Raw genomic sequence first — 72,089 nt, 5'->3', positions numbered from 1 at the left:
GGGCTACGTATGCCCCTCTCCTACGCATGTTAAGTGAAACAAACACAAAGCACACAATGAGCAGCGAGTAATTGGGTACGCAAACACAGACATCTGCGATTTGCACTCTCTCCCGAAATCTTCCAACGGTTCACGCAAGAAGCGCCAAGCAGTCGCAAAGATAATCCGCGCCGACAGTTGCGCTTCCAAAAACACTCACCAACCTAAGGCCCAAGCATTCCGATGCTGTCCCTGGTCGGTTGCCCACGGGCGGCGATTTCAAGGGGACGTTTGTCCAGACGTCTTCCCGAAAAGACACCGACAGCGGTTCCCTCTTCCGCGCATTCTCCCCAGCCCGTGTTTCGAGGATTTATGGCCGTCCGCGCCCTCCCCACTCGAAGCGAAAAACAGAGCAGTTATCGCCGAGCCCACAACAACCGCGCTTACGCTGTGCTCTCTAACAACTCATTTTGCCTGCCTCGCGGCACGGCCAAAGCGCGACTCTGGGGCCATTTTCCGAGAATCGGAACGGACCGCATGGCGGAGTCGCCCGTTCCTATGTTTTCAGAAACCACTTCCGGAGAGCAGCCGCCCGCGCGAACGTCGTAAATAAACTCGCGTCAAGTGCCCCTTGACCTTGGCCGCCCCTTCGGAATCTTCCCCGCAACAGCAGACCCACGGTGAACGCTTCGTTTCTGGGAGAAGCCCGCAAACTTAACTCTAGCATCTCCACAGATTACGCTGGCTGATTTCTCTGCATGCAGTCATTATGAAAGTGCTTGAAATATGAAAGACGGAAGACAAAGCGCGGTCAATCATAAGCAGTGAGCCGCTGCACGAGAAATGACCACACGTTTTGCAAAGAGGCTTCACTTACAAGGATGTCAATTTTCCCAAAGTGCTTCACTGTCTTCTCCACTACAGATGCCACGTCCGCTTCCACCGACACGTCGCCGGGAGCGACGAACACCTGAAAAAATTGGCCGAAGATTACGACACCCAATAATGCGAAATGTGGTCGCAGAATTTAGTCCCGTGGTGAGAGGACGTAAATAAAATAGCTACACTATATCTTTCCCCATAACAATCCTATGACTGACGTTTATTCATTTCCGCATTCTTTACTGTTATACCGCCGGCATGACACCTGCAGTTGCCACTGTCGTGTTTCGTCGACCTCGCCTCAAGCGACGCGTTCGCCCCTTGAACGCTTTCTATTCTGCGAAACTGCAAAAATACTTGACGGCAAATACTTTGCGCATTCTTTAAGCTCCGGCTTTAGGGGTACGACGAGACAACGTTTATGCTCCCGTCTGCGACTCCCTGGGCGGATTTAGATTCCCGTTATGCACTTTCAGTTCAGTTCAGTCGTTCAGTCGTGTCCGACTCTTCGTGACCCTATGGACCATGTCACGCCACGCTTTCCGGTCTCTCACTATCTTCCTAACATCACATAACTTCATCTGCAGTGCCTCGAGAATGCCATCTAAGCATCGCGTTCGCTGCCTACCCCTTCTCTGGCGACCCTCAACCTTTCCCAACATCAAACCTTTCTCCAGCGACTCCTCTCTTCTCATCAGATGACCAAAGTAGCTGAAATTTAACTTTACAATTTGACCCTCCAATGAGCAGTCAGGGTTTATGGTCGACAATATCGACTAATTTGATCTTCTGGCAGTCCAAGGAACTCTCGAGAGTCTTCGCCAGCACAACAATTCAAACGCTTCAATTCTTCGGCGGTCAGCCTTTTTCACAGTCCAACTCTCGCATCCATACATCACAACTGGAAAGACCATAGCACGAGTTATACGGGTCTTGGTTGGCAGACTAATGTCTCTGCTCTTTACTAGGCGGTCAAGGCTAACCATTGCTCTCTTTCCCAGAAGCAGGCGTCTCCTATTTTCATGGCTGCAGTCTCCTTCCGGGGTAATCTTGGAGCCCAAGAAGAGAAAATCTGTCACAGCTTCCACTTCTTGTCCATTGATGCTCCAGGACTTGATAGGGCAAGACGCCATGATCTTTGTCTTTTTAATGTTCAGTTTAAGCCCAAACTTCTCACTCTCTTCTTGTACGCGCCTCAGAAGTCTCTTGAGTTCCACTTCACTTTCTGCCATCAAAGTGGTATCATCCGCATATCTAAGGTTGTTGATACGTTTTCCAAAAATCTTCACTCCAGCTGAAGTCTCGTCCAGGCCGGCCTTCCTCATGATGCACTCTGCATATAGGTTAAATAGGCAGGGCGACAGTATGCAGCCTTGCCTCACTCCTTTCTCAATCGGAAACAAATCAGTAAGACCATGCCCAGTTCTGCCTGTGGCCCCTTGCCCTTCATACATGTTCCTGAGGAGACAGATGAGGTGAATTGGAACTCCCATCTCTTGGAGAGCTTGCCACAGTCTGCTGTGATCTACGCAGTCAAACGCTTTCGCATAATCAATAAAGCAGTAGATGGGTTTCTGGAACTCTCTTGCTTTTTCCATGATCCAGCGAAGGTTGGCAATTTGGTCTCTAGTTCCTCTGCCCTCGCGAAACCCAGCTTGCACGTCCGGAAACTCCCGATCCATATACTGCTGCAGCCTACCTTGGAGGATTTTCAACATCACCTTGCTAGCATGCGAAATAAGCGCGATCGTGCGGTAGTTGGAACAATCTTTGGCACTGCCTTTCTTTGGAATGGGGATGTAAACTGACCTCCTCCAATCCTGTGGCCACTGCAGGGTTGTCCAAATCTTCTGACATAATGTATGCAGAATGTTAACAGCGTCATGGTTGAGGTTTTGAAGCAACTCAGCTGGAATGCCATCAATTCCGCTAGCTTTGTTCTTAGCAAGGCTGGCTAAGGCCCGTTCAACTTCACTCTTCAGGATGCCCGGCTCGAGATCAGTAACTACAACCGGCTTATTTTGGGTTTGCACATTCGGGTCCTTCTTGTACAGTTCTTCTGTGTATTCCTGCCACCTCTTCTTTATCCCTGAGGCTTCAGTGAGGTCCTTGCCTCGTTTGTCCTTTATCACGCCCAGCTTAGCACAGAAGCTTCCTTTGATATCTTTGATTGTCTTATACAGAGCTCTTGTGTTCCTTAATTGGCTGTTGTCCTCAACTGCTTGGCACTGTGTGTTCAAGAAGGCATTCTTATCTCTCCTTGCTATTTTCTGAAAATCCGCATTGAGAACCTTGTATCTTTCTCTTTCTCCCATAACTTTTGCCATCCTCCTTTCCTCAGCTATTTGCAAAGCCTCTTCAGATAACCAGTTTGCTTTCTTGCATTTCTTTTGCTTTGGAACTACTTTAGTAGCAACTTCTTGTATTATACCACGAACATCAGTCCGCATCTCTTCGGGCTCTCTGTCTTCTAGATCTAATTCTTGAAATCGATTCCTCACTTCCACAGCATATTCTAATGGAATTTGATCCAGATCATACCTGAAAGGCCTTCTAGTTTTCTGTGTTTTCCTTAATCGAAGCATCATTTTGTCAACTAGAAGCTGATGATCGGTGCCACAATCGGCCCCAGGCCTTGTTTTACTGCTTGTATAGCGATTCTCCATCTCTGCCGGCAAAGAATATAATCGATCTGATTCCTGCACAGACCGTCCGGTGAAGTTTATGTGTACAAGCGCCTCTTGTGCTGTTGAAAATGAGTATTCGCTATGGTCAGGTTGTTTCTTGACAAAACTCTACTTGCCTCTGCCCAGCTTCATTTGGCTCGCCAAGACCGAACTTGTCTATAATTCCGGATATTTCTTCACTCCCGACCTTAGCATTCCAGTCTCCTATGAGAAAAACGACGTCTGATGATGTGGTGCGGTCTAAAAGGCATTGTAGGTCCGCATAAAATCTCTCAACGTCAGCTTCTTCAGCAGTAGTGGTCGACGCATAACTTGGATAACTGTTATGTTGAAAGGGTGACCTTGGATTCGAAGTGAAATCATTCGGTAGTTTTTGCCGTTGTACCCTAGCACTGCTTTGCCCATTCTTCTGTTTACTATGAGAGCGAATTCACTCCTTTTCTTGGATTCGTGCCCACAATAAAAGACATAATGGTCGCCGGAGTTAAATTCTCCCATTCCGGTCCACTTGAGCTCGCTGATACCCAAGATATCAATGTTCAATCTGTCCATTTCTTGCTTGACGACATCCAGTTTACCTTGCGTCATAGATCTTACATTCCATGTTGCTATGGGATATATCTCCTTGCAACATCGGACTTTCCGGTCGCTGCCCGACACATCCACAACTGAGCGTCCTTTTGGCTTTAGCCCAGCCGCTTCATTCGTCCTGGAGCTACTAGGAATCGCCCTTTGTTCATCCCCAGTAACATGTGGGATGCCTTCCAACCTGGGGGGCTCATCTTCCGATGCCATATCATTAATGGTACTGTGACTGGCCATAGAGTTTTCTTGGCAGGAAATACTGTAGTTGGTTGCCATTTCCTTCTCCAGTGAATCACATTTTGTCAGAACTCTCTGCCGTGACCTGTCTATCTTGGGTGGCCCTACACAGCAGAGCTCACGACTTCATCGAGTTTCGCAAGCCCCTCCGCCACGACAAAGCAGTGATCCATGAAGGGGGTTATGCACGTTGCTACTCGCATAATCATCACGCCTTCAATTAGTGCCCCTAATACGTTATACAAATTCATCTCACGCGTTATTAAATAAAACAAAGATTTCATACAGTCATTATCATCCACACTTTGCGAAAGACCATAGTGGATAAATATTAAATCCCGCAATTTATTAAGCCATGTGAAGGTCCTAGGGCTGCCCATCTAACTGAGGATGAAACGCTATCCGTTTCGATTTTCTTCATACCTTTCCAATTGACAGCTGCCAACTCGGGCAGCAGTATTTGCCACCTACGTGCTTGAAATCAATGGCCTGCCAACACCCAACGCGGCAAAGGTACTCGTGATTTTTCATTCACAACGCGTACCGCTACCGCTGTGCCTTCCTCCCCTTTTCCACCGTACACTTTCACTTTTCTCTCTTTCGCCATTGGGCTCCTCGCTCTCATTTTGCAACTCCTCTTCCGCATTTCGTTCCCGCCCTTCTGTGGCGTTCATTTCTAACATATCGCCATAACCGTCACCTTCCGTAATACTCGCCCTTCACCTTCTCGTAACACCACCATCATGTTTTGAATTATTCCGCCCTCATAACAACCTCCTTCTAATTGGTAACCGCTCTATAGGTTCTCCTTGTCGCAGCCCCATTCCAGTTGCGCTTTTTCTCGCTCCCGACAGACGGTAAAAGCCAATAAGCCACACGCTGTCTCCCACCAGCTTTCCCTCTTCAATTCCTTCTAAATGCGGGGATGGAATTTCCATCTCTACTGCCTGCTACCCGTGACAAATCGTTTCGCCATGTTGCAACCTTGTACGCCTGGCAGGTGGCGTTAAACCGACTATTAAGAAGTGTTATCCCTTAACGGGCGCCTAAGAACTGCGCTCTGAAATGAAAACAACCGAAAGCATCGCCGTTTTATATTTTCCCCTCGAGGGTTTCAATTCCCAAGAATGCCTATAATTTACCATGCTCTTTCGTAGCTTCGCAGTGCCCGATACCAAATGCAATATTAATAATTAAAATGCAAGCAGCGTTTAAGCTGTACTTGTTAAAAGTGCCGTAATCCTTTCTATGCATAAATTCCTTATCTATTGACGTTTCATTTATGCGGTGTTTACCTAAACACTAATTTCAGTTAAGCCACATTCGCGCATTGAGCACACAGACCTCCGAAGGACTAAATATTCAGAGAGTTAATTCTTGACTTGGGTACAAGAGCCCAAACTATGAAAGAAGGGGGAGGGGGGGGGGGGGGCTGAAGTAGTACGGATATATCATGGCGCCATTTTGCACTGCCCTTTCTTCATTCTTGTCTTTTTCTGGTTGCTGTGATCATGTCAAGGTAGACCGTACCGTCGTAGGCTACTCAGCCGAACTACAGGGTCGCAGACAGTTTGCAATCGCCTGGTATCCTCTCTTTCTAATAGCTTCGCAAAACGTAACAGTTAAGCTTTACGGCGCCTTAGGTAAGGGGCGAAAGATTGAAAGATTGAACGAGTCTTGCAACCAATATCGCTGCTGAAGATACTTAGTGGCGGCCCGTTTATAGTTTGTTACCTCGCCGGCTGCAGATGTTAGAGGTATTATGTTACTCGAGGCGCCGGACGAAATATTCTTTAAAAAAACTGGAAATTCCAGGCAAGGTACATTTAATTCGGCAGATTACCGTACTGCTCCTACGGAAATTATTCTACGAAGGCATGGTTGGTACAGTGTTATGAAGTAAGCAAGGCTCTCCAAGGCACCAAACTGTGTAACAGTATTGCACTTAAGGGTGAAGACCAGGTAAAGCAGTACCTCCCATTCGCCCTTTTCCTTTGCAGAGTTTTCTGTTTTGAGAGGTTACGCTGAGTAGCCCCTGAATGTGCACCCTTGACCTAAACATGATGCTACTCGGGATGGACACAAAATTGGTTGAAGACCTGTCTACTATTTTTAAAACCGATGCACTTTGCACGTGCTGATATTAGGCTCTCGCAATGCATATTTCAAGCAATGGGTTTGCTTTGAAATATTGTTCTAGTACGTTGTTAAAAGCTAATGCCGCGCGAACCTACAAACGACAGAACCGGGGAAGAACGCAGTTGCAGACAAGCGGAAAGTCGTGATCACGCCATGCATCCGCTACGGTATAAACCGAAAACGACGATAAAGCACAAGCAGTGCCCACAGTATATAGCAGGGATTTTATCCTCCACTTTTGCCGTGACCGCTTAGATAAGAGTAGTGCGTCGCGCCAGTACGGCGGAGTGACTCAGCCCTGGTAAGGCAAGGGAGCCCTGGACTGATCAGAGCGGCGCGCCTTACACAGCTGTGTTCCTGCAAGCCGGTCGCCCCCGTCGTAGATTGAAGGAGACGAGAGGCGTGTACTAACTCTACCACGTGATACGCGCTGTCCTGGTTGGCTCAGGTCACCCTTACTGTTCGCAGTGTTGCAAACAGCTTGTGAGAAAGAGCGCAGAGCAAATGGATGGTAGGGCACCGGGAAAAAACCTGCAACCCTTTTCCTGAAGCCGGCCGGATTGCTTTCCAAGCGACAAAGCGCTAACATCATTCGCACGAAAATCAGCAATGTACACATAAACATCTGGGCGTTACAGGCCCTTCCAATATAAAAGGGAACAAAGTTTGAGCATTTGATTCAAGGTTACTCAAAAACGAGTATTCAGCACTCTTCCTTCGCGCTTTCATTCAACCCTCGTTCTCTCTGTGTGTGTGTGTGTGTGTGTGTGTGTGTGTGTGTGTGTGTGTGTGTGTGTGTGTGTGTGTGTGTGTGTGTGTGTGTGTGTGTGTGTGTGTGTGTGTGTGTGTGTGTGTGTGTGTGTGTGTGTGTGTGTGTGTGTGTGTGTGTGTGTGTGTGTGTGTGTGTGTGTGTGTGTGTGTGTGTGTGTGTGTGTGTGTGTGTGTGTGTGTGTGTGTGTGTGTGTGTGTGTGTGTGTGTGTGTGTGTGTGTGTGTGTGTGTGTGTGTGTGTGTGTGTGTGTGTGTGTGTGTGTGTGTGTGTGTGTGTGTGTGTGTGTGTGTGTGTGTGTGTGTGTGTGTGTGTGTGTGTGTGTGTGTGTGTGTGTGTGTGTGTGTGTGTGTGTGTGTGTGTGTGTGTGTGTGTGTGTGTGTGTGTGTGTGTGTGTGTGTGTGTGTGTGTGTGTGTGTGTGTGTGTGTGTGTGTGTGTGTGTGTGTGTGTGTGTGTGTGTGTGTGTGTGTGTGTGTGTGTGTGTGTGTGTGTGTGTGTGTGTGTGTGTGTGTGTGTGTGTGTGTGTGTGTGTGTGTGTGTGTGTGTGTGTGTGTGTGTGTGTGTGTGTGTGTGTGTGTGTGTGTGTGTGTGTGTGTGTGTGTGTGTGTGTGTGTGTGTGTGTGTGTGTGTGTGTGTGTGTGTGTGTGTGTGTGTGTGTGTGTGTGTGTGTGTGTGTGTGTGTGTGTGTGTGTGTGTGTGTGTGTGTGTGTGTGTGTGTGTGTGTGTGTGTGTGTGTGTGTTTTCCCTCTTACCTCTTGCATATAACAGCGAAAGGTATTCTTCAAGTTGCTCAAAGCAAATGAGCAACAAATTCATCTTCTTGATCAACTTGGTTCCAACTCATCCACACTACATTGACCTGAACATCAGATTCCAGAAGCTCCCATGAAACATTGTTTTTAAATCCAGCTCAATGAGAGGGATTGCAAATTCCTTATTGATTACCTTCCCGCGGGGCAGTCCTCTTGCGCAGCAAGCCTGAGCCACCTTGTCCAGTGCTGCCTTGTTCCTGGCAGTTAGCGCCAGCCAGCAGCCCAAGGAGGCGAAATGCAGAGCTGTGCATTCGCCGATGCCCGACGAAGCACCTGTCAATGTGAAGGAGCCATTCTGTGATACGTGCGTCACTGACATTGCCCTCATTCAGCTAAATGTTCACAATGTATTCACTAGTTGATTTCGTATACTGGAGTTTTCAACGCAGTAGTAATAGTGACGAAACAAGAAGAATGCGAACACAAGCGCTTGTGTTTGCGTTCTTCTCGTCTCGTCCCTGTTACTGCTCTGCAATCTCATGAATGTTTCACTCTCTTTCTTCTATGGGGCCGACTTAATCAAAGTTTATGCCAGGAAATAAAAATAGCATAGTATATAAACTGACCATACACGTGGTTTCCTGCGGCACTCTCATTGTTTTGCTCCTGTGTGTTCTATACTTCAGATCAAAATGAAATTATTATAAATATCCAGTATTCTGAGACACCACTTTTATTTAAGATTCAGTGCTGGCATACTGCCGGTACTGTCCCGTTCATGTTGATGTGAATAGTCCAGGCTTCCGATGATTGTAAAATTATGCTTCGTGAGCTTGTCTTCTGCTAAAGACTAGTGAAGGCCGCATGCCAATCGGGTGCATTTTTGATAATTAACCGCAAATGGTACAGGGCACCCAACAGAGAATCTGTGAGTATGTTGGTTGTTGTTAAGCAGTTTTACAACGCCTGAAAAAAAATACGATCATACGCACTTTTCAAGGATATGTGCTAAATTTATCCGTTATGAACTGAAGAACAAGATTTACTATACGGCTTCAAAACCTATACGCTGCGCCTATCGCCCGCAGCGTATTCACGAGCTAGAAATCGGAGATAACGGACGTCGATGTCCATCTGTGCCCCGAAGTTAAAGTGTAGCAGTCTACTCACCCCTGCACATTACCTTTTTGGATCAGCCTAGCCCATTACGATATCATATCACATTGTATCGAAGTCTTTACTAGAAGACAAATTATACTCAAAAGCTCAGGCGTTGAACTGCACCGGCTACTTTATTGATGAGCTTGGTATCCATGACGTCGAAGTTGCGGCTACGTGTTCACCTTGTTGTAAATGCCGCGTTCATTTCAGACCGCATAGATCAAGATAAATAACGACATGCGAAGGCAAAGCTTCTTCTAATTTCTGTTTCCCTCGGACGGAAGTGAAACGCTGCTACAGATCGACTCACCGCTCTGTACTGTATACAGTTCGGAGGTGTGTCATACGCTTCTCCCATGCTCTTCATTACTTGGCACCTAGCGCGTTTGTATAGGTTCTTTTTTTAATAGATAGCACCAGGAAAATCACGTTTGCTCAGCGCGTGAAATCCTCGATACAGGCGGCCAGTACGAACTGTACTACGTTTTGAGTCACGTTCAGTTGTTTAGGACACCGTAAAGTGCAGGACAGCAACAAGAGCATTGAAGTGCGGATATGAAAGGAATGTTTTGCAATGTTTTTCCTATTCGGCAGTTTATATACAAACAAGGTGCAAAAATTTATTTTTTGCTCTTTCTACTAAGCGCTTGCTACTATGTACGCTGTCCGTACTTTAACGTCCGCGCTCCGTTATCTACATGTCAAGTGGGCTATTTTATGTTTTCGGTCCACGCACCTTGTTTCATAATTTTCGTCGGGCCCGTAAATACCATTTATACTGCGCTTGCACCAAACAGCAACGTTTGTGATGCTGCGCTAACAAGCATAGCGGAAAACCTGGCTACATGGCGTTGCTGATCTTAGTACCGGCAATTGTTCCCGTGATGTCTGAGGATGTGTGTCGTTTCTCGGATTGCATTAGACTCTCAGGATCAATCCCCAGTGCTCACTGAGTTTTCGTTGTAATAAAATATCTGCTTATATAAGATGTAACCCTATAGCAAACACAGTTACACTGCAGTTAAAATTACTAGGCAGCCGTCTGGGTTGATAGCGACCAGCTTCATTCGTTCTCTCTTGGATTATCGATGGAAGGAGGCTCATGGGATATCTGGACGCCGGTATTTGGATGATAATTAGGAAAAGCGCATTCTTCACAAAGAAAGATAGACACACCCATAAGAAACAATCGTCCGATTGAATGGCTTACGGAAGCAAATTTTAGAAAGGTAATATAAATCCCATATACGATACTTACGCTCATCGCTTGGCTTCAGCTAATAAAGGAAAATAAACAACAACCTTGATATTTTGAGCAAATAGAATTTCCTGCAAATAAAAGTAGTTTATTGTCTTGCCCTTATTGCGGGCATATGTAACTTACTGCTATATCGCACAAACTACGGCAAACAGATAGTATTACTTAATAAGCATAGATTTCAACTCGTAGAAACATCGAAATGTATATCAAATTTGTTTTATTCGTGTCTGATCGTGTTTCCTTTTGACATCCACTTTTGAGTACTGCATTTTTGCAATCTTAATACGCTATGTGTCTGCTATGAAATATTTTTTTCATTTTATTTGCCGCGATTATGATTTTTGTCCGTGAAACCTGAATTTGTTTTAATATGTGGCGTGGTATCGGTGTATTTTCTATATTCTCTTTGCGAAAGTCTGGCACACATTAGAAGATTTCACTTTTCACTTTGAGTATGAAGGTATTACTGTAGCTATAACCATGACCGGCTCAGATTTATATTTTCCACAGCTATCTACTGACATTACATTTTTCTTTAAAGACAAGCTGGAGAGGATACTCTCTTCGTGAGATATACATTCGGTGGTGTTGGTTTTCTCCCTTCTAGCAACATTTTCTTCGCTTAAACCGATGCGCCGCTATACATGACGGCATTGTTACGGCCAGTCCGGTGAGGTACACTGCGGAGAGGTCTGAACGCCTACGCAAATTAATTCGGCAATTACACCGGCTAATCAGATGCTAGCACAAAAAGACTTCACATTCGTTATCAGCAAGTTTCATACATTTGTCCCCTTTAAGCTTGCCGAGATCTGAGACCTGTTCAACGGCCCGTTAATATACTCATATCTGCATATGTTCCGTGCAAGCGTTGTCATTTCTGTTCAAGTCTTTAACACATATCCCCTAATTGGGATATTTCGATGTCTGATTGGATCCGAAACATGATGTGTGGTTTGAGATTCAGATAAGCTAACGACAAGCCCGTGCATAGTACCTATGTTGTTTGGGAAGAAGCGGGGGTTTATACTTCTTGCAATATTACAGGTGAGTGATATCTTAAGACTATACTGCTAATAGATGTGTGGGTAAATAGAGAACGCCACTTTGCTATCTATATCTGTTTTGCAAGCGTCGAAGCAATGGCATTGCAAAACATATGACGGGTCAGGCCCCCTGCTCATATCAATGGTTAACCAGCTTTGACATTTTAACGGGATAATAATACGAGGTTTTATATTCCGGCAGCGTTAAAGTCCGCTTTCTTAAGAAAATCCAACTTCGGCGTAGTCAGCAGAAAATTACGACCACGCCTCTGGAAGTTTATAGTTGGCAGGCGAGATGGGCCGGGCACCGATTAATCGGTGACTTGTGTGACGTCACGATACTACGTAACACGAAAGAGATAGCAACACTGCTACCATCTTCTGAATGAGAGGGAGAGGTGGTAAGAGAACCTTCCGAGGTCTACTCCTTGGTCGCGCGACCACATTTGCACCGCCTGGTACAACGTGGCTTTATGTCTATGTCGGAAGGCCTTTCGCAGTATATGGAAGCTTAGGACTGTCGACTAATCACCATGTATTAGATAATAAAACAATAAAACATAACTGATTGAGGAAGTGGTAAAGTGCATGTGCGCAAAAGAGGACCCGAAACGGGGCGCTGACGTGGATCATTAGCGCTTAGAGGCGGAACACCAGTGACACGCGAAAACATTTTGGCAAATTTCCTTAATGTTCGCTCCCAGCTGAACGTAAATCTCGTTACAAGGAAAGCAGTGCACAATGGTTTAGGGCTTATCACATAAAATTTGTACTGTATAGCTCTTGTAAAAGACACAGCCTTAGCGTGCAGCCGTAGTTTGTGAAGGGCAAGCCAGATTGTGAATACAATAATACCGAGCGATAAGAGGACCCAGCTGACCTATCCCGTTGCCTCCTCAGCATGCAAGAACACAAATGAGAGAAGAACTGGGGGCAATTTCCGCCTAAACCGACGCGGTTCCGCATTACCTTTATTCGCCTAAGAAATCTGTCCGTCTTCGAACGCTTCTTCTTTCATGGCAAGATCAAGATCCTTCACAAGTCGTGGCCCTCTAATCCCCGGCCTGCACTCTTTTTTCAGTAGAAAAACAAAGGCTTCGAAAAGAAATCGCAAGGTGTATGCGCTCAGTGAATGGTATAGCGGAACTCCGGCAATACGCTTCGTTTTTGTTCTATGCACTTACTTCGCGTGAAGGTCTTGAAACGGTCTCCTGAGCGCACTTTCTTGTTGCGTATCACAGTCACTATGGCGCATCGTCCATGAATGACATTCTTTGGTGAGTCACTCGGCCTTAGCCAGTGCAGTTGTTCTAACTCACTCTGCATGAATTATGAAACTTCGCTGAGCAGAGATGAGGAGCATTGAAGCAAAACATCCGTTAGGAACGAGTGGAACGATTTCGCTGGAGCCTTCCTTTTTATGCAGTACGAAAAAAAAAAAACATGGAATTTAGCCATATTATAGCTTGGAATAGACGAACGCCAATCTGTGGCCTAAGCAAGAAGCGGTGGCCCTGCCGGGGCCTTGCTTGTGAAACTGGGGTGGAAAACAGCCACAGGGATACATGAAAACGAAGGTTTTCAAAGCACTATTTTCTTGCTTCACCGTGCGCCTATGATGTCTCTAGGTGCAAAGCAACCATGCATGACCTAGAAACGGTGGTCAAAGGATAAAACGTAATTTCGAAAGTATAATATATATATATATATATATATATTTAGGTTCGCACAACGTCAATACAAGCGGCCAGTCGTTAAGCTTTGCTATACACGGAACAAGAGTACTCCAAATTTTGCTGCATCATTTCAAATGCAGTATACATTTTAAAAAGGCCCCGAAAAGTATTTATTGAAAATTGGAGTGAGCGGTGTGTTGCAGCTGGCCTCCGCATCGACAAGAAGCAATAGTTTAAGCTCATCTGAATAGAGTCATTATTTTTTCAATCAACGCGTTAGAACATTCAGATCCAAACTCATCGCTGCTCACGTGTTTTAATTTATTTCGCGGACCTTCTTATTCTCTTATTCTATTTTTTTCTTTCAAGTGAAGAGCCGCAAAACATTATTCGGTAGGGGGCGCTCAACCGTGTTTGCTGGATTTTGTTGTCCGTCCTTAACATGCGCTGTGTCCAGTCGTCCCTATGCAGCGTCCGAAAATGCAACCTCGTAGTTGCAGTGAAGCTTCCAGGCTACGCCGTCTGCGATAGTTGGCCAAAAGAAGATGCTTCTTCTGCGGCACTTGCGCATCGTTCAAAAGCAGAATTGCGCAGTTGGCACAATTGGAGGAAGGGAAAACGCTTGCTGTCTTTTTTTCTTCTTTTTACCAAAGGGAGGGTTTTTAACAAAATGCGCCAAGACGGGATTCACTAACAGCGCGCGGGAAAAAAGGAGTGTCCTATCGGCCAAAACGCTTTCTATAGTATGCTCATACATTTCGTACGTCATATAATCTGTATAGTATTTGCCTTTATCTTAAAGTTGCTACTGTGATCGAAGCTTTCAACGAAAGTCGAAACCATCCAGCATGAGGTCAAAAAACCGGATGTGGCACAAAGTTTCTGATCAACATGTAAGCATAGTCCTTCCATAATGGAACTTCATTTCTCTTTAGACTGCTTTGTCGCAAACACCAGTACTAATGCATCGAAGGCTGGCTGCGCGCTTGACACGCACCATCAGCCAGATTATGATGGCGCAATAAATTATATACCGCAGGAGCATTACCGTCACGGGACACAGGCAGAAAACTTCACTTATTTGCATATTCTTTTCAAAACAACTCCAAGCGCACTCATGACTGCGTGACTCCTCAAAGGCATTTCAAAGTATTTGTGCGTGTTGCCATTCAAGACTAGAATTGCTTACGGTTCATACCGAAAGTCATTCTCATCGGAAATTGCTCTAAGCAAACTTCAAATTCTAATATAGGTTATTATTAATGATTACGCACATTCATGATTTCATTCTAAGCTTGGCCGCACTTTACAGCATTGTTGATGTACTGTTTTCTCATTACTTTTCTAACGTGGCTGACTGTGACACTGTGTTTGACTTATGCCATTACTTCATTATGTTAGTCCAATTTAAGCACCCTTCTCCCCCCCCCCCCCCCCCTGTCCCTTCAACTCTTCGTGTATTACACCTCCACGGGTCTTTGAAAGAAATTTAATCGTGACGGCGACGATGACCAAAGCCTACAGTATGATCTTGGCTAGATAACTCGCCATCTACACAAACAAATTCAGACCACTGTGTTTATTGAGTTATTTAGAAAAAGACCACAAGTTACTTGAACTGCTAGTAAGCTGAGGTAAGAATTCACGGCTGATTTTCTTTTTTTTGCAAAACCACCGTAGTTAGGGGCGATTGGCTGGGTACGTTATTTAGAAGAACGGAGCATATGTGAGACGTTGATACATGGAAGATACAAAAAAAAAACATTTCATAGGCTGCAGCGTCTTTACAGTCTTTTGTTCCGCCCGTGTGGCTCTTTCTCACTTCTGCAAGCTTTCTACTTGCGTTCTCAGAAAGGAGGAAATGTCGCAAAACGATGCGCAAGTGATCGAAGTGGCAGCATAGCTTTCGCATTGTGTACATTTATTGAATTATTAATGTCGCACCTCTACAAGCGCCAAGAGCACAGACACCAATTCTATGCTTCAGAGATATCTCAGGCTACAGCTGAATCAGTGCAACTTTACGTACCAAACTTCAATACCTTGTAAACAATGTCTGCGCACTTGTTTCCAACTTCAGCAGCCCCTTGTGAGTGAGCCGTCCTCCATGGGTAATCCAAAACGCTAGTTTAACTTTTAATACTCCTAAACCTTAGGAGAGGTTATTTCACAGTGGAAAATGCCTTAACGACGACAAAGAAAAGTACGGAATCGACACCATTCAGGCAGCCGTACAAGAAACACTTCGTTTTAAAATAGTACGAATTTACACAGCTAGCAAAAAAAAAATGACATAATTTGTGCGAGATATAAAAACAAATACAGGAATGTACAGGGCTAGTCAAAAGTTTCCAGGTCACAGGTATTGCTTCTGGTCGGCGTATTCTGGCATTTGAGATCCTATTAAAGCTATCAATTATCTCAAAGATTAGAACAATGCTTCTTCTACCCTCCACGAATATTTTGAGATCTGGGGCCATCGTAGCTGTCTGACTGTACTGCTCTGAAGTAGACCCTGTGGCCTGGGAACTTTTGACTATCCCTTCACTTGCAAGTAACCGACAAAGAAATGTGATAAGGCTCACACAAAAATCGACCAAAAGGACTGGTATATAGAGTTTCGTTGAATTAAATAATTATGTAATTTGAAACAGCCCTGTACTCCACAAGGAAGGAAATAGGAAGGATTACGTTGTTTTGGCATAAAAAGCAACCACAGTGACGCCACAGCAGCATCTCGTAGCATCTTCTAACAGAAAACTATCTACTCGGAACTATCGCAATTAAATTGACCTTTTTTTAACATGAAACCTAAAAGCCAGAAATACATCCGCCAATTGTAGATAGGCGTCCCGGAGCTCTCAATAAACCCACCAGTGATGAGTGCCACTTTTCCTTTCAGGTCCTGCATCGCACGTCCAGTCGAAGCGACTTCTTGACCCGCTTTGGACTCAACGAAGAAAAATGGCGAGTTGCGCCACGCTATAGGGTCGAAGGAAGCCGCTAGTCGCGCACCTAGGGAGAGAGCTCATTCAGAAAGTCTGCGCTGCGCTCCCTCTCTCCCGCCTTATTGGCACTGTGGACGCTACGCAACAGCGCTGCTGTTCAATGCGCCTGCGCTCATACCATTAAATTGCAGAGGATCCGACGCGAGGCTCCGTTTGAGCGATAAACAAACGCTTTTTCGGAGCAATCGCAACCAAACCCTCACTATTCATCTTCAGCTTGCGTCTGTGTTACTCAAGCCTGACAGCCAATGCAGTGACACGATTTGCTGCTCCCTTGGGAGCATTGCAAAAAAAAAAAAAGAAACGAAATAAATGCCTCAGCAGGGAGACTGAGTCGGATGCATGACGTAGGCGACCTGTACTGGGGGTTTTCGACTCTGGAACTTTTTCATGTGGCATATGTAAAATTATTGCAGTTTCTGGCTGTTAAAATTATTTTGAATAAGTTACCCATCATCTCTGTGCGGCACTAACTGAGCTGAAAACCTTATAGTTCACCGAAACCAGACTCTGTTTTTGGCTATAAGCTCAAATTGTTAAAGGAGCCATTTTTTAGAAAGCAAGATTGCAAAAAAAAATTCAGCTGAACTTCAGATTCAAGCCTAGCTTATCTATATTCTTTTTTCGATAACAAATTTTCGATCGATAGTTTGTAGCCTTTTCTCTAAAATACTATGCGGGCTCCACAGAGCATAGACTGATATTTTGTAGCAACGTTCTATATATTGTTACGGGGAAGTGTTTATTGAGACTTGCGCTGCGATGGGCGGAACTTGGAGCAGACTTCAGGGGCCGTACTACATCCGCCTTGTCTGTGTCGTCGTTTTCGACAATAACACTTCATCGTTCACGCGCTCCTCGGTCGTCGTCGTCGTCGTCGTCGTCGTCGTCTGCGAGCAAAGCACCACCTCGTGGTCACACGTCCCCTGGTAACAATATTTTTCTTTCATCTTTAAACATTTCTCTTTCTTGTCCTGAGTGGCAGTGCATGTCTCAAAGCTGACGTTTATAATGGATCAAATGTTAAAGACTCCTAAATCAGATGTATGCACTAAGGACAAAGCGAGCAATGTCATCACGAATATGAACACGATAGTCAAAGTAGCCGAAGAGTTCTATACTGATCTCTACAGTAGGCAAAGTAGTAAGGATAATAATGAGATTGGCGGTAGGGAAATGCAGTCAGACGTTACGCCAGTGACGAAGGACGAAGTTAAGCAAGCATTAGAAACTATGAAAAGGAAGAAAGCAGCTGGAGAGGATCAAGTAACTATAGATTTGTTGAAGGACGGTGGGAATATTGTACTAGAAAAACTGGCCACCCTGTATACGTAGTGCCTGGTGTCATCGATGGTACCGGAACCATGGAAGAACGCAAACATTATTTCAAATCATAAGAAAGGGGATGCTGAGGACTTAAAACATTACAGATCAATTCGCTTACAGTCTGTTACGTATAAATTTTTACCAAAGTAATCGCTAATAGAATCAAGGCAACTTTAGATGTCAACCAAACAAAAGATCAAGCAGGGTTTAGGAAAGGATACTCTACTACCGATCATATCCATACTATCAACCAGGTGATAGAAAAATGCTCGGAATACAACCAGCCCTTATACATAGCATTCATTGATTACGAAAGAGCATTTGACTCAGTAGAAACCTTGGCGACCATGCAGGCATTGTGAAATCAGTATGTAGACGAGTCGTATGTGAAAGTGCTGGAAAATATATATAGTGGCTTCACAGCAACCGTAGTTCTACATAAAGTAACAAAATTCCTATAAAGAGAGTTGTTCGGCAAAGAAACACGATCTCCCCAGTACTATTCACAGCTTGCTTAGAGGAAGTATTCAGAGACTTGGAATGGGAGCAGTTCGGGATAAAGGTAAATGAAGAATACCTCAGTAATCTGCGATTTGCTGATGACATTGCCTTGCTAAGCAACTCAGGAGATGAACTGCAAAGCATGATTGATGACCAAGGCGGGAAAAATAGAAATGTAGGCTTGAAAATCAATATGCAGAAGACTACTAAGAACAGCGGCCGATGTAGCTCAGTCGGAAGAGCACCGGACGCGATATTCGGAGGTCGTGGGTTCGGTTCCTACCATTGGCACGTTGTTTTTTCTTCTACTTTGTGTTTAATTATCTTTCGCTTAAACAGATTACATTACTAATTTCTGTGATTATCCAAGTAAACATTAAAAAAAAAAGACAAAAAGTACCATCCGAACGCTTTCCTCGGCCTCGCCGACTGTTGGCTTCTTTCCTTCATGTATATATATATATATATATATGACTTTCTATACAGATAATGTAACATGCAAAACTAGTTTGAAAATTTCTGAAGTGTGCCGAACCCATCTAAACTGAATTTCACGCACTCGATTTGGTAACGCAAATTTGACCGTGGTGGTGCCAACCGATTCGGACCATCTTCTGTGGCTCTTAAGAAACCTGCATTGTCTTTGGCAAGTTTTGCTTCCATCGGTAGTGATTATACGTACATGTCCCTGGATAAAGCGATAACGTTGGTCTCAGAAATACTTGTGTCAATTTTACTTGTGTATGTGAAATTGAGAAAGTCCGGCTGCTAGAAACAGTGATTCCTGCCGTGGAAGCCCTTTTATTTCTTCTTCTGGGCTTTTTCAAATATGCCATAAACCCCATGGGGGGATTGGTAAAGGTGTAGTTGCATATGCATGAGAAATTTTACAAATGACTCTGACAAAGTAATAGCGCCAAGCATGCATTTTGATAATTGTATTCACAAAAATGACAGAAGAGCACTTAACCATAATACTGGCTTGAAGAACAAGATCGTGAATAAATTTAAAACAGCAACTCAACCTACCAGTTGCAATTATGCAATCAGGGAGAACCCCGCATATTGAACTCAACGTTCGGCGCACACAGCGAGCGATAGTAACCGTGGTAGAGACATGGGAGGCCTCACTTGGACAGAGGGGCCCCCACATAGATTTTTTCTCTGATGTGCGAACTTCCAGAGGAGAAAATGCTCTATACATTCTACTTCCCCGCACGAGTCATATATGTTTGTCGGGGTCCACCCACACCTGCATAGATATAAATTCTAACTGGGAATCCTGCACCGCAAAAGTACCATTGATACCTCACATTAACGGATTTTCCAATTAAATACTAAGTGCTGATAATCAGCGTATGGATCACAGGGTCCATTGATATGTGCTGGAACCGCTGAAACCTGGAAATCGCCAGCAGACTGAAGTTAGGGTTGCGGTATGTCAGTGATTCACTAAGAGCTAATCTTGTTAATAAAGCAGCCATCTCGTTTAAATGAATATTTGCATGGCAAATGACCGAGACAAGATGGACTTCTTTCAAATTTCGTGGAATAAAGAGGAGAAGGAAACTGCTCCAATAATATGTCTGTGATGTTTCAAGCGAGACTGCAACTGACAATCAGCGCTGATGATAACGTGAGGCATATGACATAGAATTTTGTGCAGAGCCAGTCCAAGGCCGAATATTACGCAAAAGTATAGGACTGTATCTGGGCTGCAGACGAAAATATGTCCATGCCAAATCCTGCGAAAAGATGCCAGCGGCCACTTTTTCGCAGCTCGTGGAGCCATCTGTTGAAATAATAGTATGATGGGGAGATTCCTCTATGTGATATCGGCAAGAAGACCATTTAAAATGTTTACGGGCATGTGCTTTGCGTGAGAGGGCGAGATATGGGTGTCATGGAATTTCACTGTTGGCTGCGTGTCATCAACCAACTGCAAAAAACTCAGATCAATTGGTGTTAAAAGGTTCTGCGTTAGCGTAACTTATGACATTTGATACCGTGGCTGATTATTAGAAAATAATAAGACCAGTTGCGATACAAAAATGAGCGTACTGACCTCAATGACCGGGTCAAGCGACATGATGAAAGTTCGCAGCGTGAGTAGGTGGAAGCGGGAATTTGGGAATTTAAACTAGGGGTTCGGGCTTCCACATTAAGCCGGGCATTTGAACCTGATAGGGGAGACCAAGGGAGGACGAAGCGCGCTCCGTTCCAGTAAGATTAGGGGTTGAATATTGTATTTTGCGCTGCCAAAGACTACATGCAACAAAATTTATGTATAGGCCTTACATATGCATTGTGTAGTAACAATATGCCACGGCGCATCCCGAACTTTTTATTGGCAATTCGTGTCAGCATAGCCTTTGTATTAAGTGCTTGAACATAGTTCTGTGAGAAACATCAGATTGCGGCGCCGACAGTACAAAGGTGCCGACGCTATGCCCTACTTTGGATAGTAATATTACTTACCTTCCTTGTTTGTGGGAAAATGGTGCGAACAAAGCGCATCTATACGTTCTTAGATATTGGTTATATATGGTACTGTTCGCCACTGGCTTAATCGCAGCATGTCGCCGCGCATCGAGGAAAAAGAAAATTGCTCCATAATTTGGCATAGTATGCGAGTCAAAAACTATTTTCTGTAGCTTTTCCCACCAATATTTATTTCAAGTTCACCATTTATGTAAGGCAGAGATCGAGTGAGGGTGAGTAAATCATTGCTTCTGTCTGCAACAAACTGTGGCCAATCTACCACTGACGCTGTGTGCCATATCTTCAGGAAGTAGCAAGAAGCCTGCCATGCATTTCGCAGTGGTTGCGGCGCTGCTTCTAATCGTGCCTCATGTATCGTATCCAGTCACCGAGCTGGACTCCTGAATTTCCGGTGGGCTCGCCATGTACGGTGAGCAACTGCGCAGGTGCTTGTACTCTAGCAATGTACTCAGACGCCCCGATTCACTTACGTCTAAATACTCGCACTCGATTGCATTGTACTATTCCTACCAATTTCGGGGTCTGTCTAGTCCCGGCTATAAGGAGGGTGTGGCAGCACCTCAGTCAATTACTAAATGTAAGAATTAAAAGAATCACAGGGCTGCACTTAAGTCAGCTTAAGATAGGAAAGGGCGAAAGCCACTTTGGAAAACTATCTTCCTTAATTGCTTCGTCATTTTCATCCTCATCAATATCACCATCGTTATCACTACAATCCTTAGCATTACCAACTAGATGCGCCTTAATCGCGGCAATGATCATTATCACTAAATGTATCGCCAATGTCATCGCTACTAGCATGATTATCACTGTCGCTACGTGAACTGCACGGTCATTGCAATCGCTACTATAACCATTATCCTTATCACTTACTGCAGCGTCACTGGCATCGCTGCTATTATTTTATCACTAATTGAATCGTCATTATCATCGCTGCTATCGCTAGACAATAAGAATTTTGGTTTGTTTCGCAAGAGCAACGTTTTTAATAATCTGACCTTTTGCTTGCCGGCAATGGAGCATGGAGTAGTGGTTTGAGTGCTCGGCTGAAGATCAAGGGATAGTAGTTCAATTCTCGGTGAAGACATTTCTTTTTCTTAATTGCCACAGCGATGTCCATTTTCTGATCACACTTTCTGTAGTTTCTGTACTCAGCACGCAAAAACCAAGAAAAGCGTTCACCTTAAATTCGATGGGCGCGTAATCTTCGCCTTAGGCTTTGACACTATAACAGCCTTCGGTCCTCAAACATGCATGTACTCGTTGGCATATTACTCTCACTTTGAGTGAGAGCTAGAACATGCGACATACATATCTGAACAATCTTCTCTGAAGCCGAACAAGCGTGTCTTGCGTTATCTAGTCGGTAGTGTGTGCAGATAGCAACCCAAGAGTCGTGGACAAGAATCCTACCGATATATTTTTCTTGAAGCGAATTCAATCAATTTGTAAATTTAAATCATTTGAGACCTCCGGCGTCGTTTACATTAAATGTCAACTTTTATGTATTCTCATTCCACGCGTAGCGTCACGTTTATGCGAGAGTTGTGGTCAAAAGTTCAGCGCGGGTGATGTGGTTGTGACGTCATGACACTGTTGCCCAATCAGGCTTATTTGCTCACGGCTGCCGGTATTTATTTGCTCACGGGCAACGGTATTCAAAGTGGCCAGAATAATCATCCCCGTGACCGACCGTGTTGGGAGACTAAACCGCATTTCGAAATGGGCCTCGTTGTCCTGCTACCTCAAGCATCTTTTGTCGTTTCAGTGAATGCTTCAAGTGCTACATAACAATGCGAGGCTGTATAATTAATGTACTCACGCGTGTGTAAACGCCAGAAAGCCCGTAAATAAAACTAATTATTCACTCTATTTTGGTATTAAGTATGCATAATCTTACTTGCCCTTTTAACTAAGCGACGATTCTAAATCGTCCTGCACATAACAGCAGGATGACTTCCGCACCAAACTCACTGCAACGGCTTAGGCATTTCTTCCTCAAATCGCTTTGCTACATTGATGGGCGAGTTTTGGGAACAGAAGACGTAACAGAACAAGTTCGCATTCTTTGGCGACCCATGTGAGCTCTGTACATGAATCGCGATGAATTGTATGCACGCGTCAGTCGCCTCTCAGAGCTCGGCGGGAGCGGGTGTGTGTGGTGCTCAGGCTCTCGCCGCGCACTCGTCGGCCTAATCCTCCCTCCTGCGTTCGCGCGTCCTGCTCGCTCTCTTAGGCGGACAGTCCTTCCTGCTAGAGTCTCCTAGTGCGCAGTCCCCAGGCCATCAGCCCCATCTCGCTGGCTTCTGCTAGCACTCCTGCCGCTGCGGTGCCCGGACCCGTGCCTTCCTTCACGCCCCTCGTAGCTGCAGCGTGCGAGGCGCGCCCCAGTGCTGCAACGGATTTCATGATCTCCGGACCCTCACGGTACGCCCCTTCCGCCTTCGAGGCGTCGATTCAGTGCTGTTCCAGTGACCTGGTTTTCCCCGCGGCACACCCATCGTCGCCTCCACGTTTTCGGCGCGCCCCAGTGTTGGAACGGGCTCGTGGCTACTTGGCTACCTACCCTGGAGCGCTGCTGCACCAGAGCCTCCACGCCGGACCTCCGACCTTCCGATGTTTTCCGAGCTGTTTGCTTGTTGCTGGCCATAATGAACTACCCCCCCCCCCCACCCTCACCTCTCCCCACATCCCATCTCCCCATCCCCCGGGCGCCAAGAGTACCGCAACGACTTAGGCCGGCATAACCCACGTCCGGTATTCCCTCCTCAAGAATACATCAAAGTACTCAGTAGTAGTAGTAGTAGTAGTAGTAGTAGTAGTAGTAGTAGTAGTAGTAGTAGTAGTAGTAGTAGTAGTAGTAGTAGTAGCAGTTTGCACGGCTTCATGAACGGCACAAGGTGAGACTACTCTACCACGGCCGCTCGATGGAAGCGCACTTCCATCGAGCGGCCGTGACTCTACTCTGGAGTGTACAATCAGCGCGCAGTAGCGCAGGACGCTATCGTACGAAATGCCCAATGAGCCATTGCTTTAAGCTGCTGCAGTCGCTCAATGGTCAAGACGCTCGATTGCTGATTCGGAACACCCGGGTTCGAATCCCACCATGGCGGCCGCGTTTAGATGAAGGGCGAAACGCAAATGCGCCCGTGCCCTGTGCAATTTCTATGTTCTTTAAAGATTCCAGGGCGGTCGAAATTATTCGCGAGCCCTCTACTAGGGCCCAGCTTTCCCTATCTCTTCTTTCGCTCTCACATTCCTTCCTTCCCTACCACCGCTGCTCAGGCGTTTGCAGAGGTATGTGACAGATACTGCACCTTTCATTTATTGTAAACCAGTGTTTACATCTTTTTACGTAGCTTACAACGCCACAAGGCCCTGGCTTGCCAGCTTTCTGCTGTAGGTTAACGATTCTGCGTGTTCGAGTGCCGAGCGAAGTTAATTAGTTCCTTCCCGACCTTTTTTGTTCAAATGCAAAAAAACCCTTTTCTTAATATTTTGTTCAGTGTAGTTAGTGTTTTGTAAATTTCATCATATCTTTGTGTGCTCGATATTGTAATCTTTTAAATATGGAATGCTTCTAGCTCCAGTTTTCGGCGACCGGCTGGTTGACGTTTAGCCACATGGTAGCGCCAACTTCTGAGCAGCCATTACAGGTCATCCGCACACCAAAACGTGGAAATTTGGGCACCAAAGGAGACCTCACGTGACGATTTCTCCGCTCTCTCGAAGGCTTCCGCTCCTCCCCAATGATGGCGTTACGATGCCACACACTCGCAAGCAGAACACCACCCAACGTCGGTGGTCGAGGCAGCGGCATCTAGAAGCGCGTCCGGGCATTTTGAATCAAATCCGTCACTTTGTTTCGCCGTCAGCTCATGGGGTTTGTCTCATTAACAGAAGGTTATATGCATGGCGGGGAGCACTTGAAACCGATGGGTCTATATCTTTGTCAAACCAGCATTTCTTTGCGGCCGCGTACGCTTCAGCATGATTCTGTGTTTTCCTCATGACTGTGCACAAGATCTGTCAAACAAGAAGTGTCCGCATCATCTGATTTGAATCTTAAGGAACAAAAATCATCCTCCACAGGGAACTAAAATTCCAACCCCTCCGATCACCAGCCGAGGGCGCTAACCAACCGCACCACACCGGACATTTTTATTCCACTCAAAATATACAGTATTTGCACAAGAACCCTCAGCCGTATTTGATTGTGGTAACATTACAAAAAAATTTCTATGTATTTAATGTTTCACTGGGGCGTAGCCGGTCAGGTATCCACAAGTGTGACAACTTTACAATACCTTGCAAAAGCTGCCTTAAAGTATTCTCTCATTGGGCGTGCGTCAAGACCTATACAACAGTGGAGAGAACAGTGAGTCATCTGTATAGCTTTGAAGTTTTTTCCGTGTCACATGACTAAGGTAATCTAATGAAGATAGTGTATAAAGAAAACGACAAACTTGTACGATTTCTCTAAAATATCCGCGAATAGCTCATTAATAGAGTAGAGTGCAACAACAAATTCGTGCAAAATTCCGCCTAGTCTGAAACGAATAACAGCGCGTGTAGGAGTCCTTAGCATCGCTAAAAAATGTGGTTAAGCACCACACAAATAAATGGCATAAACCAAGCCCTTCAGCGCGTACGCTTCGAAGGACGTTAGTTTGGCTTGTCGTTTCTCAAGAGGAACCCTACACAAACGTCTAAATGTGCAAAAGTTGCATAGTGTTTTACGCCACGCCGGGCACATGAGAAATATTTTAATTCTCTTTGTCTAGCGTTCCTGCCGCATCCATTGAAACTTAAGGGGCGCGAGGACGGCGTTTCGCCCCATTTCCAAGAGGAATAAAATCCTTCAAGGAGAGAGTGCGGTGCTCGCTATCTGCCGCCAGCTGTGGAGACTAAGCGGCGTAACGAGTGCGCGCCATCGCCACTGAGTGGAGCTACTCCCTTCGAATCCGGCGCCGAAGCCACTCTGCTGCCCTCTGTCTTCGGCGGGGATCTGCCAAATAAACAGAGTAAAACTAGCCCCAGACTCAGAGGCTTTCGTCTTGTCGCTCTTAAAGCATCTCAAGTTCCTCAAGAATTTTTTAATGTCATCACCGTCGCAGATGCTTGAGCCGAGCAATGGAGCCGGATGAAAGGAGAGGTAGGAAGCGTGTTGCGGAAAGCCATCGCTTTGCGTGTTATACCTCGCAACCGAAGACTGCTCGTCCCAGCCGACAACGTGATGTATCTGTGATGATTCCAAGCTTACATCTTCTCTCGACTAAGAGAGAGGCCGTGTTTTTTCTTACACCCGTGATTTCGGCCTCAACAATCATTATTTACGTCTAATTCCTACTATCTTGTGTTTTTCGTATTACTGCCTCAGTTACCTTTCTACCATTTACTACAAAATACTACTGCTACCTTAAAGGCATATGCGCAATAAATACAGCATACAAGGAAGGAAACGCTTGAACGCTAAACTTTCTCCATTATATTGATGCGCTGTCTTCAAGCAATAGATCGCCATATAAAGCGAGTGATATGGCGGAAAGTAAGCACTTTTACCAAATTGCCAGTCAGGTTTGGATCTTATTTCAAAACGAAAGAACGGCTTCCAACCAAGTTTTTCAATAACTGAATTTCGCAGTTTACAGACCACACCAAACCCTCGATCCCGCCGGAGTGGCGCTGTGATTAAGGCGCTCAACTACTGTTCCCAAGGATGCGGGTAGTTACGGATCACCACGCTCTCTGCTGGCTCGCGTCTCTCAAGGATCCATCCGGCCGTCTCGGCCACTGGGCCCTGAGGTTTCAGGAATACGACGTCCGTTAACGTACCGTTCTGGCCACAAGCACTTTGAGGCCACCCATGTGTTCGCCTGCATCGTCGTCCCCGCCTCGGGGCTCCTTGGCAGCCCTCACCATCGAGGTGAGGCCTGTCAAGAAGTCCTGATAATGCCTTCTGAGCAACGAATGGACCCCTGCATTTCATCTCTCCTAGATATTTTTGGCACCATTTCCGCGGCTACCCATCCTCGGACACACCGCCGACAAGCCTTATTTCACCATTCCAGACGGCCTGCTCTGCCGACGCAACTGCAACTCATAGGGCAGAAAATGGCTCCTTTTCATTCTGCGCCACCTCTGCTCCGATATTTGTGCCCGTCATCACACTCACCCGCAAAGCGTTCATGCCAGCGTCCTGAAAACCTATGATAGGATTCGTCAGAGGTATTACTGGCAGGGTATGTACAATTTTGTACGTTGCTAATTCGCTCGTGTGCTTCCTGTCAACAACGGAAGACTCATTCCTGCCACCCCGCAAGTGAAAGAGGATTTAAAGATTTAGCACAACGGCTAACGCTTCCAGTACTTCGGACACAGCAGTTCAGACCCACCAGCCGCAGGTCACAGCTTCAGTGTGGGCAAAGGACGCCAGAGACAAGCGATGACGATAGAGATGTGCTCTTTGTCTTCCTTACAAACGATTTTATTTTTATTTTAGTGGCCAACGTTTTATTCAGAAAACGAAGGCCCTCAGCAGCAAAGCTGAGTCCTGGTTTTAAATTTGTATCGCCGCCAACGCAGTTCCAAATGTTTAAAGTAAAAAAACTCTATACTTAACGATAATCAACATATTAATGTTCCTTTTAAAGGATAGCAGCAAAACGGAGAACTCGACCAGTGATCTAAAAATACATAACATTCTTATCGCCAATTCTCATTTCCCTCTGAGAACGCAGAGTTGAAGCATTAATAAATCTCAGCAGTACCTGCTCTACAAGAACTTTTATTTAACGCTAATTTACGCTCTCCTAAAGATTTATTGAATATTACTTCCTCAACTGACACCGGTTGCACTTAGATTCACCCTTACGAGTAGAGAAATGCGCGCATGCCTCTCCGGAGAACCTGACTAAAGCACAATTTCGTCCATTCCTGGAAATGATAGTGGTACTTGTAGACAGGAACCGCTCTCATTAGCAAGAGGCGATGTGCACTTTATTTAGCCTGAGACCTATTCATTGACGTGATGTCAAATTCACTAGGTGCTGTCTACTGCCCTCGGCTCAGGCTGTCTTCTGCACCTTCTGCCACGAGGCGGAAAGACTGGACACGAGCAGCATACCCCCGTCCACGGGCATCGTGATGCCCGTCACAAAGGAGGCGTCATCCGAGGCCAGGAAGGCGATGCAACGGGCCACTTCATCAGGGGTCCCCACTCGACCCAGGGCGTGTGCCCCGGCAGCGTGCTGATCCAGAAGCTTCACGAGCACGTTCAGTCATGCGCGGCAGAAAAATGGAACACTACATATAGCAGTTGCATCCACAATGCGGTAACCACCTTGCAAATGTTATCGTAACGCTTTTTATGAAAGATCTCCCCACTAGTCTACGCAGAACATATCGCTACAGAATATGCCTGCCCATTCATGAATCGCACCAGTTGTTTACATATAATCTGCCTGCTATTCGTATGCAGAAAAGAGCCGTGATATAACTTTTCAAAGCACCAGTATATACTAGAATCCTTTGTTTACGGGTAAAACTTGGTCTTACCTGACTCTAGCAACAACGTAAAGGTCCTCAAATTCCTGTTTAAATTCTGCATGTCCTCATAAAATCATTGCTCAAAGTAATGTTGTTTCCCGTGATATAGAGCTAAAGACATCGCAAACAAATTAACGGATCCGTCCCGATACCTGCAGAAGGGTGTTGTCAATAATTCATTTATTTTCAAGCAATTATTGAACTTACTATTCAAGACGGGAGTTCACCTGGGCATCAAGTCAAAAGGTGCTAGAGAAATATGAGCGGCAGAAACAACGCATTTGACCAGATGTAGTATTGGCATCATTTCCTCAAACACTATCCATGCTACCAGCATCCGGCTGCAAGGCTCTTATTCGTTGAAGACGGTGCCCGTGATAACGAACACATTTTTTTACTGAATATGAACAAGGGGAAGTGGGGAGGGGGGGAGGAACAGAAGAACAAGGGGAGGCCGGGCGAAGCAAGAATGGCAAGAATGGCATGGCGTGTTCCGCAAGATATGACAATGTGCCGGAAGAAATCAATGTACAAGCGCGTAAAAACATTTATTATCTCATTCGATAAATAATTTCATGGTTGAACGCCATGTTCTTATCGTGGACCGAAAAGTGAATAAAATGCAGCAATTCACATCCTTAACAGAAGCGACCTGTTGTAGTTAATCGTCGTTTGGTAAAAGAAAATGTCAGAAAAGTCCGAAACTCAAAACGTTTTGCTCAATTCCCTGAGTTTTAGAGGAATCCGAGCTAATCAATTATCAATGCCACAAAACGACAAAAAAAGGAGAAACTTAACTTAGTTTTACGCTGCCAAATCAGCTAATTGCAAGATATGACGACTTTAGGAAGCCCCGCCATCTGTGTGGTGTATGCATTTCCGCGTACCCACTTTAAGATTTATTAACAGCGTATCAATTTTATGTCAATTACCAATTATATATTTATTATTAGCGATTACGCTGGCATACAATCAGTCGCGCAGGCTGCCTAGAGGTATGTTTGTTTCAAAGTTTATAACTGAATAGCCACTAAAGAGTATATTTCAGCAGGTTCAATCCTTGGGATGATGCATTAGAATTTTCGAACAGAAAAAGCACCCGGAAGGCCGCTTTATTTCACCATAATTTCAGCTAGCGACCTCATAAGGAACCTCTCACGCAAACCAAGTGCAATGGTATTCGCTGCCATCTCGTGTAAAAAGAGAAAATCGATATCGTTTCTAGAAAATAGCATATGAACGGAAAGCAACAATATAATGATGCCCGATAAGTAGTATGTCTGGTTTCTGACTTCATCTATGCCTCTCAAATACGGCTTAGAAATAAAAAGGAGTACTTTAAGCACAAACCTCCGCGTGCTGCTCCACGCTCACGCCAGGCTTTTTCGCTAAGGGAGTCTTGATGACACCAGGGCTGGGAAAAAAATTCCAATTAACACATCATTACCTTCTTCGAAGATCCATTTTAAGAAGCATATGACAACATTACCATGTTATGAAACATTTATAAAAACGCGCACAGTGTCCACAGTGAGAACGAAATCGGGTACTAAAGCTTTATGGGCGATTTGGGCCTGGCGCAAAAGGTTGTTTCGTCAAACTGTAGTTTGACGAAACAACGACGTAACATAGGACGGAGGCAGTGTGAACGTTTTTGGACTGCATATCTATTATTTTGTTTCGAGTATGTATTGGTAATGCCACCAGATATGGCACGAGTATGTCGCATCGTTTTCACTCCATGAGTCCTTTCGATATTCCTAGCAATGCTCCTGCCAAGAACCCTTAAGATAGCACAGTACTACAATGACCTCACAATCTGACGGCAGCATCTTGTTCTGTTACCTACGTATGAGCCGATTGCGACTCATGCCTATCAGAATACACCCTTCGTGCAATGGTATGAAACTCTACTATCTGCAAGTCATATATCCCGCGAACATACATCTGACCTGCATTTATGCTCATTTGGTTACTTCGTAATGCATCCGCGTGTTTAACTGATGTAATTATTCGCACAGAGCCGTTCTATCCCCTTCTTTCTGCCAGAGACAGCCACGAAAAATGTATGTTACCCACTCGTTCGTTTTTTGACATGCGACTACCGCTTTTGCACCGATAATGGAAATCCAACTCTCGTGCTTTTCGCAACCTTTCGGAGCTTCTCTAAAGTCAGTCAGATTTAAGTACTGCAGGCACACTTTCAATACCGTACTTTTGGGGTCCTTAAATGAGCAAAGCACCGATTCGGTTTCCATTGAGGTCTCTAAAAGCTTTTCACGTTAGTGTCTGCATGCCCACCATTAAAGCACTTCCTTTGGGTAGTTAATTTTTATTTTTTATTTTTCTTGTTAAATCTAGAAAATAGACCTGTGCAGCAGCAAGGCGCAAGGCGCAGATTATGAACGTGATGTGTATAATACTCGTATTTTGACGATTATTCAGTTGAAATTCACTAATAAACCCAATTTTATTTATATTAACGCACAATATAATATTGCCACAGCCGCAACAGTCTTTTTTTTTTTTCAGCAATGTAGTTCAAAATACTAAGTGCCAAAACTAAGCATTTGAAGGCTCGTTGGTGGCCCTGTCCTGCATTTCATATTTATTAATCATCCTGCGTGGTATCCATGCAGATATCATGCTATCTTCTTTTCCTTCCCCAAGTAGATAATCCGAGTCCGTATTTTATGAATACTAAATACTGATGACGGAATTTTATCATTCTACAATGCTGCGAAGCTTTCGAATCGCTATTTGTTTACTTTCACTTTCTCAAACCATGTCTTGGATTAAGGAAATCCAAAAAAAGGACTCGCCTTTAAGTTAACAGCCATCAATTCAAATGCAGTACTTCCCCTTAAAATATGAAACATCGTTATGTATTTCTAGTTACTTAATCCTCTAAAAAATTTTCTCTGCCATCAACATTTTTGAATCTTGTTGTACAGCCCCCATATTACAGATCACATACACGTTTATCGCACAAGTTTTAAAATACAAATCTGTAGCCTCTAACAAAGCCTGTCCCGCATATGAGCCTGTCTTTCTTCCATTCAGAGTGTCACGGAAAAAAGAACGAAGCAAACGGTGCACTTACTTGACGGAATTCACCCTTACTCCATGCGGCGCATTTTCTGAAATGACAGAAAAGTATTGAAGTAATTGGAACCGCTGCCCATCAGGATGGTGATCAAGGCAGGGATCGAATTTTTTTTATTGTTCAACAGAAACAGAGCACGTGTGTGCTCTCGCATCATTTTCAAATGCATCACTGACATCCAGAACTGGAGCGAAAATGTTATTCGTACACCATTTTTTGAACGTACTACAATTGGCGCACCCACCGTAGGCTGCACATCGTGTGAGATGATCCAGGGCTGCTTTGTATATGCTATAAGGAGTCTCATTTGTCACCTGTAAAGTCAAATCAGACAGTCATTCATGGACAGAATATTTCTGTGAATCAAGGGCGTCATTATTAGCGCAAGCAGCGGTTTTCAACAAACGCGTGTAGCTTTAACTTGCATTTCGATATTTCAAGGCAAAGCCACGAAGAAATAGAAAATTGACAAAATAAAAACAATAGGTTTTATCATTTGCTTTATTTACAAGCGCAGTCATACCTAATCAGCAGTGAAGCATTGCATACTGCAGTGACACCTGAATAGAATCACAGGGCTGGAATCAATTGGTTACGAAAGCCCAACTACAAAGATGTGTAAACAGTTATCTGCCTTTTTACGCTCTCACATAGGCGGTTCCCGACGAAAGCATTAGTTTGCTCTGACTTGCAGAACCATCCTCAACTCTGTGGCAGAGTTCGACCCGATCCATTCATTTTGCCCTACGTGTCTGCGAATGAATTGTTTTTGTTTAAAACGTTCATCATCATCATCAGCTTGACTATACCAACTGCAGGGCGAAGGCCCCTCCCATATTTCTCCACTTAAGCCGGCTCTGTGCTAGCTGCATCCACTTGACCCCTGCGAACTTCTTAACCTCATCCGCCCACCTAACTTTCTGCCGCCCCCTTCTACGCCTTCCTTCCCTTCGAATACAGTTTGTTACCCTAAGCGATCATCGATTATCCTCTCTTCGCACTACATGTCCTGCCCATGCCCATTTCTTCTTCTTAATTTCCAGTAAAATGTCGGTAACTTGAGTTATTTCTCTGACCCACTCTACAGGCTTCCTATCTCTTAATGTTACCCCTAGCATTTTTCGTTCCATAGCCCTCTGGGTTGTCCTCAACTTAAGTAGAACTCTCTTGGTTAGCCTCCACGTTTCAGCCCCATAGGTGAGTACAGGTAAGATGCAATTGTTGTATACTTTCCTCTTGAGCGATGCCGGTAAGCTGCTAGTCATAATCTGCGAGTGCTTGCCAAATGCGCTCCATCCCAATCTTATTCTTCTTGTTATTTCCTTTTCATGGTCCGGATCTGCGGTTACTACCTGTCCTAAGTAGACATATTCGCCTACTACTTCCAGTACTTCGCTACCTAATGTAAACTGCTGTTCCTTCCCGAGGCTGTTGAACATTACCTTAGTCTTCTGCATATTGATTTTCAAGCCTACCTTTCTACTTTTCTTGTCTAGGTCATCAATCATTATTTGCAGTTCATCCCCCGAGTTGCTTAAGCAAATTTATATTATATTTATTGCAGTCTTATACTATCTAATAATATGCATCTTTGTATCTGCAAAGTACGTTAGGTACAGCCGAATAGTCCGGATATTATCCACAGTCATTAATCTCCCACTCTTCCCCTCAACTCGCCTGTCACTTTTGTTGCAAGTGCTCCGCACACACTGCCTAACTCTATATCCAACCGTCGTTTCAGACCATCTCGCCTAACCTTCTGTGTTTTATTGCGTAAGCAATACTACGCGAGGTTCCAGCCCGTCGCGTAAACCCGGCCGGTAGCCACGTTTGACCTTTGACCTTTAGAGAAGAAGAAAAAGGAAAAGAAAAATAAAAAGGAAAAGGGAAAGAGAAAGAAAGAGAAGAAAAAGACTAAGAGAAAGAAGAAAAAGAAAGTGAGAAAGAAGAAGAAAAAAATGAAAAAAAAGAAGAAGAGAAAGGAAAAGAGAAAGAAGAAAAAGAAAAAGAAAGAAGAAGAAAAAGGAAAGGAAGAACAAGGAGAAAAGGAAGAACAAGAAAAAGAAAAAGAAGAGAAAGAAAATGAAGAAGAAGAAGCCAAGTCGGCTTTGCTTCCGCAAGCTAATTTTTTTTATATATATTCCAGCTTCAGAATAGCCGAGGTGGTTTATGAGCAATAATACGGATTAAAATATCGCCACATTACCGGGAAAGAAAACGCCCTCTTATAGATTTTGCTCCCTCCTTTTGTTGGTCACCAAGTGCAGTTACAAGCTGGATGTTTTTCTCAGCTGCACTACGAAGATTGCATGAGGATCGCGATGAACGGTGACTCACAGCGCAAGCACGATATTTCTGCACTCGTCCGAGATCTTTGTCCGATATCTAGTTCTCTCCGCAAATAAAGCAGGTGCCACATATTCTGCTATCATGTAAATCAATGCGTGCTCTGACATCACTGGCGTCAACAGCTGCCTTCTGCGATCGATGTTCACTTACCAAAACATTTACCGCGGGAACCCCAGATCTTTGGTAAGATTTCCAAACAAACAGGGTCAAAACGCCTCAGCAACCTATTAGCGCGTTGATAACGGAAGATAAACTTCGGACATTTACCTTCACCCTGATTTGATATGGTTATTATCCGTGAATAAACACTGCACCACTGTTTCTTATGAGCCTCTTCTCCAAACACATCAGCAAAGTAATACAAGCCCGGCTGTAATAACTGATGCGTTGTTGTTATTTTCATGCAAAGCAGGGCATTCTTAGAAGCGTCATTACTGTCACAATAAAGACACGACTAACTGATATCTTGCTTGCATGTGCAGAAATCTCTATGTTTTAATATTGTATAAACCATTGTGCAGCGAATACTTACCACTATCATTGACGCGACGCTGGAAACGTTCACGATGCTACCTGGAAATATGAGCAAAAACAATATTGCTCTAAACACACCGTCATGTGCGCAAACCATATTAGCTCATTAGGCTTCTATTCATGTGTGCTCTGTCGTGAATAACTTGTAGGTTACCTGATTCGCAGTCATTACTTGTAACTGGCAAACATCGCATCATCCGCTGCCTTTTTGTCGAAATCAGAAGTGTGGAATACTTTCTACGGCAAATTTTAGACTAGGTTTTCTGCGCTCTAAACAACCCTTATGATGCTTGCATTTAATTGAACGAATCCGAAGCTATCGCCGACATGGAATCGATATTTGGTTTGGCTTGGTTTGGTTTGGTTTGCTCTATGGGTGCTTAACGTCCCAAAATGATTCACGCTATTAAGGATGCCGTATTGGAGGACTCCAGAAAATTCGACCGCAAGGGTTTCTTGAGCGCGCACTGACATCGCACAAAATACGGGTGATTTGGTTCTTGCTTTCACCAAAAAAGTGGCCACCGGGGCTTAAACTGCACCTGTGTCCTTGAGTTCAGCAGTCGACTGTCCTAACTACTGAGCCACCGCGACGGGTGAATTCCTGTTCGGTTTCCTCATAATCGTCCGTAGCCGTCTGTGCGAGTGAGAATTACGACCACCTTCAGCGCTTCCAGACACAGAAGAGATGCCTAATCATAATCGTGCGCACGCTCAGTCCAACAGACTCAGACAACAGCGTCGATACCTTGCTGCCGATTCCATTATTTATTTATTCACATACCCTAAAGCCCTCAAGCGCATCGGAGACGGAGGGGTGGGAGGTGGGGGGGGGGGAGAGATACAATATATGAATAAAAATAATGATGAATGCAAATAATTCAGCAAGCAATGCTACACAGGTTTCAAATTTCAACATAAAAAAGACTTCGGTTTGCTAACAAATGCGTCTCGACTATTAATCGTAGCAGTGCGTTCCGGGAGATTATTCCATTCATAAATACCAAGAAAGAGCGGTTAATGACCAAGTAAGTTAGTACGAACCAATATGGCCTCGGCTTAAAACTTGTGGTTGAGGCCGATAGGAAAATACGATGCTCAGGTTTGATATGTATAGCAGAGAACGACATTGGTGCATGATAATATCGATGAAAACATGAAACAAAATACAGAAAACAATGTCGGTTTTAAGCCGCAAAGTGTTCTTCGCGGTATGAATCATGCTGAGCAATTTCTCCGATGACTGCTCCTCTTCTGTGAGAAAACCTATTCACTGCCATCTCTCACTCGCGTCCAAGCTTCCTCACAAGGTGATACGCTGAAACAGGTGAGGTTGTTCCTCCAACAAACCTTTGCTTTTACGCAGGTAGGGCAGGGTGTTTCGGATCATGCAAAGCGGACCACGAAGGTTAGTTGCCCACACACGGTCGAAATCTTGCATGGAAGCGCTATCTGTGGTTCCTTCCATGTTCATTCCAGCGTTGTTCACCTGAACAGACAAAGGAAGCACGTTCAGAGGCCGCAACATTTCAAAATAACTCTGCAAACAGTGTACATTGAAAGTAATTGTGCACACATCACCGAAACAAGTGTTCAGTTGAAAATTAGGGCACCTACACCGATCTTCCTCTGAAAGCAGTGTTTCTAGAACTGGGAGATGTGGCGCAGTAAGTGCGTCTCTATGCGTACCTGTTTTGCTCATAACTATGTGGCCTAACTTGTGCTCAAATTTCTTAAGATTCTCCAAAATGACGAACTGACAGATTTCTCCCTTCTCAAAGAAAAATCACTCATATTTGCCCGACCAGAATCTCCCTTCCAGGGCGCCATTTATTACGTCGTTTGTACTTTCCCCTCCAAAAGCACAAAATCTAGTTTAACGCTTGTCTTTCTTTGAAAATCATTGACTTGCCTCTTTGCCTATACCTTTACGACTGTGTGTCGGAAAAACCCAAACTCTCCACCACGAAGCCATTCTCGCCGTCATTGGCCAAAGATCATACATGTGTGTTTCGAGAACGAAAAGTGTTCTTAGTCTTCAACACTGGTAACTTATATAGTACTGTCGAGGAAAATAATGACTTTGATACCCGCGCTGCCAATGTAGGAATAAACTTCAGTCGATGTGCGCTTGTGCAGTGCACTAGCCGCTTGCATGAGCAATAAAGACTGAAAAGCCGATGGGAGAGTAAGAAGCGCGTTGTCACCTCTAGCGTCTTCCAGAATAGCTTCAAGCAGTGCAAGCACACAGAAAAAGGAAGTTATACTTTCTAGGCACAACACATGCTGCCAGGAGAGTCTTCGATCTGTGTGCCGGCTCGGTGCCGTTGGATAGTGGTACTATATAGTGCTCTCAATCTGTGACATTCCGCATGTTTAACTGCCCCACAGCCGCATGTTCAAATTATTACATGTTCAGAACAATCTCTGAAAGAGCAAATATTTTATTTTTCTCTCGCGTACAGTACTCTAGTGAAAAAATGCGAGAATAAGCAGCCGCCAAATCATTTTCGGTCCGCCCACAAACATATCCCAAACCTCATCGTAATCAGTTTATGCGCCACGAAGCCCTTTCCTTAACATTTTATGTTCTATATTTGCACGGCGATTCACTGTGCTTCTCGTATTCTTTGCTCCCGCAATATTAGAGAGTTTTAGCAAAGGGGGTTCATATTCTGCGCCACTGGGAGCTCCGAAGAAGATCGCCAGCGGAGCGGAGCGCAACTGGAGATTTAGCACAGCGCCTAAAACACCCGATTGACAGTAGCAGTGCGGAATGCTGTGCTGCCCCAAGTATTGGTGAACAGCGGAGTTACGCCGAATCGAACATGAATCGCGCTTGCTGTTATTTTATTAATGCTGCTAAATAAAGACACTATTTGGATAACTATTGTGTTGTTTAACATTACTGGTGCTTATATAATAGCAAGTATGTCATGTTAGAAAAACATTTAAGCTTTTTCGTTTCGCACTGGTGGCCGCTATGTTACGCTTTCACGACGCTCGCTCTCTGGGCGCGCTCCGCTTGAATCACTTTAGGAGCATGCAAGAGTGGAGCGCCGTAAACCTCTTGCCCGTTTGAGCGCTTCGCACATGCGCAGCAGCATCTCCACTCGTTCACTCCGGTGGCCGTAAAACCGCTCAGCTAAAAATATATAGTATATCTTAGTAATTATGCGAAAATAACCGGCTCATGGTGTCCGTGGCTGTGGTTGTCCTCGTGAGTTATGAGATGCATTTTTAAGGAGCAATAGCAAAATCTCATGTCACAACGTACAAGAACCTATGAGCACGAGGTGTTGACAATATAATTAGCGCCTCCTGCATTCTGTTTTTCGGGATCTAAAAAAAGAAATTTGAAGTATCTGTTGGTTGCACCGCTGACCACGGGCCACGCATGATGCTGGATAACGTGCGGACTGCTTTCTTTGTCATACGTTCCTGTAGGAATAGTTATTGCAAGAGTACGCGCTGTCAAAAGCATGGGCCCTTACATCCTGACTTTTTCCATAAAACGGCGGGCTGATATATACACTTGGTGTGTTAGACCCCTTCCTAGCGCCCTTGTTCATTTTTTTAGTACTGCTCCGTAATAAAAGTATCGGTTGCAGTTATGGTCGTCTTCGCTTCTCTCGAGGTTTTAAAAGCAGCTTCTGACTTTTGGAACGAATACGCGGTGCAAATGCACGCACGAAATCATCTGCAGAGCGTCATCATTCCTTGCCAACCCAAACTTAAAGTTGCGCAGAAGAGAGGGTGTCAAAATAAATCCGCGGTTAAACTCATCAGAGGTGCTACTGCACTTGAGATCAATCGCAAGTAATCTGGTGAAGCGCTCCGTTACATAGCACAAATGGCCAATGGACATAAAACTTCGATGCAATTTCCAAAGCCTTTAGGCGCTCACAACACCAGCATAAGTATTGAGTAAAGCAGACAAGGAAGACGACATTGGTCGATCGGGTCTCGCTCTTAGCTCTGTTTCGTTACCTAATCATATTTACATTCTTCAACTGCGGTCACATCTTCAAGGCAGTACAACGGTCGCTCACACTGGAAGAGCACCTGCGCGCTTCCATGGAGCGGCCGTGGCTGTACTGCTCCTATGGGAAGGGTGAGGCTGCCGACGCCGGCAGTTTTACGGGAACCATGCCAACCGGACGAGGCTAGCGCGGACGAGGCGACCATGGTTTCTCAGGCTGTCTAACGAACAGAACAAGAGGACAACCACCTGTCCAGCGAGCGATCATCACTCAAGGAAGAATAATCAACAATCCTAGATAGTGACAAATTAGTGGCCGACAAGGCTGACGCGGACAACGATGATTACATACTGGTGAGTCGTCGGAAGTGAAGAATAATGTACGCAAACGAGGCTCCACAGGTGGGAGCCATGAACGTTGTCGTGTCGTACACTTAAAGGCGGCGCTCAAGCGTTCTTCCTATTCTCCCCTTCCGAACACACAGAAAGGAAGTGATCTAAGAGAGCGAAACCCTATCCATTCAATCACTGCTAGGATCACCTCCGGTTCGCAGCTGATTCACCACATAACGGTTTCTTCATCTGGATATCTCAACAGAATGACAGGCTGACTTTCCTCTGCAATACTCCCAGATAGGCGACAAAAGTTAAAGCGCATTTCCCCATTCTTACATGAAGAACACCTGTGCTATTAAGAGTGTAGCAAATGGTATTCAAAAAGCAGCTACCTGATTACTTAAAACCGCAAAGTGATCTACACCTGAGACGACCGGTGCGTCGGTTGGAGGCTCAAAGATGGATGAAATAGGCAGTGAGAGCTACCAACTCTGTTATGCTGACATTCACTAATAAGACAGAGCTCCCGGCAAATTTTCACCTAAGGCTCACAACACATGCAGTCACCGAGCTGACTGAAACTGTTCCCCGGTGTTTCAGAAGAAGAAGAAGAACGCTCGGTCACCGGCAGCTAATGCTTTCGATCCAAATTCAGTTCAGCAGCATTGAACCCTTCTCATTTATATGTGCGCTGATAGCTTACGCTCTCGCGTCATACTCTTAAAAGATGAGCTTAAGTGTCCCCAATAATGTAGCTCCTTACACTGATAGGGCGTGATAGGGAAATAATGTAGCAGGCAAAAGAAGCTTCCGCCGTTGCTATCGCAATTCAACAGTGTCAACCAAAGTTAAATCCCAACTAATTTGTTTTAAAGCCTTGGACTTGGCCGGCCTAGCGACCTGTCTCGCTTAATATAGTGTGCGATGGCAAGCTGGTGCATGACTAAATTACTTATTGACCATTTTACCATGACCACTGACCTTGACTTCTAACCTTAATAACTCGCGTGACTCTCAATACGTCATTAACCACGTGAGTGAACATGCGATGAGGTCGGCCAATCATAGGCTAAGCGGGATAAGAGCAGGAACAATACCTTGCAAACCGATGGTCTCATCTTTTGAAAAACAAAAGCAAAATCGAGCTATCACTTGAAAAAACTTGGTTCAACCGCATTTTACCCTGCATTTTAGCGCTGTTAATTTTTTTAAGTATATGCCTTCTGGAACATCAGGACCTGCTACTTGTTGCTTGTTTTACGATTTCCCTCATTTCGCAGAATCTGAGCGTGAAAGACAACCTACTACAGATATAAATAGAAAGAATTACACATTAGCACACTGGCGCACAGCACGTACAAGGATCTCAACTTTCTTTAATTTTGGTGCGAAGGCTTTACTCACGAGGATGTCTATCTTTCCAAAGTGCTTCACCGTATTATCGACTACAGCTGCAACGTCCTTCTCCACCGACACGTCTCCAGGAACAACGAGTACCTGAAAAAGATTAAAAAGATCAAAAGGAGTTTATTTCATATTTTGTCCTTGAAGCCTTAATCACAGAACACGCCTAATGTTTTTATGTTTTGTAATGTTTTTAACACCTCCTGAACTGAAGACTTCAACTGTCCAAAACCTAAGCAGTATTTAAAGTTCTATTGCCTAGCATTACCCAGCTCTTTTCAACAAATTTCGACGCCACTTGCCCCTTACCTGAATTTTCGTTGCTGTCATTGTTGAAAGCAGGATACAAATAAAAAATAGTGGCACCCCCGAAAAGGATCCCCTGCAACCAATCGGTGTACTCTGTCCTCTTAAACCTGCAAGCGTGGTCACGCAGGGAATGATAGATGAAAAATAGTTCTGCGCGGCTTAGCCGGAATAACCACGGTGCCATGAAAACCGGTCGGCCTCACTGGCTGAAGAGCCTCCTTTGAGGGTCACCTCCGGCTTTTTTCTTGAGCTGAATATCCGATTATAGTTTCCACATTCAGCACATGGACTACAGCAGGAAGGAATGCAGTGTTCATTCATAGTTAACATGGTTACAACATTGCAAAAACGGCAAACAATGACGGAATGGGGAAACAATCCAGGAAAGCGTTGACGGGCCCTTTCTTCATTGTCATTCGCATTTTGTGTTGTTGAAATCATGCCAAAATAGACTGCGCGCCATGGACGCATGTGCAAAATCACATGCTCTCACGCAACGTGCAACCCCTTGTATCTTTCCTTTATAACGCTTGCGCTAAACTTGATCGTGACGCAATAATTGCCCGAGCTTGTAGACGACGGAGTTAGCGCACGCTGTAACCTACGTCATCGCTCAAGATTCATGACGGATGTGGAATTACGTTGGGGCAAGGGGCGCTGGTGCGGTTACTGAATCGACGCTACCCGAAGCGAAGGTCGAGAAGTAGCAGAGAACGAAGCTTCTACTGAAGAGCGCTACAAACTATAGGTGTATAATATTTTATTTACAGATAAATGTACTGATTTCTGGAGGAACCTTTCATGACATGGCTCGTAAAACAGTCGGCCTTGTCCAAGGAGTTCCAAGACTAATCTCCGGTAAGCAAAAAAAGAGGTGAAAGCAAGGCACACGGAAGCATTCGCCTCCATCTCTCTCTCTCTCTTAGCCGTTTCCTATCTTTATGACAGTCACCCACTATATACTGAGAGTGCGCTCTTGAGCTAGGAAAAACCAGCGAAAAGGTCCCTATAGGCGTAAAAGTCAATCTCATTCATGCCGATACTCAGTACGTAAGGTGATAAGAGAAAGATAAAAACGTTACTACATGCTTTAGGTAAACTTTTGCACTGAGAAGATATGGCAAGCGTATTGTAAAAAGCTAGTCTCATGCAAAACAGGTACATTAAGCATTCATGGATATCATTATTATCACCCACCTTGCTACACCCCCTGCACTTCCAATTAACCGGGTTCTGCGCTCTGTCCATTTGATCCCCGCAAAGTTCCTAACCTCATCATCTCATTTAAGTTGATACCGCCACCTGCTACGCTTGCTTTACGTTGGAATCGAGTATTTACAGTTAGAAATCACCGCGTATATTTTACTTTCCAATGCTAGACCTGGCCCAACCAAATAATTTTTAATTACTACTAGAAGTAATTCAGATATTAGCCTTAAATGATCAAGTAGCGAGCGGGAGCAACCGGCAGCGCCATGCACCTACGAGAGAGAATAAAACAATATCGAGAAAGGTCGCAACGTTGTCTGTGACCTTTGGCAATGACTTCATTGTAAGCTGCTTGTGCGACCAATGAGAGGGCAATATGCGCCATGAGGAAACGTACGCTGTTTTGAATTCGCGGTGGTAAGGGAAACCTAGGCAGCTGGAACAATTCCGTATTACATCTAACGAAAAAAACGTAGCGGGACAGTTAAACTTCGATTTTAATGGTAGGACCCGACAGCGTCAATGCCTCCCTTTTGCTGGCTCTTGTTGCGCATCGTCGTTCCCGTATATCGATTTTGCTGCTGGCCTTAATTTCTCCAATCCCTTAATTTTCTCCACTAATATCTTGCACATCAGAACAGCATTTCGCCACCCCGCTGTGGCTGCAACCTCCTATGATTACTCCAACGAATCTCTGGCCCTCCGTCCCCCAGCAGCTGTGGAGCTACTGACCACGGCGGCGGTCTGACCCGTAACGCAGCAAATGGTACTCTCTCTGGCTCCGGACAGACCGCCACTGGAAACTGACCCTGGCAACGTTTAACGTTAGAACCCTAGCCAATGAGGCTGGTTTAGCAGTGCTCTTCGAGGAATTAACGGGCATGATATGTGGGATATCATAGGGCTTAGTGAGGTTAGGAGGCCAAATGAGGCATGTACTGTACTGAAGGATTGGCATGTACTGTATTATCGAGGTTTACCGGAGAGACGAAAACTAGGAGTAAAGTTCCTTGCCATTAAGAATATTGTTACACTGTAAGCCTTCGGGTAAAACTGGCCGTCGGGAGCGTAATTCTGTCTCCTCAACGGTTGGGTCCCGCAACTTCTTTCTCCTCACTGAATGCGTCTCAGCAGATTAAATGGCGATAGTTACCAAAAGGTGTCTCTGAACGCAACCTAAAGGTAACATACACTCACTGAAGGCAGGAAATGATTACGGTGAAGGTTAATTGATTAGTGTCACCATTGTCATGCCATCACCTCGTGGCTCTGTTCACAGCTGATTTTACTGCTATTAAGAAATAAAAACACGACTTATTGTAACCTAAAGGGGAACACTCCCCAGGAACGAGCTTGGTAGTTTTTTATAATGCTGCCTTAAAACAAAACTAAAAAAAATAAAAGAAAAAAAGGTATTATTACAGGATTCGAACATCTGTTTTACGCGCTTAGTGCTGAGGTAAGTAGTGTCAATCCATTTCGCCACTTTTTTTTTTCTTTATTGCCGACTTGGACATTCAAAACAAGACGATGAACAATAAATGAATGCATAACGGGATTCACGCTACAATCTGTGCATGTGAAAATCCTGGCTTATGCCGACGACATCGCTGTATTTTGTGCAAATAGAGAAAGTATTTGTGAGGTGACGAATGTAGTACAGAAATTTTGCAGCCGCACAGGTGCCCAGATAAACTGGGAAAAAAGCTGCGGTTTCTGGCATGGTAGCTGGGAGGTCAGACCTGAACACTATTCTCGGATGCGCTGGTCAACCACTCCAGCATCGTATCTAGGAGTGCCCCTTGATTCTTACCGGGACCCAGATCCGTACTGGCATGACCAAGCATCGAGGGCCAAGGAAAAAATTGATGCGTGGCAAGGAAGCCAGTTGTCCATGTTCTCGCGTGCCACTATATGTAATCTATTCTTTACTGCTAAAGTGTGGTACGTGATGAATGTGCTCAGTGCTTCGAGGACAAACATACAAAAACTTCACCGTGTTTTTGCCGTTTTCATTTGGGCGTCGACCTGGGAAAGGACGAGCCGAACAGATTTGTTTCTTTCCGTACAAAAAGGAGGGCTTGGTCTGGCGCATTTATTTTTGCGACAAGTTGTCTCGCGTTTCATGTACCTTCGTGACCAAAATGATGTCTTCCTCAGAACAGTAATCCAAGTTCGGCTTGGTCGACTCCTTCCTAATTTTCTTGTCAGTTCGTGTCTCAATGTAGGTGGTACAGTAAGAGGGTACCTGCGAGAAGTGGTGCTCGCGTACAGATTGCTGCATGTACGCTTTTCCATGGAGTATTTGTGCAATGTTAAGCGGAAAAAATTGTATGCGGACCTAGTGGACACAATGCTTCGTGTACCGATATACCGTTTGTCGCACTGTCCAGGCCCAGGAAATGATGTACTCAAGACAGTTAAGAAGATGCCAATATCACCACCAGTCAAATCATTTTTCTTTAAACTCCACACTAGCACATTATCAGTCAAAACATGGATGCACGCTAAAGGCCTGTTTGTCCCTTGGTCAACAAACCGTTTCTTGTGTGACAGACCAGAGACGATAGAACACGTGTTTTTGGACTGTTGGGATGCCATTTTTTTCTGGGATGTGCTTCAGAGAACTTTAAAAAAAGAGCTACCTCTAGATGCATATGGCATACGATTTTTACCTTTTCCTAATACAGAGGAGTTTCCCTTTGATACAATAAAGCTCCTGGGCCTCCACAGCTTGTGGAAAACCAGAATTCAGTTTAACAATGCAGATATACAAGTCAATTCTGTACGAGAACATTTCATACACAGTGTTGTGCGGTTTAGGGAAGTGCATATGGCACTCCCCGAGCAGCCACAATGGATTCATGTGCTTGACAGTTTGGTAAAACTGAAAAAGTTTTAACCCGCCGTGTCACGCGAAAGTGGGCTGGCACGTTTTATTGTTCATCGTCCATTGCGCCACTGAATCAACGAGTTCGGCATGCTTTACACCCCGCTATTATTAATTTTTACAATATTTCCGCTATCTGTCGCCAGGTGACGCTGCTCAGAGGTCCCTACCGTTGAGGGAACGGAATTACGCCCGTCGCGAAAACGGTGTCAGCAGTCAGGCGTCTCTGGCTCACCGCGCGCCACTTCCTCCTTCTTGTTCCCTAGCACATCTTCATCTTCTTTGCAGTGCGTTACAATAAAGCTGGTAATACAGATGAATTCTAGGTGGAAGGCATTGTAATTAAACTTAATAAGCGACATAAACTGAAGGTTGCACAAGCCTGCGCGCCTGCATGTAGTCATGATGACCCAGGAGTCGAAAGCTTCTACGAAGATGTAGAGTCGGCAATGGGGAAAGTAAAAACGCAGTTCGACACTGATGGGGGACTTCAATGTTGAGGTAGGCAAAAAGCAGGCTGAAGAGCCGGTAGTGGGTGACTACGAAATTGGTTCTAGAATTAGCAATGAGAGTTGCTTGTTGATGGTTGGTTGGTTTGTGGAGTTTAACGTCCCAAAGCGACTCAGGCTATGAGAGACGCCGTAGTGGAGGACTCCGGAAATTTCGACCACCTGGGGTTCTTTAACGTGCACTAACATCGTACAGCATACGGGCGCCTTGCTTTTCGCCTCCATCGAAAAGTGGCCGCCGAGGAGTTGCTAGTTGAGTTTGGAGAACGCAATAACTTAAGAATTATGAATACCTTCTTCAGCAAACGGAAGAACCGGAAGTGGACATGGAAATGCCCTAACGTGGAGACTAAAATGAAATTGGCTTCATACTGTCTTCTAACTCTGGCATCATGCAGGATGTATCGAATAAGTCTATATTTGCAGAGGGATCGAAACACATTAGTAAGGAAGAAGTCCATCAACGAATTAGCGGTGAGGGGGAAGGCAGAAGAATTCAGGATTTTGCGACATAATAAATGTTCAGCTTTAACCGAGGATGACAACCTTAGTGAAAATGCGATGAGCGATACCTTCGCAGATATTTTTAGGAGTAGATGGTAGAATATAGAGAAGATACCTATAAATTATCTAAGCAGACAAAGGATTTGATCACGAAACGCCAAAGCATGAAAGCCTCCACCCCAACAGACAGGATGGAACTGGCCCAGCTATCAAAAATATTCAATTGGCGCAAAGTGTCCGACATAAGGAAGTGTAACAGAGAAAATAGAGCATGCGTTAAATAACCGGGGCAGCCTTAAAGGGGTGAAGAGAAAATTAGGCATAGGCAAAAATCATATGTACGCGCTAAAGGACAAGTTGGGCCATGTCATCTTCAATATGGACACGACAACAAAGTAGCCGAGGAGTTCTATACTAGCCTATACAGTAATAGTCAGGACAATAATGAAGTTGGCAGTAGTGAAGAGCAATCAGACGTTCCGCCACCAGCGACGATGGACGAAGTTAAGAAAGGTTTAGAAACTATGAAAAGGGGGAAAGCAGCTGGGGAGAATCAGGTAGCTACAGATTTTATGAAGGACGGGGGGGATAACTATGTTATGAAAACTGGCCACACTATAAACGCAATGCCTGGTCTCATCGACGGTACGGGAACCATGAAACAACGCTGACATTATGTTAACTCGTAAGAAAGAGGATGCTAAGGACTTAAAAAATTGCAAACCAATCAGCTTACTATCCGTTACTAATGCATCTGCATGATCTAGTCTGTTAGTAGCGTGTCTGACCGGAGTGCTAGGGTCCAGAAGGTTGGAGGAGTTTGATCTGAGAAAGGAAAGGTCCGATTTGGCAGTTTCGACCATATCGACCATGTTGCGTAGTCGCATGATGACAGATCACCCTACGCCCTATCAGTGTCTGGTCATGCAAGCCAAAAACTGCCACCTGCCAGAGCCATGCCCTGAATTTTTGCTCACAATGTCGATGCCGGATTTTTCGATAAAGAAGACTTCAATATCATCTCCTTAAAAAGCGCAGGCCATTTCTCGTAGCGGCCTCCTTTTTCCTAACGACAGCGCGGAAATCACCATCGTCATTAGGCTGAGTGAACGATCGTTAAAGAATTACCTTGTACAGCCTGTTCAAAAAGCATCCACAGTGCACAAGTTACACGAGAGAGATATATAAACTTTTATTCAAAGTAAGTATGAGATTTTCGCCATAGGTGGGCAGTGTCCTTAGTCCAGGAAGCCGCACAAATTACACCTTTCGCAAATTATTAAATGAGAGCTATGGAAATTACCTTCCCGCAGGGCAGTCCCTTTGCGCAGCATTGCTGGGCCACCCTGTTCAGGGCTGTCTTGTTCCTGGAAGTCAGCGCCAGCCAGCAGCCCAAAGAGGCGAAGTGCAGGGCAGTGCCCTCACCGATGCCTGACGAAGCACCTGTAAAGAGAATGGGCCATTATGTCGTTCGTGGGCCAGAAAGCTTGACAAGATTTAGTCTTAATGTATAGAAATTCTCGCTACTAGGTACGTTGGCACACAGCAAACTTTCAGCTGTCTGTTCCTCTGAAGGTGGCACGGTGAAATAAAATAAAGTAGAGCGTCCAAGGCTGTTCACTTTCAAGGACCGTACTATTGAGCTAGTGCGACGCATATGACAGTATGCTGGACTCACGAAAAACTTGTACGATTCTGACAGCAGCTGACAGAGCGCTTCTTAAGAGTATGCCCGGCTTCACAACATACGCTTACCGCGCCATTTCAAGTAGGTAGCTTCGAAATGTCACATACTTTGTCAGAGTGTTCTTCAAAGCACACGCCAGTTATGAACGAACAGCTGCCTACATCAGTACAGAGTGAAACGAGAAAAATTGTTCGCAAAATTTTGTTACCATCTCTACGGCTCAAGCTCCCGTCTGGTGCTGGACACCGGGTGACTTCCAAACGCACATATAGCGGTTTGTAAATTACTACATCGCCATTGAAATGAGGCTTCATGCTTTTTCAATCTGTCCTAGGATATACTCTTCTTTCCTTCACGAAGGGACAATGTCAAACGGGTATTCTGAGGTATAAAAACACTATTAAGAGTTTTTTGTACATGTATTTCTATGGAACACCATCCTATTCTGGACATAGAAGTGTTTTCCAGTGGCGTTTAATGAAGTGCTGACGGTGGCGAAGCCTGGCGGCGCGCATGAAGATTATACACGTTATTATAACCCTTGTTTCGGGAATAGTTCGACTAATGTCTTGCCATAGCTACTTACATCAGACCGCCAGCGGCGAGACAAAATGAGTTTCCTTCCACATAAAGTGCTCACCTGGTCTTTTCTGTGATATATTCCTCATTGTTTATAACATCATATGAAAAATATTATTACGGACGAGGAAGAAGCGGTAAGTGGCGCGGGCAGCAGCGCTTGCGCTAGATCTACCGGCCAAAGTGTATGCACACTGGTTGCGAAGGTTCCTTAGACGCCCATACGTTCAAAACATGGCGGCTCATGGGCACTCCAGCGCTCCCTAAAAATTGAAGACACGGGAAGTAGAGAAGGAAAGAGGGGGGGGGGGGGGGGGGCAACTGAAGTTAGAGATGTTGAATGACGTCAGGACTACGTATACCACTGGCGCGAATTATAAAATGTCATTTTTCTGGATGCACCCTGCCGTATTTTCGGAGCCGTCCTTTTGAGGGGGTGCCTTACAGCGCTCGCCATCTATTGGGATCGAATCCTGCTATTTCAGTGCAGTTGACAATCAAACTCCGCAATTAGAATATGGCACAGGAAGAGAGCAAACCAGCACCTTTTCCAAAGGGGCAGGCCAGCAAACATGTAGTACACCATGACCTGTAAATCGCTGGCGTACCCGCGCAATTCGCAATAGTGTGTCGAAGTACAGCTCGAATATATCCGTGATTTATTATATTAAGTCCACAAAAAAAGTGATGAAGCATGCCAGCAAAATGTGAAACAAAGCTAGCACAGACAAATATATGTAAATAAGAAATGCGCACTCGGTGGTAGATTCACATGCAGACAGGAGTTCACGTACTGCTGCACGGCACGTCAGTCTTTCGCAGTCCGGGAGCTAAATTTTATAAGCGACAAGCGCTTTGAAAGAAACGAAAACGTGCCACAACGGCGCAACTAGCCTTGGCGCTGGCCGCACGTATAACGAGAAAACGAGCGAACTTACAGAACTGGGAAACACCCGACCTAATAGTAATTACAAAGAAGTAAATTGCATGCAAGATGAAAACTTGACAACCGGCATACTTTAGACAAGCCCGCCAACTTCATACCATTCCCAGAAGTATCACCGCAGACAGCATGACGGCAGCGATAAGAAACTGCTTCACTGCCACCTTCGCAGACACCCAAAAAAGCCTGCGATGTCGCACCAAGGCCGATGCACCAGTAAAAGTGTATGCAACAACAGTGGGGCAAAATTAAAATAAAAATGATGTGTTTTATGATGATGATGATGGATTTTAATGGCGCAAGGGCGACTCAGGCCAAAGAGCGCCAAACTCAAGGTTAACGGTGTACTCAAGTTTATATAATGGAATGGTTGATTTTTCATGAAGGGATAAAAAACAATGGTGTATAGGGCCTAAAAATGTATTCGCTCTGTAATATCGCTAAAAACAATGGTGTATAGGGCCTAAAATTCATTTGCAATATATAATGGATGCGCAATGTATAAGTAGATGTATTAAAAGATCTCATCCGTCCTCTCAAGGAGGAGCGGGCTGAGACCCACGTCGATAAGAAATTTCATGTAAAAAGCCTACATGTGATAAAATTTAAGCACCTGTTTTAAAGGAAACATTGGGTTGTCGCCAATAAAAATGGATGGGTGTGCAGGTATTTGATGAGTGAACAAGGAGGGAAAATGACGTCTTCTTTCTGGTTCCAGTTGTGCATATATGATTAAAATATGAATGACAGTGAGTCGATCACCACATCTCGAGCAGTGTGGTGCAGGAGAGTTCGTTAAAAGGTATGAGTGTGTAGTATGTGTATGACCTATTCTCAGCCTGCACAAGGCTACTTCTTTGTATCTGTCTCTTTTGTCTGTAGTGTACCTGCCTATGATAGGTTTTATAGTGTGTAGTTTATTTTCAGTCGCTGTGTCCCATTCCTCTTGCCACTGTTGTCGAATTTTGTTTTTAATGTGTGGCTGAGGTCCTGGTATATTATTTTGTCGATGTCGGCAGTATTTCGACAGGCAGCTGACACAGCAAGCCTATTAGCCGCCTCGTTACCTGGTATGCTACGGTGGCCTGGCACCCAGTAAAGTGTAATTTTAAGTTGTAATTTATGGGCAGTGATAAGGTTGTTAAATAGAGTATTCAGGACTGGGTTCTTATTGTGCCATTTCCAAGAAGTTAGGGAGGTTAAAACACTAAGGGAGTCTGTGTAGATGACCGATGACTGTATTTTGTTTTCTGTAATGTGTCTCACAGCTAACAGGATACCGTGGGATTCTGCAGTAAATATACTTGTATGTCTGTTCAGTGTTTTTGTTAGTGAAAATTGTGGTCCATGTGCGGCACATGAGACTTGTGTCGACTTTGAAGCATCAGTGTAATACTCATTACAAATGTATTTTGCCTGCAGAGACATGAAGTGCTGTTGTATGGCTATAGGAAGGGCATGTTTTCCGACTTGAAGGAATGTTAGGTCGCAATTAACAGCGTGCATTTCCCACGGAGCGATGAAGTCTTTTATGGAAGTTGTATGGAGGCTGCCAACCGGGATGTCCAGATATTCAATATGAGTGGCTAGTCTTATTGGGTATGGTGGTGTTAGTGACGGTTTTCTTGTGAAAAGTTCTGTGTTAGCTGTGTCAAGCAGGAGCCGGCAACAAGGATGGTCCAGTTGAGACAATATTTTGGTAGCATATCTTACAGCAGTAAATTGTCTTCTTCGCTGTAATGACCATCGGTTAGCCTCAACATAGAGGCTAGCAATGGGGCTAGTTCGAAAAGCACCTGTGGCAAGGCGAAGGCCAAGGTGGTGCACTGGATGGAGCATTTTTAAGGCAGAAGGTGATGCTGACCCGTAAACCATTGAGCCATAGTCAATACGACAAAAAACTACGCTATTCAGAAGGCTCAAGAGGCAGTCATGATCTGTGCCCCAGGACTGGTGGGACAGAATTTTTAGCAGGTTCATTGCCTTCAGACATTTTAATCTCAGCTGTTTTATGTGTGATATGAAGGAAAGCTTTTCATCAAAAACTACACCGAGAAATTTATGTTCTTTTTGAACTGCAAGGCTCTGACCACTCAGTGTAATGTTGGGCTCAGGTCTAATGCCACGCTGCTTAGTGAAAAGCACGCAGACGGTCTTTGCAGAGTTAAACTTAAACCCATTGTCGTCAGCCCACCTAGACAGTTTGTTGACGCCTAGTTGAATCTGGCGTTCACAGATGGCCAGGTTGCAAGATTTGAAACTTATCTGGACGTCATCGACATATAAAGAATAACAGATGGTTCTTGGCAGCACGCCTTTTAGCGAGTTCATTTTGACAATAAAAAGCGTGCAGCTGAGGACACCACCTTGAGGGACACCATTTTCCTGTACAAACAGCTTCGAGTATGTATTGCCAACACGAACTTTGAAGGCTCGTTCAGACAAGTAGCTTTTTAACGTGTTCAACATGTTCCCTGTGATACCGAGAGAAAAGAGGTCGCGGATGATACCATAGCACCATGTGGTATCATATGCTTTTTCAAGATCGAAAAAGACAGATAGACAGTGTTGTTTGTGTACAAAAGCATCCCTTGCATAGGACTTAAATGCAATGAGCTGATCGTCTGTTGATCGCCCAGCCCTAAAACCAGCTTGGTTTGTGTCAAGGAGGCCATTGTATTCTAGGAAGTGAACAAGACGACGGTTTACCATTTTTTCGAAAAGCTTGCATAAGCAACTGGTTAGGGCGATTGGCCGATAGCTCGCTGCAAGTGTGGGTTCTTTGCCAGGTTTTAATATCGGGACAATGATTGCTTCCTTCCATGCTTGAGGAAAGCGTCCTGTGGCCCATATTTTATTATACAGGCAGAGTAGGGTTTCGAGGGTGTCCACATGGAGGTGCCTGAGCATTGCATATGTGATCCTGTCAGCACCAGCTGCTGTGTTCTTGCATGTGTCTAGTGCACTCTTCAGCTCCTGTAGTGTGAACGGGCTATTGTACCCTCCTGTGCATGGTCTCTTATCATGTATAGGTTTACTCTCTTCGGTCACCTTGTGCCGCAGAAAGGAATCTGTATAGTGTGCCGAGCTAAATATGTATTCAAAGTGTTTCCCTAGTGTGTCTGCTTGATGTTCTAGTGTGTCGCCATTGGTGCTGACAAGAGGTGTTGTGAGAGTGTTATATCCTTTGAGTGCTCTTATTCTGTTGTAGACTTTGTGTGCGTCAGTATAAGAGTTCACAGACGAAAGGAACGAGGCCCAGCTTTCTCGCTTGGAGATGCGTCGAACACGCCTGCCATTTGCCTTTGCTCGCTTAAAGGCAGTTAAGTTTTCAGCTGTGGGGTGTCGTCGCAAGTTCGACCATGCCTTGTTCTGAGCTTCACGAGCAGTCTTACATTCTGCATTCCACCAGGGTCTTCGTTTGTTTCGTGGCTTACTTGACGTTTGTGGGATGCATTTTTCTGCAGCTTCTATAATGTGCAGTGTGATCAAGCGCTGAGTTTCATCTACATCTAGACCACTAATGAACGAACAAGGCAGTGATGAGTGTTCCCTGAACATCTTCCAGTTGGCTGCATTTTCATTGAATTTTCTGGGATTCGACACATTTTCATTTCCGTTCCCAGTATATTTTATTAAGATCGAAAAATGGTCACTTCCGTATGGATTGTTAATGACAGTCCACTCTGTGGCTGCTAGGAACATCGAGGAGCCAATGGCTAGATCTATCGATGTGTAAGAGTTATGCGCTATATTGTAGTAAGTTGGCTGTTTCGTGTTTAGTAAGCATGATCCTGAGGACAATAAGAATTTTTCGATTAGAACACCTCGGGAGTCCGTTCTTGTACATCCCCATAATGGGTGGTGAGCATTAAAGTCTCCTACCAGCAACCAAGGTTCCGGAAGTTGACCAATCAATTTTTCAAAACTTTCGCTACTTGGCTTATAAGTTGGAGCAATATACCGGGGAACATACCGTTGTTATTTTACCATAAACTAAGCTTCTGATTGCCACTGCCTCTAAGTCTGTGTTGAGTGAGATGTTTCGAGAGGGGATTGATTTTTGTGTTACAATGGCAACGCCACCAGAGGAGTGAGAGCTGCCTTGCCTGTCGTTCCTGAATACATTATATTGCTTAAGGAAATTTGAGTCTGCTGGTTTTAAATGGGTTTCTTGCAGACAACGTATGTTTGGTTGATAGTCCGCAAGAATTTCATATATATCATCTAAATTTTTAAAGAGTCCTCGGCAGTTCCAATAAATGAGGAGCGCCATAATTAAAAATTATTTAGGGGACAAGTTTAAACTTAGGTTTGTGGGTCCTTGGGACCTGTTATTGGAACTTTTCCCCTTCTTTTTCGCTCCAGTGAGCTTTGCCGCCTAGGCAGCTGGGGTGAAGAAGTTGTGTCCATCGCATCTTCAGATGCGGTGGACGACTGTGCAGACAATCCTGTGCAGAAAGCACAGGATTGTCAGTTTTAGGCCTCGACTCATGGGTCGAGGCCTTTGGGCCGGCTGACCTGGGGGTCCGCGCAGCCAGCTTTGCGGGTGGTGGTGGAGTAGCGCTAGCTGACTCCACCGAGGGCGCAGGTGACGCTGCCCTGGAAGAACTGTGTGCTTCCTGGGCAGGTGCCGACGACCGCTGTGATGCCGCGCCCTGCTGCGTCACAACGGAGTAGTGCGGCTTTTGAGGAAGAGAAAGCCGCTTTCGTGCCTCTCCATAAGATATGTTTTCGGTGCCTTTCAGTGTAATTATTTCTTTTTCTTTTTTCCAGTACGGGCATGAGCGTGAATAAGCTGGGTGGTTACCTTCACACTTTGAGCAGAGAAGCGGCTGTTCTTCGCAGTTGTCTGTAGAGTGTTCGTGCGAGGCACACTTTGCACATGTGAGTTGGCCACGGCAACTCTGAGAGCCATGCCCATATTTCTGACATTTGAAGCAACGGCGTGGGTTAGGGATGTAGGGCCTCAGTTTTATCTTTGTGTAGCCTACTTCGACAGATTCTGGGAGAGTGCTTGCAGCAAAGGTGAGTACAATGTGCTTTGTTTCTATCTCTTTGTTATCTCGTCTGATCTTTATCCGGTAAACATCTGTGACATTTTGTTCCTTCAGGCCTTCAAGAAGTTCTTGTTCACTCACGTACCTAAGGTCATCATCAGAGATGACTCCTCGGGCTGTGTTTAGTGATCGGTGCGGGCTAATCTGTACCGGTATTTCTCCAAATGATTCGACTGAACTTAGCTTCTGATACTGATGATTGTATATTAATTCTAGTAGCAGGTCACCGTTTCCAAGTTTCTTTATCTTATAGCCCTGGCCAATGGCCTCAGTCAACGTTCGAGAAACAACAAATGGGGACACAAGTCGTGCAGTGATTTCCTCGTGGTCACTGTGGACCACGTGGAAACGAGGAAAGTTGTTTATGTTCTTTGAGAAGAACATGGTGGTCTCGGTGCGCCCCATTTTAGAAGGAGGACGATCGGGGTTAAGGAGTTTAGATGCCATAAAAAAGTATACTGTTCGGCTGCAGTGCCAGCCACCCACCATGGAGCCCAACGAGGGGACGGGACAGAAATTGTCAATTCCTGCCCACGCCAGCTGTACACCGTAACTATAACCCAATATGGCGTAACTCAGGGTAGCTAGCCACACAAGGTTAACCCTCGCCGCCTGGAAGTAGGAAGAAATGAAGAAGGTAAGAGAAGACAGGACAGTTGTAAGAGAGGGGATAGGAAAGTGAAAGATGGAGGGGAGAACAGGAAAAGGCGACTGCCGATTTCCCCCAGGTGGGTCAGCCCGGAGGTGCCGTCTGTGGGAAGCGTGGGCCAAAGTGGTGTGTTGCCTCTGCCGAGGGGCCTTAAAGGTCCAAACACTCGGCATCGGCTCAACCACCAGGATCCCCTTTTCCCCAGACACGGCGATGCCACGCACGGCTAAGCGTGGGTGCTGGGGTCCGTGGTGTCGCACAGTACAGATGTGTTTTATTAAAATAGCTTACTTCTTTTAGAAAATAAGGTAAGCATATTTATTATTCTCGCGTTGGTGCGTAACTTTTAATTTCTAGTTTTATCATTCCTTTATGTGAGTATTTGGCCTCCCGACCTGTGGCTAAGCTGCAATCGGGCTAAACCGCTTTTGGGCCCAGCTTCGCCACCACTTCACTTTCGCCATGTACCGGCATTCCTTGAAGTCGTCTCATCGTCATCGGTCATTTTCTGTCGGTTCTCCGGCTTGCCGCCGCGCAACAATAATGTAGCACTGCAGTTATATTTAGCAGGCAAACGTTTATGTCGGTAGCCAAAAGTTCATGCGCTGCTCCTTTCAGGTCAAATTAAAGACCTTATGGTGCATCATCAACGCTTTAGTAGACCATGAACAAAAAAAAGGGAGCATCAGAAACCTAAACCTCCCGATAAAAAAAAAAAAATATCAATCAGAAGACACAGACAAATCATGTTGTCCATGGAACCTATTTGGGAGTGCAAGAAATGACTGCATGACTAGTAGGTTGTAACTAGGAAGGTTGCAGAAACGTGATATGTGAAATAAATATGTGAAAAAGCTACTTGTCAAAAGAACCGCGATCGAAGTGTGCAAAACTTTGTGAAGTAAATTACAGGTTTCAAAAGACAGACTGCGCAAGCGGCTAACTGGAGCGCTGCCAGTGAGATCGAAAAAGGAAGAGCTCGAAAATACTAACAAATTGCGCATTGGGGCTTTGCGGTGTCCATGGTCCCTTTACGGACCATTCTGCGAATATTCGGCGAGGTTACACCCACAGTAGTGCGCCCCTTGGAGATCTCCGGCTTGCTGAGGTACTCAGCGAGAAGACTGCCGTAAATCTCCACGCCAGCAACTCGCAGCAGTGCGGATGGCACAGGGATAGTAAACAATCTATATATGCCACACATGAAACCCTTTGTTTTTTCACAGTTAAATCGGAATCTGTTTGCGTTTAACCAGCTTTTGCAGTGTTCCATCCAGCTGTTAGCTACGGTAAATACATCTTTCAAGTTTTGCCAAGAGAAGAAAACGCTCAAGTCGTCCGCAGATAACGCTATGTATGATGTGCTTGGGATAATCACTATGTCACTGATGTGAAGAAGAAACAATGTTGGAGCAGGTTTGACTTATGGGTAACCACACAGTATAAAGCGAGATTCATGTGAGGAAACAAACTGCGTTTGGGTGCTTAGCTACTTCTTACTTGACGCATAAGCAACACCTCTAATATCATACCAAGGTTACCTTTAGAGCATGACATCGCGATTAATCGTACTGACAGCTTTAAAAAAATTGAGAAAAAAAAACACCAACTGCGAAAATATGTTTTCTCGAAATTCTGAGTTTGCTGTTTCGCATGCAAATGTGCCTGCTGTGTAGATTTTCGCTTTCAAGGCATCCAACTAATCTGTTATTTAGCGCACATTCAGGAATTTATAGGAAGGACTGAAATAGGCCTGCATTTATGGAGGTTGTTAACTGAGCCACCCTTATGGACTGCTACAAGTTTCGCGGTTTTCATAAGCCGAAAATTTGCCAGTGGGTGTAAAATAATGTTGCAGAAATGGGAGAGGGGATGATATTTAACTTGGGCCGCACTTTTTATCAGCCTTGTGCTGATATCATATGCTCCGTACACCCACTTGTTCTTTAGTGAAGATATAATATCGGCTTTTTCGTTTGGCCATACTGGGGAAAGAAATATTGTCACGTAGTGCTGACAAGACCGTCGACAACAAATGAGGAGACTTGATCTTCACAGGAATCAACTCTCTATTCGGCTGACTTGCACCCGCAAAAGAACTGAGCAACTCAGCGGCGATAGCAACAATCGTGCTCAGCGGTGGTCGATCTACTGACTCCGTCATACCGACAAACGCTCAATTTATAGGCGGCGAGGAAACATCTAGATTAGGCCGCGAACGGTGACAAGCACAACCTAGAACATTGCAGAAACATACGCGAGTGGCCGGAATCTTCAAGACACATCTCAGCGCATCTTGCGCGGCAAGGAAACTGATAAAACTGCGTCTTAAGACAACGAGGATGATCAAACAAAGAACACAGAATTGATACGCGTGCCAGAATCACAGTGATCCGGAGGCATGCCGGCGGCTCTTGAAAAAAAAAAAAAAAAAAAAAAAAAAAAAAAAAAAAAAAAAAAAGATTTGACTGATTTTTGACATTACTCTCCCCTTAAAAATGCATCGACTCGATGCTTACAAAATAAACACAGAAATGTAAACAAAACAATAGATATTAAAATAACTTTACCGCGCGTAATAAAGATTGAGCCGCACAACATGGACGACTTCTGGGCGCACCCGGCGCCTTTGGAATGTGGTCGGGCCGTCGGAGATGACCTCGTAGTCGAGCTGTCCGAAGCGTCGAAAGACTCTGTATGGCCCGAAGTACCGCCGCAAGAGCTTTTCACTCAGTCCGTGGCGGCGTATCGGCATCCACACTCACACTTGTTCCCCCAGCCTGTACTCTGGTGTGAATGTTAGAACGTGTATTATATATAGGCCTCACATTTAACGAGTAGGAAAGGGCTACACTGCACTCCCGAACGCAGAAAATGCGAATTGCGTTCGTTGGCTAGTTTGGTTGAAAAGTTCGGATGCGGTTTGGAAAACACCAATATTATCCTGTTTTTGTACTTTTCGTTTAGCAAGTTCATGTGCATTTTGTCCCTGACTGCCAGTTTCAGAAATTCTTGGGCCCCTCTCAAGCTGTTCGCAGCAACTTTTAGCCCTTGAATTACCTCTCCGAGGTGTAACTTTTGGTTCTGGAAAAATAAAGAAAAGAATCCTCCTTCGTGCGCTGAGTACTTGCTCAATTACTTATCCCTTAATTTGCGCATTTATTATCTCATACATCTCATTACCATGCAGTTATAAGCTTCCATATTATGTCAAACGCCACCACGCATTGATATAGGGACGTGTTTTAAGCAAACCATGCCGAAGGGTATGCAGGACCTCCCAGTAGCGTATACGTCTGACTCAGAATCCAAGAGCCCTGGCGGGTTCGGTTGCCATGTCAATAGAACTACTCCATTTGGCAGATCTTACATGTTATGTAATATCGGGACGTCACAGTACCTGACGATGAATTAGTGCCCGGACATGTGACGGCCAACTGCCATCTGGCATGACCGCGTTCGTGGGTTTTCACTCATAAAGACGAAAAAAAGTGACGAAGTGGTGAACGACATTAAGATTGTATTGCAAGCAATAATTAGTAGTTGCAATAGACACCAGAGCTTACGATATGACTCAAGGACTGAAATGGCAGATAATGAAAAATCACACTATGCCCCACCGATTTTCGCGCTCCACTTGATTTTTGTACTGCACCCTGGCGTCATAGTCACTGTTGGAGAGTTGCATTGAAAAAAATTCGATTATAATTAATTGCCAGTTGTGAACGAATACCATTTGATTCTGTGTATGCTAAGAGCTCATGCAACATTCTGAAAAGGACGTCAGAACTGAAATTCAATTTTTGTATTGGTGGAAGCGCATTTTCGCTTATTATTTTGTTGTGGGTGTGCATGCCTGAGCACAGATCGAAAAAATATCCTGGAAGAAGGAAAAGACTCAGTTAGGACCAATATACCATCGAAGTGAAATGTAGGTTCTGGCATTTTGTGCAGGCGCTCTTCTTGGTGGAAGCTAGCGCAACACTCGATGTCCACAAGAAACATCTCTTATTATCTTTCAGAAGGGAACTTTTTCTTTGCTCGTGCTAATCCTTACGGTATAACTGCATGAAAGATCCCCTCAACGATTGGCACGCTCCGATGAATCATTACTCCATACTTCGTCGGTCAGCAGGTGCGCCGCACACGCTCGCGCATCTATCATTACGTGACTGCAAACAATTGCTCATGTAGCAACGTCGCGGAACGAAGGAGAAGCATTTCCTGGTCGCCTGACTGCTAAAGCGCGGCCTTGGGATACCTCACGTGCTTCTCGCAATCGTTAGTGACGGGAAGCACGCAATCAAGTTCCCGCGTCGCGTAATGCGGAGACAAAGAACATTTCGCCGTTGGAATCCTTGAAGCGGCCAGAACCAGCCTTGCCACCTTGTCCTCCTCCTCCCCCGTCCCCCCTCCTTTCATTTCATTTTTTTTTTTTTTTTGCCTTTTAAAACCCACGAGGAGTATTACATAAGGGGTTGATACATATATTTTGGTGAGCAAGTGTTAACACAACGAAACATGATTGGTAACATTATTGGCAAAGTTGGATGAGCAAGTAATGTCTGCGATGTCGTTAGATAGGTCGTTCCAGTCTGCTGCAGTACGGGAAAAAATAATGCGTCAAAAATGGTAGTACGGCCACGAGGTCGGGGAACTTGAAAAGAATGACGAGGTGAGGATGGCCGGTAAAAATGCGTACGAGCATCCCCCGGCCTGGCGCTCGGCTTTTCAATGGGTGTGGGCTTGGGAGAAGCTCCGTAAAACCCGCTGCGCCCCCCCCCCCCCCCCCCCTGGAGGGACGATATACGGCGCGGCCCAGAGAACTATGGAAAAATTTATGAAATAAGCAAAGGCTACAATGCAGCGACCAAGAGACAAGGGAAAAATTCTGATTCAGCTTTCAGCGCTGACACAATGATGTTGTAAGATTATGGTGAATGGATCCTTATTCCCGCTGCTCACTGATTGTCGCGTTAATCTATCAACGAGAAAATAATTAAGGATTTCGATGAAAAAGCTCCGTCCTTCGCTGCCCAATGAGGGACCAGAAGTTCAGAACTATAGTTTAGATTTCATTATTACAGTAGATTAGAAGCGAAGTACAAGTATTTACTCCTACTGCGGCGAAAAGAGTTTGTTCGTACATTAGAGCAGGTGTGCCTTAGGAAGAGCTGTAAGAACATTTATGAAAGCACAGGCGTCAGCCAAAACGCCTTTAAGATTCTTTAAGATTCTTCACCATCAGCTCCCATTTAGCATTTTTCCTCCCGGCACGATCAAAATAACAGCATTACACGGTTCGCTCTACGTAATAATTTTCTACTACATTAGGTCAGTACTTCAATTTTCGTCCATATCCTTTTGGAATTCTTTGAATTTCGACATTAAGCAAACTAATACACTTTCTTTGTTCAAGATGAAATTAAAAAATTTTCTTAATTTGTTATTTCTTTATTTATCTTTTATCTAACGCAATTCGTAAGTGTTTTTTTTACTTTTTTCTGTGTTCTATTTTTGTATCTAAATTTGTGGTCAATGCACTCTTCACTATGTATTTCGTTATTTATTTTCAGTGTTGCTTCATAAATTTTCTTACAATAATATTATTCTTTATGTTGCCTATCGAAATCTATTACCGTGGGAGGTCCCACCTGCGGTCTTGTACCATGGGATCTCTCGCTGTATATTCTTGTATGTTGTTTTTTGATTGGAAAATAAACTTTCAACTTCAACTCTGTGCACCAAATCTGTGCAATTAACAAAATAACGCCGACTGCTAGCAAGGTCTCGGCAAATGTATCCCGGTGCGTCGCCTGTGTGAAGAGAACGAGAAAATAGAAGAACAGAAAGGCAGAGAGGTTAACTAGGCGATGCTCAATGGGCTATCCTACAAGCGGGGAGGAAAACACAATGAAACAAAGGAACGGAACAGCAGCAACAAAATCAGTTTCTCACATGTCCTTAGCCCGCTATGATAAAAGGACTAATTGCGCACACCTAAACTTTATAGTGAGGAACTTGACCCCGAATCCTTTAAAAGCTTCAGGAGCCCCTTCGCATTTTTCCTTTGTGAAGAAGGTTTTGTCCAAGACGCAGAATCAGTGCTTCTGTTAAATAACGAGAGTCAAAGTGGCGCAGTGTAGCAGCCAGGAAGGCGCGCTCTCGCTCAAACCGAGGGCAGCCACAAAGTATGTGCCCAGTCGTTTCATAATGCCCGCACTGCTCACACATTGGAGTCTGCCGTTGCGATGAGATGGAAATAGGCGTTTGTAAACGCCACTCCTAGCCACAGGCGACACAACATTGCAGCCTCAGAGCGAGGGAGGCCGAATGGTCTGTTTATGTGTGAAATTTTGAGAAAACGATAACGATTAGGACAGGCGATACTTTCTGGCAGGAGCAGGCGTCATTCCGAGTCGCCTGAAGCGCCTAAACATTGTTTATGTGCGAAAGCTATCAAGAGCCAGAAAATGCACTCCTAAGGGCCTCTGGCCTTTCTGAGCCGTTGCTACACATATCTTTGCAAAACAAAAAAAAAATTAAAATGAGAAGGGTTCAACGCTGCTAAACCGAATATGGAGCGAAAGCATTAGCTGCCGTAGATCTTCTCCTCCTTCGTTATAATGGCACGTACCACAGTGGAGTTCTTCTTCTTGCAGGGGGGTCTACTGACCACGCGACGAGTGGTTAGCAATAAAAGAAAAGCCCGGCTGCGAATTGTTCCCGAGAAAAATTACGAACAGTTTGCGCTTGCGTCCAGCATGATGTGTGCGTGCAATGAGTGCGGCTGCGGTACCCTGGCAACGCGCCCCCTCTGGAGCTCATACAGTCGCCGTTGCTTGAAAGTTATGAAGCGGTTTTCTGAGCGCCCACTCGTGTTACATCATTTGGTCACCGTCTCGAAGTTTAGTATTAAGGGCAATTTTTGAGAGTCGCTATCCAGGAAAAAAGAATTGCTGGCCGAATCATCGCAAGGCTATTCCGACCAGTAGCTAACAGTATCTCAACTCAACTCAACTGGCTTGTGAATGGCAGACTTCAGTGAGTCCCCGATCTTGGCCTGTAGAAACGTTCAAAAATATTCTGTATGATTTATAAAATTTTGCTGCGAACAGATGAGCTTAACTGAAGCAAAGCATCTAACAAATGCTTTCGGCGTAAATGAGCAGAGCAGTTGCGGTGCAGCCTTTCTTTGCGCGCAGTACAAAAAGTGCCGAACATTTAGATGCAGTAGCTCGACAGTTAGGCAGCTTTACGTCGTGATCTGCCACAGTGGGCCTAAAGAATAACGCACTTTTCGTGTCGTGTCTTTCACACCATGTGCATTAGGTGAATTCTGCAGCAGGCACAATCGGAGGAAGAAAAAGACACCCGCCGCATTTTTGCTTTCTTAGAAAAATAGGAATCTTTGTACCATGCGCCAAGCCGCTTTTCATTTATCAAGTTCAGGATTTTAGGACGCCATTTAGTTGTGAGGGAACGGTGGGATATGGTGAGATACAGTTGTGGTCATATTGCTGAGAATGGTCAGCTACCTTCGCGCTGCCAAATGCTTGTTCAGAAGTTCTTCCTCCGTTCGCAACGAGCAAATAAGGCTACCGCTGCTGGAAATCAATTTGACACGTTTTGGTAATGAAAAAAGAAGCACGCTGCGGGAAAATCATGTGAATATATTGATTGCTATCGTGAGGTTATACAATATGTGACGAAAATTTTTTTAAGCGCCTTTCCCCCCTCCCCCCACCAAAGAAAAAAAAAATAGGTGGGCACGAGTACGCACCAGCGACAGCATCCTACATCTCCCAAAGCATTATGAACGCTGTTTTAACCTTTTCTTCGCGCAGTAAAGCTGTATTTTGTAGAATTTGCTTTCGCCTTGAAAATAAAAGTGACAGTCAGCACCGACAACAAAAAAGGCTGTACTCATAGCACTGAGCTCCTAACCGATAGGCCCTCAGCATGGTCGCGGCAGCATGGGCCATTTATTACTCATCTGACAGTTCTACTCCAAACACCACCGCGCATGTTTCCTGTATGGTGGTTGTGTACTTTATCACCCACCCCCTGCCGAAGCTTTACTCTACAGTATAAAACGATATGACAAGTGGGTCACTTTCGCTGCAAATAGGCTATAAAGCTGCACTTCTTTCCACCTTCTCTTTTGAAAAGAAGGCCTCGCCGAAAACCTGCGGTCAACTAATTCGACATCGAGGTATAACCTTACATCGCACAGCACACGAACGCACTTCGTTTAATTGACGCCCGTGTGCTGTGCGATGTTAGTGCGCGTTTAAGATCCTTAGGTGGTCGAAATTACACCGGGACCCTTCACTACGGCACCCCTTTCTCACTTTCTGCTTTCACTCCCCCCTTCCTCCCTTCCCTTACAGTGCGGTTCAGGTGTCCACAGAACAAGTGTGACAGATACTGCGCCTTTCTTTTCCTGTGAGCCAATTATTACTACATATATTAATATTATTTCCGCCAGCGTGCACATCGAATTACATGCAGATATAACTATTTTCAAGAGACAGCAGCTATTCACTTGCATTGCCAGACAAAACATATATTATGGTGAGGCTACCCAAAAAAAAAAAACTTAAAATAATGTACCTCTGCCCATGCCAGCTCTTTTACTCTGTGGAGTACAATGGTTTCATCCAGCTGGTCCTGAACAGTGGTGTGAAAATTTGCAGCGCAAGTAAGACCACCGCAGAGGCAAAACAAGGCAGGGGAGATACTACCACATCTTCTCTCTATTATTTTTCTTCTGTTCTCTTTCGTCTTATTTTTGCCGCTAATTTCCTCCTTGTTATGTCAAAAGCACACAAAATTCTCAAAACGAAACATCGACCTGGCTGCACAGCTTTCAAAATCTCTACTGTCAAAAAAATGTTTACACGCGTGCCTCAACGGACTATACAATGAGGTAAGCAAATGCATACCAAGCAAGTTACTTTTTAACAAAAAGATACTTATTAACGCCTTTTGCCGCACATTTCTTAGCGTTTTGGACAGCAACTATCAATCCGCACACCCTCACTAGGGACTGCTGTACCATTCTGCAAAGTGATAGCCTCGTGTCAACATTGCTCATTGAATATTCAGTTTAGCGCAGAACTTAAAGCCAAGGTTTTCCTAAGCAATCCAAGGTTAGGTCATTCCCATCAATTCGTTTTTAAAGATTTTTACAATTTCTAGTTGCTTCTCATAATATTCGAGAAAACTGAACTTCAATGTATCAGCAATGGCCTACTTTTCTGTGCGCAGTGGTCGTTCCTTGAAACTGACTTCATCAGTTACACATGGCGAGTATACTGCCCTGTATGCTCAATCCGAAAATCGAGCGAATGTGACCGCCAAACGCACATAGGAGCCTAAAAGCTCCACAGAAACCCACCGGTTATGAGTGCCACTTTTCCTTTCAGGTCCGGCATTGTGCATCCAGTCGAGGCAACTCCTCGGCCCGCTTTGCAAGCAACAAGGAAGAGTCAAACATGGCGCGACCTTGCCGGCTCGAAGTAAACGCTTCGCGGAGCTCTGCCCCTTCCGGAAGCCGGCGGTGTTACAAGGATTACTCCATAAAGATGGGGAACGGGAGAGGGGGCCAATCACGGAGGTTGCGCAAAGTGCCAATCGTCGACGAGTCTGCGAACTTCAGCAATGAAAAACCTGTATTTGGGGGAATTGTAACCATGTGCTGGCTTTTTTTTTTTTTTTACTTTTACGTCGCGTTCTTGTTGCTCCAGCATAGGACAAAGCGGTTTGTGGTTACCTGAGGGACGATGTGAAAATCACTGCATCAGATCCGCATAGTTAATCAAATGCGAAGTGCATGAGCTAGCACTTTATAGCCCTACTACGCTTATCTATGCGTTTTTACACTTTGCCGAAGAACACAGTCAAGCTCATGAAGGGGAACCCCCTTAAAGCGCGGAGGTGATCACGATGCGGCTAATGACGGAGAGTTTAGGTTTGTTGTCCGTAAAGGCTTAGAGGTGACTGACGTGAGGGGAGAAATGCCCAAGCTGAGGGCGCGCGAGCGGCATTCGTCTGCACAGCCTGGAGTAGCTGGTGATTGTACAACACAACCGGGTGATGGCTACAGCTGCCGCAACTATACGATACGCGATACTCTCTTATTGACTGCAATTCTGCGGCCACTCCAGACGTCCTCTTTGGCTAAGTCGTGTGACGCACGTGTCGGCACTTTCTCTTGCGCTTCAAGTTCACGGAGATAGAGGAACAAAAAGAGCGGCTTCGGACACAAATCGGCGAAATCCGTGATTGCGGCTAGTAGTAATACGAACTAAAAATTTAATTACGCGCAAAAGGAGGCAAAATGGGATGGAGGACATTACCTAGATGTTCAACGCCCTTTTATCTCCGTGGTGAAGTGCCGTTTAAAAATCACGGGATTTCAGAGCTGTTAAGACTACTTTGTTTGACTAGGTTGCCTGCCATGTGAGTGCAGCTCTAACTAACCAGAACGTATGGTAAAACGAACATGTATATGCTCATCTTTTGCTTACGAGTTAAATCAAGCCGGAGAGCTTTTTTGCAGCAATGTGCATACCAAAAAGCGGGATTGTCTCCTTCCTTATACCCTGGCACATTGTCTTGTACAGAACGTATTAATGCGCGAAAGGAAAGTGGAACGTGCTACAAAATTTGGTATTATCGCAGCAAATTTCCGCCACAGTATCATGCTTGCATGATCGGCTCAAAGATTTCTCACTAATTTTAAGTCATATTGAAATATTCTTCTCTTTATGCACAAAATTGCCAGCATTTCAAAGCTCTCTTCTGAAATTTCAAATGTTTCGGGTCTGCGCGTGAGGTTCTCATTGAGAATAAATTTCCCTGTCTCAAGTGTTTCTTGCGTTTATTGTTAATTCTGCACATATCCTCTCTAAACGTATTAATGTTGGCCGCAGAAATGCTAAACATTAGAAAAACCTAGCTTGAGCGTTTTCAAGTGCGGACACACTGCACAACGAGCTGCACTTCTGCTTCATTGCTTCTCCTATTTTGCTTCTTCTTCTGGGCCCACTGACTATATCGAAGATACAAACAACCTTTCACAGCTTTATTGATCTAGAAGCTTTTCACTGAAACTCAGGTGAGACCAAACCTAGCAGTGATTGGCGCGCGCCAGCATCTATCACGATGAACGAAGCTGCGCTTCTGCAAGGCAATGACTGCAGCATACTCCCGTGACGACGACCTTGGTTATTATGGATTCAGAGATTAGATGAGCAATTTTAGACCATTGAGTGGTAAGCCATAATAAAGCATGAAACAAAAATGCTTAAGACAAACCATTTTGCCTTCACTTGTGTTAAGATAACGTTGGCGGTACCCACGAGTTGGCAGTGCACCGCAGCTTCGGTGCGTTGCCATGGCACTGTCAAGGAAATATGTAATGGACCTCATCATTTAGCACTGTCAGAGAGCTGGCTGTCTGATGAAATATTCGCTCCCGACTGTAGGAACTGGCACCTTGGTCGCATGGGCTGGCGGCCACCGAAAGCAGGCAACCGGTCTACACAACATCCATGGTAGGCGGTAGCATAACAAAGGCGGTAAGGTACAATGCTTACGACCCACTTCGAAATGATCTCCGTTAATGTTATATTGTTCAGCGCTGCATTGCTTGCGGCAACGTGTATTTGCAACGCGCATGTATACGGTAAAGATAGATTCCTTGCTTACGAACAAACAGTTTCGCTAGCACTATTCCGGAGACATGTTCTGCATGCTTTGCACGAGACATATAAATCTGGCTGCCATAATAATATTTTCACCACGAACGGGATTCACTTCACTGGCTGGAGCGTCGGAGCACTAAGCCAACGCCGGAGCCTAACATCCCTCGTGCTGAAATGTCAGTTTCTCGCACGGTGCACAGGGCCTGTTGTGTTCACATCAACTGCCTTTCGTGCGCAAGTAAGTAGCAAGAGCACTTACTACTTGCACTTGCAAGCTAAAATTTGAACATGAGACCGTTTTAATTAATGAGAACGGGCGAAGCGTTCCCTTTGTACCGAGGGTGCAGCCGATCTCACCATACGCCGCAGTTTTAGAGCGCAGCATCTTCATTATAACGTTCATTACATTATTTTGTCTGATCACAAGGCTACCTATGCGACAAGCAAGAGCACCGCAAGGGGTGCTACTCGAAGTACGACTACGTGTGAAAAGTAGTCACGTGTACACGTGCACGTCCAACATGCACGTCTCGCACAATGATGTTTCCATATATCGCAAAATCAATTAACCTAAACGTCTGCGCTCAAATTTCGCATTTGGAAGGGTCGCAATATTTCTCTAATTTTTTTTTTTGTCTGATGTATGTCAGTTTAACATGACATCGGTGGAAAAAAGTATGCCTTATAGCTTTATTTCCGCGCTTTTTTTTTTCAGGAACACTGCATGATAGCTTGTCACGGTACCATATCACAACGCAGTCTTCATATATGGGTGTATTCTCTCGTGACGAAAGGAATTCATATACCTATACAGTAGAAGATGTAATCAAGAGTTCGACGAAACATCGTCTGGTCAGGTGGTGGCATAAAGAAAATTATAGGGTCACTGACCAAGTCAAAGTTTAATAGCCGCCTAGCCAAAGACCCCACTTCTAAAGTTCAGAGGGACCTTCAAAAGATGCTTTCAACGATTTTTCAATTTCTTCCGCCGTCAAAAAGAAGCCTATATTACAAGCTACTCTGCACAAACGGATCGGCTCCAGCTATCTACGGGCTGCCGAACGTTCATAAGGAAGGGGTTCCTTTGCGTCCGATTGTGGATTTTAAAAGGTCACCACTGCAAAGTTTGTCTCGCTACTTGCACAATATTTTATCGCCTTTAGTTGGCAAGACCGAGACGCATATACGGAACACATTGGACTTTATTAACAAAGTGAAAAACGTCGCACTTGAAAGCGATGAAGTGTTGGTTTCCTTCGACGTTTGCTCCCTTTTCACGAGTATTCCGGTTAACCTGGCGGTGGAAACCTGCAAGCTTCGTTTGAACGAGGACTCCTCTCTTGAAGAGCGCACACCTTTCGAGGTACCCGACCTATGTAAACTTCTTTCTTTTTGCCTTGCAAATACCTATTTCTCGTACGGTGGCAATTATTATCGGCAGACCTTCGGCACAGCCATGGGTGCAGCAATTTCAGTGACGGCGGCTAATCTGACAATGAAAGCCATCGAGACAAAAGCCCTTGAAACATTCGAGCCAAGGCCTAAATTATTCGTCAGGTACGTGGACGATTGTTTCTGCATCTTAAAGAGACAACACGTCCAGCGTTTCTTGGACCACCTGAACGGCATAGAAGCCTCAATCAATTTCACCGTAGAAGAGGAGGTGAATGGCTGTATATCGTTCCTCGACACTCGTGTGATCCGAAAACCCACGAGACTGGATTTCACCGTGTACAGAAAGCCTACACACTCAGGCCGTTATCTTGACTTTTATTCTGTCCACCCGATGGCACACAAGCGATCTGTTGTCGGCTCCTTGATCAAAAGAGCAATAAACACGTGCTCTAACGAGCAATCCCTCAAGGAAGAGCTGAAGACTGTCGAAAAGGATTTGACGAGAAATGGCTATCCAAGAAGCTTTGTGGCAAACACAAAAAAGAAACTCCTACAGCGACCGCCACCTTCTGACGTGTCCGATGCCTCTAAGCCAAAACGAGCAAGCATCCCTTACATCCCACAGATTAGTGAAGCGCTTGGTCGGGTATTCCGAAAGTACGGCGTGCAAGTTGCCCACATTCCAACGAGCAAATTTAGGCACGAGCTTGTCAATGTGAAAGACCCCCTTCCCCTTAAGAGATATCCTGGGGTCGTGTACAAGATTCCGTGCGCAGATTGCGACCGCAGTTATATCGGAGAAACAGGAAACTGGTGCAAACGGATACAGCAGCACAAAAATGATGTGGCGAAAGGACACAGTGCTACTAACGCTCTAGCCGAACATGTGCAAGAAACTGGACACGCCATCAGTTTGGACGGGGCACGTGTGCTTGCCAGAAAACGGATCGCTGCTAGACGATTGTATCTAGACTCTTTGATGATTCAGACCACTCATGGCACGCTCAATCAGACGCAGGGGAGTCTACCATCTGATTATGCTAGACCATTACGATGCATTTTAAAGAAGCTATAAACGCATGTTGTATGTCTGGTTTCCCCATTGTGAACAAGGAAGCCGTAGGACTTCCGAAACGTCATTTCGTTTTTATTAAACTTTGACTTGGTCAGTGACCCTATAATTTTCTTTATACAGTAGAAGAGACCGAGTAATTTCCGTATACATGAGTGCGATCACTATATTTTGCGTGGCAGAAGGAGAGTGTCGACTTGCATTGATAAATCCAGTTTATTCGTTAATTCGAAACCCTACAGTGCCCACATCGGACCTGCATCCACTACAGCGGGTAGGAGGGTCCTGCCGAAGGAAAGCTCTGTAACGGTATGGAAGACTGATGGTCTGTCATTACCTTCAAAAACGCAGCGTCGAGCCTCTGTACCCACACGGACAAAGGTGACGATCAGGAATCTTATGACATATGTGCATTCGCAGAAAGTCAATGGCATCGAAGGCGACTGATCGTTGGCATGTACAACGTTCGCAACTATTGATGCGCTCCAAGGGAGCCTCAGGCATGGTCGAAGGGCCTAATCTTGTAAGGTCTGGTGGGTACACAAGTTTACCTTGCACGTGCGTGAAAACTGAGGTGCCCTGGGCTGCGGAATTGCATTAACTGAAGAGTTGAGACCTATAATCTTACGCCGTACGTGAACGATAGAGGGCGGATTTTTTCAGGAAAGCTGTGCAAAGCTTATTCTCTGATAAATTACGGTCTCGTAAAATGATGTCATGTGCAAAACCAAATGGTTTGACAGTCAATGGATACCAGATATGGTGCCATTCATTTATGTGTCAATCTCGCAACGCGCTCTTCATGGCTGGAAAGCTCAGAGGTCTTGCTTTCGGAGACAGGAAAGAAGTTATGGCTGCTGCCGCCTGAAGCTATAGACACGTCGCTGGAAACGCGTCTTAGGGGAGGCCTCTTTACTGATGTCATTGGCATTCATACAGATATGGACGCGGTATGCGGTATATTCTCCGGTAGTGTTATGAGCGCCAAAATAAAAACGTTAAGGCTCATAACACCACGCTGCGGCACTCTCGATAGGTAAAATGCCCAGATTTCCGGCAATCTTCACATCGAACGAAAACTTAATTTAGATCACATAGTATTGTGCCATGTATGCAACGACCACCAATTCCAATAGACTCCAATGCATCAAAGATAATATCATGATCATACTGTTGTAGGTACTTCTGACGTTCATGAAAGATAACATGGACATGCGCTTTAGGCATTTTTATTGCTGACCCGTTGTCACAAGACAAATGGTTTGACAGTCGAGGAGTGAGACCAATGAAGGCCGCCATGATATTGGTGTAAATTTTGTTGCGCTCAAAATGCCACTCAAGGCTCTTCAGAATCAATCTGTCCGTTACTTTTCTCACTCAGCTGGCCAAACTATAGGCATGTATGGGCGAGCGCACGTGGCTATTGTCCTGATTTTAGCAGTTGTATCAGCTGAATTCATTTCATCTGAGCAGAATCACCACCATCGAGCTAAGAATGATGTCACAATGCAGCACATATGTAAAGCCGTTTGGCCCTGGTGAATAATGCTAACCGTCTGGAAGGGCAGTGCGGCTGCCACACGAGGAAAAAGGACATTCATCGCTAAATTTCAGAATACATGCAGAATAAGCTACATCTCGATTGAAATATTTCGTCAGAAGTCAGTAGCAGCTGCATCCGCAGATTGTAGTGTTTGTTCGATCAGCAAGAAGCTAACTCATGGCAATGTGTCGACGTAGGAGTGCCGCCCCTTTTTCCCTCTCTTTGTATCCTGATATAAGCGCGCTGTAATCTATGTTGCGCGGGCATTTGTTAGCCAGGGAAATGCACGGCCGGATCGCAATAAACCGAAGTTCCGACGATTGCTCGGCTGTTGTGTCGTTCCTGTTCCAAGGCTTGGCCAGATTGAATGCGCCATGAAGAGGCAGGTCTGCCCATTTTCGTTTCAATAAAGACTGCGAGAGTATGGTCTGGAAAAAAAAAAGCTGTCTGCTTGGAAAACAAGCCTTGCAAAGAAACTGACTAGATATTTCTGCAAGTAATCCATTACAGCATGCCGAGCCGAGCTAGGGTCTGAAGTGTAAGCCCCGCACCGGGCTCGGGATCAAAATTTCGGCCAGTGCACACCTCTGAGCTTGACGGCATTGAAAAAAAGCACAGCAAATTGTCATCACATGAGACCGAATCCTCCGCACCACGCCATCAGCAGCAGAGTGTTTTACCCTCGACAAAAAACGTGCCGGGCACAGCCCTCGCCCATCCTCCGGTACGTCATTTCTGACGTCGTGCACACTCTGTGCAAAGTGTATAAAGAGGGTAAGCCTTCGAATCACATTATACTCTTTACCGCGGAGTCACTCGATAATTTTCAGAGTACCGTAAAGGTCCCACCATGGTCCCACCGCATGATGGCAACGATGACCAGCACGGCCATGAAGCTTCCAACTGCTCGAGACGCGCCGCTGGCGCGCGGTTATATTCAGGTCAAGCTCAGCGGATATTTTGAAAGCAGCATTGTCTTGAAGAGCACCGCAGCTACTTTAAAAACAGTAGAATTTGCAAACTGTGAACGGTAAGCTTCTATGGAAGGCTGAGTGGCGGTCTGCATGCAGATCATTCCAGTCCTGTCAAAGAACTCCATCGATTAATCCGACACCTTGTGATTAAATTCTGTTGTGATTTTCGAGGTACTGTAATCACTCGCAGTTTCTTGCCTTCCTCGATTACCACCGTAATGATCACATTGAGGGATTCTCTGTCACTTTGACACAAGCTCACTCGTGCTTGCAAGTTAAGCATGTTTATTGACGCAATCAAAATCATTATCACTCATCGCTAAGCACTATTACTCGTTTCCAGTAAGTTGCGGTTATTCAAGTGGTCGTTTGACATATTGGTACTTTCGTAGTCATGAGGACTCATACATAGTCATTGTAGTCATTACCACGCAAAGTCAAACATTTTTACTTACTTTCAATCAGTTGCGGCCATTTCAAGTCGTTGTTTTACATCCAAGAGAGCATGTTGGCGAGCTAGTTGGTGCATAATAGAAATTAATGAAAAACAGCGCGAGAACGAAGACGAGAGGCCTTATGCATACTGTTACATGCGGGTCGTGGCCTCATTGGTAGCGTTGGCCTGGCGGCTCCGTGGCTCGGCGCACAGCATCAACGGCCCCAGCAAAGACGAGGCGTCTTCTAACGAAACAAACGTTTAATTCAACATCTCGTAGGAACGGCCAGAGAAGCTTGCCCGGAGAGAAAACTGACACGCTCACACAGCTGGGGTCTGGCGTCGTCTCTACGACGCTTCAAGTAGTCTCTGTCTCAGCGTTGTTGTTGTTGTTGTTGTGGCTGTAGAAATAAGGAAAAGAAAATGCACAGGCCTGCAACTGGCTTTGTAGCTGAGCCACCTCCGCTGCCTTGTGCAGACAGAAGAGAAAATAGAGAAGGAAAGGAAGACGGTTTGGTTTGGTTTGTGGGGTTTAACGTCCCAAAGCGACTCAGGCTATGAGAGACGCCGTAGTGGAGGACTCCGGAAATTTCGACCACCTGGGGTTCTTTAACGTGCACTGACATCGCACAGCACACAGGCGCCTTGCTTTTCGCCTCCATCAAAAAGCGGCCGCCGAGGCCGGGATTCGATCCCACGTCCTTGGGAACAGTAGTCGAGCGCCGTAACCACTGCGCCACCCCGGCGGGTTAAAATGAAGACGGAGAGAAAGACACGCGCCGCAACAACAGCCGTGTCCACCACAGAAGCGGTGGTGGGTGCAATAACTGCCTACAACAGAAAAAA

General features: G+C 45.0%; 1 protein-coding gene across 1 annotated transcript; it reads right to left on the bottom strand.

The window, feature by feature from the left end:
* Positions 1–27,525: 27,525 nt before the first annotated feature.
* Positions 27,526–63,573, bottom strand: LOC146196153 (uncharacterized). Its single transcript, XM_084596333.1, has 9 exons — positions 63,513–63,573; positions 46,495–46,634; positions 39,771–39,863; positions 35,399–35,537; positions 34,047–34,087; positions 31,410–31,479; positions 31,163–31,199; positions 29,410–29,473; positions 27,526–27,773 (listed from the first exon to the last, which is right to left on the bottom strand). Exons 1-9 carry the CDS (start codon positions 63,547–63,549, stop codon positions 27,579–27,581), a joined length of 816 nt encoding a protein of 271 aa, XP_084452459.1. The 5' UTR covers positions 63,550–63,573; the 3' UTR covers positions 27,526–27,578.
* Positions 63,574–72,089: the final 8,516 nt, after the last annotated feature.

This window comes from Amblyomma maculatum, chromosome 3 (assembly GCF_055883805.1).
Source record: "Amblyomma maculatum isolate TAMU_Amacu chromosome 3, ASM5588380v1, whole genome shotgun sequence".
Classification (NCBI taxonomy): Eukaryota; Metazoa; Arthropoda; class Arachnida; order Ixodida; family Ixodidae; genus Amblyomma; species Amblyomma maculatum.
Note: the sequence above shows the minus strand (reverse complement) of the source record. Positions and strands in the feature narration are given on the sequence as shown.

Coding starts and splice junctions, on each gene's coding strand:
- LOC146196153 (XM_084596333.1), bottom strand. CDS start 63,549: ATGCCGGACCTGAAAGGAAAAGTGGCACTCATAACCG. Junction 34,088..35,398: donor CTACCTGCGTAAAAGCAAAG/GTTTGTTGGAGG, acceptor TCATATTTCCAG/GTAGCATCGTGAACGTTTCC. Junction 31,200..31,409: donor CACACGATGTGCAGCCTACG/GTGGGTGCGCCA, acceptor CTGTCATTTCAG/AAAATGCGCCGCATGGAGTA.